The sequence below is a fragment of the Ammodytes marinus genome, assembly GCF_949987685.1.
Source record: "Ammodytes marinus genome assembly, chromosome: 12".
Classification (NCBI taxonomy): Eukaryota; Metazoa; Chordata; class Actinopteri; order Uranoscopiformes; family Ammodytidae; genus Ammodytes; species Ammodytes marinus.
The window spans coordinates 25,921,381-25,993,469 of NC_137216.1; the positions used below are offsets into that span (position 1 = coordinate 25,921,381).

The window sequence follows — 72,089 nt, forward strand, 5'->3', positions numbered from 1 at the left end:
TTTGCCAGATTCAATATATATGAGGCCATACTTTGGAAATGGTGAAAGGTTAAAGTGAGTTTTTTTGTGTGTGTGTGTGTGTGTGTGTGTGTGTGTGTGTGTGTGTGTGTGTGTGTGTGTGTGTGTGTGTGTGTGTGTGTGTGTGTGTGTGTGTGTGTGTGTGTGTGTGTGTGTGTGTGTGTGTGTGTGTGTGTGTGTGTGTGTGTGTGTGTGTGTGTGTGTGTGTGTGTGTGTGTGTGTGTGTGTGCGCGCAAATTCCATCATAAAAAATATAAAGTTTATTGATTGATGTGGTCTGAAGCAGTTTGACCTTTTTCTAGTGGACTTGATCCCACTCACACCACACGATAATTGGATATTTTTTTTTCTCCAGATTGGTTCATTCATATTCAGCTGTGAAAATAGTGAAAGTGGATTGTTTTAACACAATAGCAGCCCACCTGCTTGAATCAGGGGATTACAATAAGATATGTAGTTACCTGTAGTTACCAGGTGTGGATCATGTAGGGATACAACACAATAGGAATCTGTTGCTTAGTAACAGCTAAATATGCAACCTTCAGCAGTGAGAATGATTTGTGGACAATGATACAGAATCATGTGTGCACCACATAAAATATCAATTTCTGATTGGTTGGCAGGTGTCCATCCATAGGCAGTTCCTTTCTCATATGTTCCCTTATGCTGTCCTTTAAAGGTGCTACAAGGAACCTTTAAGTATTTCTGAAACTGTCTAATTTTTCCTCTGATGATAATGAATTATATGAAACAGCAAACGAGACCATCAGTGCAAAGAATGTTATTTTTATACAGTTTTTCTTTATGCCATTGTCATGGGTACACTCACCCAGGAACAACCGCTGGTGTAGTAAAAACACTACCGCTTCTGTTCAAATTGGGTTCAAGAATCAACACAAACTGAAAGTTCCTCAGAGCATCTTTAAGTTAGGTTACTTTGTCTTTTCTTTGGCCCATCAACCAACAACAAAATAAACAATCCAGAGCTCTGAGGACATCGCAGAACAAAATGAAATAAACCTAATGTTCATCTAGCCAGACACTGGGTTCTCTGTCCTTCTTAAAATGAGTCTTTTGAGATCTCAGTGCTTATCTGTTCGATGTGATGAAGAGGGGAGTGGAGTGAATCAGTCTTCTTGACTTGGGAATCGCTCCCCTGTGGAGTAAACACCCGCCGTGCATCTTCTGCTCCGCTGTCGTCCGCCCTCTGCTTGTCTCTTGTCTGTCCATTGGCGGTTTTCCCAAAAAAATACTCTTCCTCTCAAATATCATGGTGTGCAGCAAATCCATGAGTATCTCTCAAAATATGAATATTTATTTATTTATTATTATTCTTTCGGACAATTCCACACAATACACAATTATCTCTTTCACATCATACATCATACTTTGTGTTGTCCGAAGGGTGACGGAAGAAGCCAAAGGCTTATCAGGTCCCGCCCCCATTTTCATCAGATTCAGATTCAGATACACAGATACACATTTAGTGTTACAGAAAAAGAAAAAAAGAAAAAACACAATTTTATTTATTTTATATTTAATATTTTCAGATGTAGAACTAATATCACTGAAACATCCAAATGAATAATTTAACATTACCTTGAAATTGACCGTACACTCATTCCTCTTATTGGGATTTTTTATTTTTATTTTTTCTACAGAGCCCTTTAAAGGTGCTCCGAGGAACTCTCACATGTATCAAGGTTCAAGAGCAGCAAGGAGATCATTGTAGGACCATAGCAATACAACTAGATTAGAGGTGTTCTATTCATTATACTGTATGTCTGCTGTGTGCATCCTCAGTCATTAGGGATGCATTTGAATTTATACTAATATGAAATGGTGCTTTCGTAATGGAGAATGATATTTGCAGTAAAAGTCATGCAGATCAACAGTTCATCATACACACATCATACGCCCTCACTGATTGGTTCCTACTGCTGTGGTCTAAAGTCTTTAATTAACATATATGTGTGACAGTGGTGTGTGTGTGTGTGTGTGTGTGTGTGTGTGTGTGTGTGTGTGTGTGTGTGTGTGTGTGTGTGTGTGTGTGTGTGTGTGTGTGTGTTTTGTGTGTGTGTGTGTGTGTGTGTGTGTGTGTGTGTGTGTGTGTGTGTGTGTGTGTGTGTGTGTGTGTGTGTGTGTGTGTGTGTGTGTGTGTGTGTGTGTGTGTGTGTGTGTGTGTGTGTGTGTGTGTTTGGTTGTGTGTGTTTGTGTGTGTGTGTGTGTGTTTGGTTGTGTGTATGCGTGTGCTGGCAGAGGAGTGTGAAATTGGCTAATTAACGTGACCTCCCTTTGATCCGAGGAGAATACACATATGACATCTGAATTGGGGTGAGCCGGAGGGATAGGAGGGTTCCTGGAAAATTTGTTAAAAGTGTGTGTGTGTGTTGTGTGTTGTGTGTGTGCGTGTGTGTGTGTGTGTGTGTGTGTGTGTGATGCCAAGCTCGCTGCAGCTTTCTGAACTTGATTTAACCCTCTGTTAACCCTCTAGCTGCAAAACACAGAAAACAACAACATCAAGGTTAATTCTCAGTCTTATAAGTTCTTATTTTGTAAAGCAAGAGGTGAAGCAAAACAGACCCATTAATTTAAACGCGTTACTCTATTACATATGTGTGAAAATGGCCAGAATTGTAAGCATCTGTTTTTTTTCATAGGTACACATGTGACATACTGTATATTAATAGTTCATTGTATCATACTACTTTTTATGTGTTCAAATTCTTTGTTGGGTGATTGCATATTGCATTCAGGTACACTAAAGCTTTGGAATAATGCTGCATTACACACAATAGAATAATATTTTTTTTTACTTGAGGAAAATAGAATAAGGATCATAATTATACCAACAAACAAACCTCATTTAGTCAATACCATAAAGTCAGAATAAAAACCGGTAAGATATTTTGCGTTGTATCATTGTTAAATAAAACCTTAACATTGTTATGGGAAGATCAAAGAGTGAAGCAACAATGCATAAGAGTAAACAAGGAATTAGCTGTTCTGTGAGCACATAGTTGCGCCAGATGGGAGGGAGTTAAACACAAAACAGATGGACAATGAACTGCTTCATCACACCAATATGTAAGAAGCATATTCACTTCTGCAGTGTGTGTTTCCTCCACCACAGACACTGAGCCTGGTAGCATAATATCACTGTAATTATTATTGTTTAATTTATTTAAGAGAGAGGTTTTTTTTTTTATCCCATCATGGTTCAGTTAGGCAGGCACTGAGGGGAACTCATATGTTGTTTATGTCTAGCCTGTTTTTTACTGGAGCTCAAAATCGAGGGAAAAAGTTTTTTTTTAAACTGTAAAATAATGATTTTGCGTTTGTGTGAGTTTGTGCTTAGATGTCATACGTCACTAATATATAGTGAATATGTGTAAATCCACTGAGGAGAATTTGCTTCTATTTATTGTAACTGTTCAGCAGCTTCTTATGAAAACAGTTTATTATAATGATCTAGTTGAGACCAAAGACGTGATAATTTCCTCTGGTGATGTGCAATAGGGCTAAGTTTTAACATATTGTATTAACAAATGTCAGGAATCATATATTTCTAATATGACTACAAACTAGTATCCAGGGAAATTAAGTCCTGATAAATACTTAAAACGAAACACCAACACAACAAATCATGGAGCATGTAAAGGGAAAATGAAAGTGGTCCGAGAATTGAGCCTTGAGGAACTCCACAGCCCACAGGGGAAAAATTAGACTTTTTAATTTCAGTTTGACATTAGATATAGCTCAGCCAAATTTGTCAGATTATCATTTAAATAGTATGTACATATCTATCATAATTATAGTCCACTTCCTCCATCTACCATTGTTTTTAATGTTTGTGTTCTTAGTCCGGCCCCCTGTGAAACACATTGCAATGCACAAGTCTATGAATGCAATACAAAAACAGTTTAATTGATCTTTGTTTGATTAATTGTGTCAAAAGCTGTGTTTTAATCAAGAACTTATCTGATTCTCCATAATCTTTCCTCTTCCTCTCCGTCCACGTCTCTGTGTGTCCATTCTCATCCCCTCTGTCTGTCTCTGTCACATCCCGTCTCTTCTTCAGTCTCTCAATGTCTCCTTCAGGTTCATTCTGCTGTGCCTATGTCACACTGAGGTCTCTGCTCTTTCTCTCTTTTCTTTTTTTTGTTTATCCCTTCTGTTTCCCCCCTACTCCTCCTCTTCTCCCTCTCTCTCTCTCACTCCCTTGCTCCCTCCCTCTCTCTCTCTCTGTTCCCCTCCATCACCTCCTGGGTAATGACAGGGGGACAGGTGGAGACCAGACCATCACTACCACCAGTCTGTGTGTGTATGTCTGTGTCATTCACACACACACACACACACACACACACACACACACACACACACACACACACACACACACACACACACACACACACACACACACACACACACACACACACACACACACACACACACACACACACACATATACACACACACACACACACACACACAGATGGTGGACAGGGGTCCCTGCCGGCCAGCCTGTCTGTCTAGTGATGGGGTGTTGTTGTTGTGGAGTGCACCCAGCCACACATGATTACCTAGACAAACACACACTCACTCACTCACTCACACACACACACACACTCTCTCTCTCTCACACACACACACACACACACTCACACACACACACTCTCTCTCTCTCTCTCACACACACACACACACACACACACACACACACACTATTCCATTCTACGTAGCACATATGGGACTCAGCACCAAAACAAGTCACCTGCTATTCGAGAAACACACATACACACACACAGGACTGTAAGAGGATCAGAGGGCTGTACTGATAATGCATATTTTGTGTGTGTGTCTGCTTTATGTAACACTACGTGTATTTACTGTTCTGTTCTACAAGATAATAACATATTTACTTACATTTGAAAGAAATTAATCAGAACATTATATGAATGTTGCCTTAATACTATATGCTAATTAATCGTTTATGGTTCACACTCTCTCATGAAGTTGCCATTACTGTGTTGGCATGTTATAAGCGGACATTATTTCATGGACTGTTAAAGTGTGCTTTCTCCAGTGAGATGATTTCATAAACGTCAATTGTTTCTATCATTAAAAATTAGCTTGAAGTGTACTTTGGTACAATACATTAAATAGTAAAATTTTTGTTTAATTTTTACATCTGTCTATCAAATCAATACAAATCAATATGTCATACATGAGCCTTATTTAAAAGTGATTCTTGTTACTCCAGTTCATCCCAAAGGTGTTGGACGGGGGTGGAGGTCACCTTTGTGCAGGTGCAGCCGACGACGTGCGTGTCCCTATCGCGTCAAAACTGTTGTCACATGTCAAGAGGTATGTTTGTCAAACAGCAAAGGGCAGTGGTGTCTCTCAGGTCAGAGAGGTGAAAGTGCCTTTGAGCAAATACAATGACTTTCCAAACTGCACAGGTGAAGGAGCTGGGAAACACTAGACTGTGGATCAACTGTGATTAAGGCAAAATAAAGTAGAAAGTAAGCGATTATTTACGGTGTGTTTATGATCATTTGCATTTTGAGCATCTCTTTTGGAACAACGTCAGCAAACCCCCTCCCCCTTCCAATACTATTCCAGGGTGTGTGTGTGTGTGTGTGTGTGTGTGTGTGTGTGTGTGTGTGTGTGTGTGTGTGTGTGTGTGTGTGTGTGTGTGTGTGTGTGTGTGTGTGTGTGTGTGTGTGTGTGTGTGTGTGTGTGTGTGTGTGTGTGTGTGTGTGTGTGTGTGTGTGTGTGTGTGAGTGTGTGTGAACACCAGGGACTGTCAGAACAATGGAGTCTGATCTTCTGAAGCTCATTAGCTTGATTGCGAATGTTTTTTTGTTTGTTTTTTGCATGGACGTCTTCTCATCTGTTTAGCTTGGCTGATGTTGCTAAGTGACATGAAGTGCAAAATAATCACTGCACAAACCCATGCAATTATTGTTCCTCAAATGAAATAATTCAACATAACAATCTACAGCAGTGAAATATTGTTTACACATTGCAACTCAACGATTGTCTATGACCACGGCTTTAAAGCTCCCATATTATACACTTTTCGGTTCTATTATAGACCATATTATATGGTCTTAGTGGTCCCTAATACGGTTTTCTTTAATTGTTTGCTGAAAAAAACTTTCAGATAATTTATTGTACTATGCTGATGTTCAGCTAATCTCACAATGGCCTATTTTTTAAAAAAGAGCTGCAGCTCCCCTCGTAAATATACAATCTTTGAGCTCCCCCCGCCCCCTGTCCGGAAGCGAAGCCAGATACGCCTCGCCCTCTGTCTGTCAGGGCCGTGGACCAATAAGAAATAGGGGTGTGGGCTGCACAGTGGAAGCTTCTGGCTTTCCAGTTTGTGAGGTCAGAAAAGGGGAGAATTCTGACTGGAGTATATTGGGTGGGGGAGGGGTGGTGGTTTCAGAAAGGGGGAGAGTGAGAAAAGGAGAGTGTTATTTTTTTTTATATTTTGGCAGTCTCTAGGCACACCGTGGACCCATGGATATGTTAGAACACATTGAAAAAGTGCATTTAGCATAATATGGGACCTTTAAAACAGCACACCTCCATTTTTAAATTTGTGATCTCCATAGTCCAACGTGAGATGACCCCGATGACATCACTATGACATCATCAATATTATCCTCTCAGACTTGACAAAGGGTTTACAGAGCCATTGGAGACACTATTACACTGTTTTTCATAGGCAGAGTCGAACCGAACAAGACAGATAACATGATCTTCACTTGTGAAATTTGGTCCCTTTTTATGTGAAGCAAGTGCCCAAAAACATTTGTTTACTTGGCCGTAGTAGTTATAAATCTTTGCCCGTAGAGAAGTCTTGCACAGGCAGTACCAGTCTACAGCCTAATAGAGAGGAAAGGAGGAAGTCAGACTTTGTTATATATAGAGCAACATAGTCGGCAGAGTGAGGTGGCTGGATTGGTCAACAATATATTGGACCTTTATACATCACTTTACCACGAGTCAATCAAATAGCTTAAGGACTAGGTATACTTATTCAGCCAGCCAATTAACCTAAATGAAATACCCTCCTACAATTTATTATAACATCCCAAAATCCTGAATGTCTTTGGGATTCAGGGGCTGTGTGTGTGTGTGTGTGTGTGTGTGTGTGTGTGTGTGTGTATCTCTATATGTGTGTGTGTGTGTGTGTCTGCGTGCATGTGTGCGTTTGTGTGTGTGTAACCCGTATCTCTTTGCACAGTACATCAGCAGGAGCTGTCAGATCAGCATCAGGCCTTGCCAGTCAGATTAAGAATGTTACAGCAGCAGCAGCAGCAGCAGTGTGCTGGCCGGCAGCCGAGCGGCAGCAGATAGATTTCACATCCTCTGTGTTTATCTTTCCTTGGCCCGCGCCTCACTCTCTGTCTCTCTTCTTCTTCCCATCGACACTAGAATTTGAAAAATATTAGTTTTTTAACTTTGAGATGTTATTTTTAGAAGTTTACTGACAGTAATTCATTTAGTTTTTTAATTTGATGTTAATTTTGAAGATTAAAAATTGAAATATTAATTTTTTAAACTGATAAAGATATCGGATTGGTACTAATAAGCTTTTTTTACTGCAGCCTAAGCCTCTTCAGTCACTATTTGTTATTGAATGTGTATAATAATAATATGTGTTTTTTAATTGTTTTTACATGACTGAATAAAACTACTACTAACGAACTACTCCTTCTTCTTCTCCTCCTGTGCCTCTGCAGGACTGTGCTGCTCGGCGGGCTGCGGGCCCAGGGTCGACTGGAGGTGAGCTGAGCTAAGTAGAGAGGTGATGGGGACAGGTGGCACGCCGCCACGGCTTCACAAACCGCCACCAATGAATCATAGATCATGAAAAGTCCCATTAGAGTTAAAAATAACATTCATAACTCCGTGGCCAGGTGGTGCAGGAGTGGAGGGACGCTCGATACTGATGAAGACACTTTTAGACACGAGGTGGAAAAAGGTAAGATTTCCTGAAGGGTCTTTTTACGACTTAATGTCCTCTCGTAAAATCATGTTAATATCTCATTTAGTTGAGGATTAATTAACAACGTATTCTCTGCGGGAATACACTGCTGGACTCTTTTTGACATCTTTCTTTGACTATTATAACTTAAGTTTCCAAACATGCCACAAGACATTAGAGCTATTAGCACGTAACTTTTTCATATAGATGAATGTCAATTACATTCAAGCCATTGCCCAATCTGTACATTAGAGACCTCGTGGAATGGCCCTTTACTTCCTTTAGTGTCCATCATTTTGGAAGACAAGGCTTATTCATTTTGTTGCCAAGAGTAAGATGAGGAGATCGATACCACTTTCATATCTGAATGGGAAAGATGATGCTCGAGCCAACAGCAGGTTAGCTTAGCCTAGCATAAAGATTGGAAACACTGATACAGCCCTTTGGTACATGCTTTGTCAGGAGGTAACATCGTAACAGCACCTCTAAACCTCACTAGATATATCTTGTTATTTAATTTGTATCAAAGCAAAGTGTACATTATCATTTCACACCATTGCAGCGGTGTATGGGTTCACATTTAGTGCATGATGACTGTTTTTTTTAAGAAGAGACAGATTTCAAGAATCTCCGGTAACACTTTAAAATAAGGGCACATTAATTAACTGTTAATTCATTCATTCTTAGTAAATGCTATGTACTGCTATTTAATGTTTATTAAGCATTAAGTAACTGTTAATGCTGAGTTATTAAGGGCTAGTTAGTTAATGTTTGGTTAGGCATTACCTGTGCTTAGTTGACTAATAGTTAGTAGAGCATTAAGTAAGATAACAGTTAGTTAACGCTTATTAAGCATTTCCTTAGCATTAACTAACGGTTAATTAATGTACCCTTATTGTAAAGTGTTACCCATTTCCTTCAAACATATATCAGTGCTCAACCTCTAAGGTCTGGATATTGCCCACTGGTTTATTTTCATGGCACCCTGAAAGTATGTTTAATAGATGACATAAACCTATTTCTATCACAAACCCTTTGCTGAACCTTGGCTGTCATGTGAGTTTGTGAGACTTCAGTGTGCAACATAAAGCTGTTTGTTGTGATTTTTTAAAGCTCCGTCCTGACGAAGCTCAATATTTCTGCCAGTGTGAAGGGGCTGAAAAACTGTGCACAGTCACGGAACAGAGGGTTTTACTGAGCGTGACACGACCCTGTGAAGGTCACTCATCCGTGTAAATAATATGGCGTCCATGAACAAACACACGCTGACAAAACACACACACACACACTCACACAGCAGAAGACAGTGATACAAAGACACAAGAGGATATACCGCAGTATCAGATGTGAACATGAATAAATCCATAAACTTGCTGTGAAATATAAGATGCAGATTAAAGTTCATGGTCAAAAACACAAATACACAATAAATGCAAATGGAGACCATAACTTTCACCTGGATTTTAATGTTTAACAACTAATATGTTGGGTTTTTCAGACATTTTAAAAAGACAGACATTTTATTTTATTTTTGTGATGCTAAAATATTTCAATTTATCTGAAAATTTTCTGAGCTTTTGTTTGCACCCCAAAACATTTCCCATACCTAACAAAAGACATTTAACCAAACAAGAAAAGAGAAAAATATCAAAAAACATATATATCATCAGACATTATGGTGTTATTGTACTTAATTGTGTTTTTAAATTAATCACAGTTCATTTTTCTCACATTAATCACTGCCAGTGCTGCACTACGGGCATTGGCATGGTATGGCATGGTTGCCATATCATCAGGTCAACCCTGCATAGACCTCACTGGGTAAAATAGATAGATTTGCCAATATTTTAATCAATCAATCAATAACACATAATGGAAAAATCAAAACATGTTTCTAGAAGTTTTTTCAAAGACTTTAAAAATCCAAAAACTGAAATATCCCATTCACATTAGTACTCAGACCATTTTCTGTGGTCAGGTGCATCCTGTTTGCTTTAACCTTGAGACTTCTCTAAAACCTGATTAGGGGTCCATCTTTTGGGGGCAAATTCTATTGATTGACCATATAGTCTAGTAAGGCACACAAAGTCCTGCCGTTCACAATGCATGTCATGAAGTCCAGGAACCCTCTGTAGACCTCTGCCATAAAATTGTGGCAAGGAGGCATAGATCAGGGCAAGGGTATAAAAACAATTCTTCCAAGCTTTGAGTGTTCCCGGGAGCACAGTGGCCTCAATAATTATCAAATGGAAAAAGTTTGGAAAAGAGCGTTTGGGAGAATGTGCCAGAAGGATGACCATCTCAGCAGCACTCCATCAATCAAGATTGGAGAGAGAGAGAGGGAGCCAGACGGGACGGGAGCCACTCTGGAGTAAAAGGCAAATCACAGCAAAGCTTGGAGTTTGCCAAACGCCATTTTTGAAGGAGGAGGCATTTGAGAGCAGGAGGAAAAAGATTCTCCGGTCTGATGAGACCAAAATGAAACTACTTTGGCAGAACTCCAAGCACTTTATCCTGGGAGGGGGGGGACAGGCACTGCTCATCACCTGGGTAATATCATCCCTATAGTGAAGCATGGGGGTTAGCAACATCCTGCTATGGGTGTGTTTGTCAGTGGACAGGCCAGAGTTGCAGGAAGATACGGGGGTGCTCGTGGTGAGTTGTTAGAGTACCCCCTCCCCCCCAAGAGTCCTCAAAAGCAGCAGACCACGGGTTTGAATCTGGCCTGCGGTCGTTCTCTGCATGTCATTCCGCTCTCTGCCCCATTTCATCTCCCCGACATGGCTAATAAAGCATAAAAAATGCCAAAAAATAATCTTAGAAAAAAAAAATTAAAAAAAATTATTGGGAATAATGAATGCTGCCAAATACAGAAAAATCCTTGAAACTTGACTGGGGGCGACTGTTCCCCTTTCAGCACGACAATGACCCCAAGCATATACAGCTAAGTCTATGCTGCAGTGGCTTTGGGACAAATCTCTCTGACTGTCCTTGAGTGTCCCAGACTTGAACCCCGTAGAACATCTTTGGAAAGACCTGAAAATGGCAGTTCACAGATGCTTCCAAATCCCCCATCCGTGATTGAGCTTGAGAGGATCTGACAGGAGGAATCAGAAAAACTTCCCAAAATCCAGGTGTGCAAAGCCTGTAGAGACTTATTCCCTCCCAAAGATAACGTGCAGCTGTGATTGCTGCCAAAAGGCTTTCTTCAAAATACTGATGTCAGGGGTCTGGATATGTCAATAAGAGATTTATTGATTAGCAAAATAATTAGCAACATGTGTTTTCCCTTTGGCATTATGGGTTATTGAGTATTGATTGGCAGAATGGCAATTGTATCAACTTATAATGAAATGAACTATACAATAGAATGTGTAAAAAGTGCATCACTGTTTTAGCTCTTTGGAAGAAGGAACAAGAAACATGGAAGTGCGTTCGGAGAAGCTAGGCTAATTAGCTGTGGGTCTGATGAATGTCTTTTTAAATCACTGCCATTTCTAAAGCTGGCTCTTGTCAGCCATCTGCTATTGGGCAGGTTGGTGCACCATGGGTTTATCCGAGCTTGTTTGCTGAAAACAGCTGCCTGCTGCTGCTGCTGCTGCTGCTGGAAACGAGGTTGATGAGAGCACTAAGACTGAAGCATTCAGTAAATGTAGCACTAAAACAAAACATTTTTAGTGAAAGAGGCCAAAGGGTATAACATCCATGCATGATCACCAAAGGCTTAGCTCATGTAGAGAACGCCGACAGTGTTGTTGTAATTACTCAGAATTCCTCGTGGGGGCAACAAAAGTTACACACTATAGCTTTAAACATTGAAAAATAAGTATAAAGTATGATAAATGAGTACATTCAGTGAAACTCCTCTTTTAAGGTTACTGGGTTGGTTTAGAGAATGCATTATGTCATGGAGCGTGCTAGTAAGTATTATGCAAGTTCAAAGTTGTGAGTGCAGGCAGGCCTGTGTGAATGGTGTCCTGGGTCTCCATCGTCCATGCTTCTCTACTGGCTCCATGAATAATGCACAACTCACATTTTCATAGCACTTCCTCTTCTCGTTCTCTCCTCCCCTTCTCCCCACCAACCCCCCCCCCCCCCCCCCCCCTGTGCCGTAGTAAAAATAGAAGCGCAGACCTGCAAGCTCTCGCTCTGGTGTTTACACCATCATGACCCTCCCCGCTGCTCTGCCTCCTGACAGTAGGGTTATTACTCTCATTCATCTCAGCTCGTTCTCTCTCTCTCTCTCTCTCTCTCTCTCTCTCTCTCTCTCTCTCTCTCTCTCTCTCTCTCTCTCTCTCTCTCTCTCTCTCTCTCTCTCTCTCTCTCTCTATCCTCCAGGGGCGCACAGTGTAGAAGCAGAAACAAGAGAGGAAGGCTGCCGGGCCAGAGAAGGTCCTCAGGTAGCATATAGATGCTTCATCTCCATATCTTTATTATGTGCCTCGTAAAAATAGCCGTGCTGCTAAGGCCCGCTCTCCGCCGCTCGCTCGCATCCTCTCTCGCCTCCCACTCCTCCTCCGCATGCACTCCGTCTGCGCTCAGGGGAAATGTGGAGATGCTCATCCCAGACATTAAATGCATGAAACTGGGAAGAACACAGACAAAAAATAAATAAATGAGATGCCTGCTCCTTCTCTGTGGATGCAAAGCAACAATAAAGTTCATTGTTATTACATGAATAGGCTCATCAGGGATGTAAGGTGTGGAAAACAAACGTGAGCTCACTCCCATATTTTCGTTTAGGAAATAGATTGTGGCTGCCCTTTGTAGCAGGATATACTGTATTGTTCCTCCTGGTATGGAATAGCAATTTTAACTGACGGAAGATATTGTGTTTTTTTCTTTTAGTGACTAAAGTGACTTACAACAATAATATGCACTTTAAAGCTATAATGCGTAACTTATTTTGTCCCTATGAGGAATTCTGAGTAAAGGAAACACTTTTGGTTTCTTAGCAGTAGAAACAACAACTGAAACCTTTCTTTGTCACTTCTTGGGATTTTTCTGAGCTCCTGCGGCAGTCTGTGCTCTGACACCAGTTTGTAAACGCTGCCATACTGAGAAATACTGAGAGTTTTGTGGAGCTGATAGGCTTAATCGCCTTTGCGTAAACTCGTTTGGCGATGGCTTCAATGCAACCAACATTCATTTATATGATAAAGTTACACACTATAGCTTTAATGTAAATGGGGGGGAAAAGCCATTTGGTGAAGCCATGTTTCATTTCATGCACATTACTGATCGTGTACTTGAGGTTTGATATCACAATTGATGAGCCATTTATACTATGAATGGGACGTGCTAACCGCTCCAGCCTTAAAGAGCAGGGAACTCCTGTCCGGTTAGCGCACAGCCCCAGCCAGTTTTAAAGGGAGACAAAGTGGAATAACATGAGATAAGGCTGCGCTCCGTTGGTAAAGGTCTCCTCTCGCTTCTCTCCGCGTCTCCTCCTCCACTCTTTTAAAGGTCACGGCGGAAAACAAGGAGAAGATAGATGGAGCCGACAAAAAAACAGAGTATCTGAACATCGGCCCTATGCTTTATAATGGAAGAGGTTTCTCTGTTGGCGCAGAACACACTCACATTCTAGAGTGAACATCAAACTGTGGCCTCAGGTAGGAATACTTAGGCTCACACACACACTGTGATATTCATGATGTTCTTTTATTGTTAGCTTTCATTCTGTCCCAGTTTTGAGTCCATCAGACGAATAAAGAGCACTTTGAATTGTCGTTAACAGTATATTAGCATTTTGTCTGATGTTTATTTTAAGACCACGGCAGCTAGGAATATCACAGACACAGTGCTAAGGGGCCAATTATACTTTTCTTATCCACGTGTGTGTGTGTGTGTGTGTGTGTGTGTGTGTGTGTGTGTGTGTGTGTGTGTGTGTGTGTGTGTGTGTGTGTGTGTGTGTGTGTGTGTGTGTGTGTGTGTGTGTGTGTGTGTGTGTGTGTGTGTGTGTGTGTGTGTGTGTGTGTGTGTGTGTGTGTGTGTGTGTGTGTGTGTGTGTGTGTCACATTTCATCAGCCGCTCATGTCCACAAGTGTCTGCAAACTGTACAGTGTGTAGCACACATGCCTACGAGCATGCTGTAAGGGCCGTCACGTTTCCCACAAAACCAAAATCAAACGAACATGTTATTTATTTAACCAACTATAATTTGAATGCCACCCTTATGTAGTGTGATTCTAAACGATACTGTAGTTCAGTCTGCGTCTCTGCTGCCTGTGTCACCTTTTGACATGCCAACACTTTAAAAAATGTGTCGTCATAAAGGTTAAAACAGACAGCAAATAGCTTATCCTTCATCCACTCCATGGTTCTGAATGCAAAAGGCTTCTTCCACATGTTATTCCCCAGACCTCGTGGTGTAGTGATTATCTGTTCTGCACAACTCTGGTTCTTCCAGAGAGGCAACAGGGCCGTGCGTTAGATCAGAGTGACATTTTTATGAACACCTCCCACTGCCGCGCTAATAAATATCAGCCAGATCGTTACAGATTAAATATTTAATCTGCTTTAACTCCTAAATTAAAAGTGACAACCCAAGTGTGTAAATGTGCAAATGTGTGGATCTGGAATAAAGTCACCCAGCTGCATGTGCAGAGTCACAGCATGGACACTGTCTGTGCTGCTGTTTTGGCCTTTTACACATGTCTAAGGCTACGGCCAGACCGCAGGCCAAAGTGGCCGAAATCCAAATCTTTAAAAACAACTTAATTTACCAATATGTGTAATATCTGTTCAGTCTTTTAATGACAGTGTAAACAGCACATGACACGAGGAATCTTCAAATCCATTATGTGGTCCTTATTCCAATACAGTTCAGATGTTTTGCATATCTGTCATATTCAATGTCATAACACTATCGCCATACATACATCGCCTTTAGGGGTTATACCTATACTAGATGTAGTTAGAAGTGGACACTTTTATCATCTTCACATTTTTTATGAAATCTGACAGAATTGAGCTCTTATGCTCCCAGTGAGAATGTAGCCCAAAGCACTGGATACATGGATGTGGGTTTCTTTGCCAACATCCACTAGCAAACTATGTTACAAGTATATCATGAACATACTATACCTTTTTATGGGATACTATACTTCCTTTCGTACGAGAGCAGAACGTAAAGGCATGTCTGCAGACAATTTATTTTTTCTAATTTTCAAATGTTCACTCTCACCTTACCCAAGGATGTACCTTCATCTGTTATGTCTTGTCAGCATGAGGTGAAAAAGCTTTTGATGAGTTTTTTTGTGTTACTTTCTCCTTTGAGGTTAGCTAGGTATATTGGAATGCGTCAATGGGGGTTATACCAATGACTGACTGTGAGCAGCTGAGTGTGTTTGGGGTTCTCAATGAAAGGATGCTAGCAGCAGGTTGTTATGAATATAAAATCCAATCCAATCTTTTTGGAACTCTGAATATTTTCATTTATTTCAAGGGGAGATGATGACACAAACCAGATTGAAGAGAAAGACGTATTCAATAAGCTAAAGTAAAGTACACCACTAGTGACCAAACAGGGAAAAAAATCATGGTGTTTTTGAAAGCAGACAAACAGAACAAAAAATCATGTGAAAGGAAAAAAAAAAACCTTCTACACACTGAAACATGCTGATACAAGTGTGTTGTGAGGGGGAATCAAAGCGCTGTGTTCCGACCCTTTGTGAATATGAATCATACTGCAGACAGACTGTCACACCTTCTCTCTTTTGACCGCTTCCCAGGCCAGGGTTTTTCTTTTTTTTTCTTTTTTTTTATTACCCCCCGGACATCCGCTGTCTCCAAAGCTTTTCAAAGAGCTTTTAGTTTGGCATTTGATTCCCGGCTCTCTTCTTTTCTTTAGACGTGTCTGCGTCTATCTTTTTTTTTTCCTTCTCTTTCATGCAAAGAACCTTGGCCGCTGAAAGGGATTGTTGGAGGAGTCCATGGTTATTCAATGGGGAGAGAGGAGAGGAGAGCAAGAAAATGGAGAGGGAGAGAGAGTAGATTTCGGAGGGGTTGCTAGGGATATATCCCCCTCTCAATATTTAAAAGATGTTAATTCGTCCCCCTCAAATAATCTATGAAATTCAACCCCCTTCTCCCCAATGGAGGTTGAACAGTCCTGGGTGTTGAAATATTAACATATCCGTATTACCTGTAACTATATATTTCTCAACCATTTCAGACAGTAAGTGAATCAGACCACATTCTACCCTTGCCAAAATGTTCAGCTCAATGCACTTCACTTTCTTACCTTCATGGTTTCTGAATGAGGCTGTCAAGTGTCGAATCCTTAATGTTAAAGATTAAAAATGTGATTTTATTCTGATTTTGACTGTCGTGACTTTTATGTCGATTTAAACACTTGTCAAAATTACTTTTTGTTAGAAGTCAGTGAATATACAGAATGCCTGAGTGCCTCTAACTGCATTATATTCCGTTATATTTGTGTCAGCGGGTCCCTGAAGGTTGTTTTTTCCTTTAACATAAATGAAGACATGATGTAACGAAATTGGATAAGTGTCATGGGTCGCCTTAACCAACATAGTCCTAAACACCGAAAACCTTGTGCTTTTGCACTTTAAAGTTGTTTCGGAGCATTTAGCTGTTGTGCAGACTTTTTGCAGACAGTACATCCATGCAAGATCACAGAAGGCTTACCTCAAGTAGATGCGCCAACAGTGTTGTTGTAGATACTCTGCATTCCTAATGGGGCGACAACATTTCTACACAATAGCTTTAAACATTGAAAATAAGTATAAAGTACTGTATGATAAATGAGTACATTCAGGTCATTGGTTTGGTTTGGGAATGCCATAGAGCATGCTCATAAGTATATGCAAGTTCAAACGTGTGTGTGTGTGCAGACAGGCTGTGAATGGTGTCCCGGAAGAGAGAAAAAAAGAATAAAGTACAGGAGGTCAAATAAAGGAACAAAGGACACATAGATAGTAGATAATAGGGAGGAGATGAAAGGGAACAAGGAGAGGACATTGTGCTAAATTGTGTATGCTCCTGCGATCCTCCATTCGACAAATACTTCAATGGTCATTCTTCTGAAGATCTGGACTTAAAAGGAACAAACTGTGATGGTTGGGATGGGTACCTTTCACATTTGTTAGTATATTGAATAATACGGCTATACTATGTTTGTATTATGTTGGGTCCAATATTTAGACAATGATACATGGTTTAATGGGACAATCAATTTAAAAAAAAATGGCTAAACAAAAAAAGAAAAGAGGAGACAAGGTAAGGGAATGAGAGAGGGACTAAGCAAAGGAGAGCAAAGAGAGAGAGAGAGCATGAAAGGAGAGCAGATTGGATAAAACGCAGCAAAGAAGTGGATAGAAGAAGAAAGTAGAAGAAAAGAGAGAGGGCAGAAGGAGGATGAGAAGCCAGTCGTTCTTTACCCAAGGGGTGGGGGGGGGGCGCAGTGGGGGGGAGGGGGGCTCCTCATGCCTCTCTCCTCCAACTGAGCCTCCTTCCTCAAGGTCAATCACACACACACACACACACACACACACACACACACACAGGCAGGCAGGCAGGTTGGCAGTCATGGTACACACACACACAAGCACGCATGCACACACACATTTAGTCAAGCTCAAGTAGAAAAGACGCCTTCTGCCTGCTGCCTTTTCTCTCTCTGACTCTGTACCAACCGGCCAAGTCTCAGTCAACCATCTGGAGATAAAGCACAATTCATACACACACACACACACACTCACTCTGTGTGTGTTTATGATAATAGCCCAAATGCCTCTATTGATTCTTTCTCTTTCTGTGTCTGTCTGTGTGCGTTGTGCATGTACAATCAGTTTGATTTTTACATGGAGAACACATTGCCCTCTCTCTTCTTAAAATATTCTCCTGCACTCCTATTTTGGTCAGAAATGTACTACTTCCCAATCTTAATAAGTCATTCACAGTCCATTATTGAGAGCTATATATATATATCTATTTTTGATGATAAATTCCACTCTTTTCATATTTGATACACACACCTTTAAAAATAAAACACACAAACTAAATTGTTTAAAGCTGCTGATTCCCTTGCTGAGAATCAACTAACAAGATCCTGTCAGAATAACCTTTCACAGATTCTTGTGAAAGTGTAAAAAAAAACGCTCCAAGTGTTAGTACAAGGGGAGCAGCGGGGGGTACAGCTCACCAAAAACATCAAACATGAACACGTCGCAAAATATCAGGCTGATAGCTGACTGCTCACGTTCGCCTTGAAATCAGAACCCTGATCTTTCTGAAAGACTTATCTTATTTTACATACGGTATGTTCGTACATGTAATTAGATATTTGCTGCAGCCGTAGAAATGTTGAAAGACTCCATTGCCGGTCTTGTGGTAAAAGTGTTGCACTGTTGTTGTGCTTGAAGTTGGTGGTATAGCGAAGTCTGGTATGAGATAATGGTACAGTATATACAAACATAATGCAGTGATGTCATAATGGGGCTTTCTCAACCACGGAAAATCAAAGCAGTTCGTAGAAGGTTAAGCCCAGAACTAGAACTACCCGGGCAACAGACCCATAGACCATCTCATGAGACCTACACGTTAAGGTTTTGCTTTTTGAAGCTTGTTAAGAAAAAGGCAATTAGCAAGGAGTTGGTCCACCACTACAAGTATCCAGAACAGCCTCAATACTCCTTCTCTTCAATCCTCCAAATCTTCTCTTGGACGGATACACACCTTCCAAAAGACATTCACTAATTTGGTCGTTTGTGACAATAGCAGTTGATTAGCGGTCTAAGATGTTGCTCCAAAATGTTCCATATGGTGTTTAGTAGGTGAAGGCCATAGATAGCATGGCTCACATTATTGTCAACCATTCAGTGAGCCCTTGTGACCTATGTGGAAAGCCTGTGTATTCATTATAATTCACCAATTTTTTATCCAGGTTTTTCCCTTTGATTTGTTACCTGTCTGTTTGTATATTTGTTTGGATTTGTTCAGCTCTTGCTATTGTTGTTATTTCTTTCTTGACATAATGGTGGACGGACGATTATTCTGTAAAACCAAAACCAGACACTGAAAATCAGTCCGGTTGAAACCCCTCTAATGGGATGTGGATAACAGCCCACCCCCCCTCTCTCTCCCCCCCCTCTCTCCTGTAAAATATTCCTCCTCTCCTCTTTGGGTCAAAATGGTGTTCAGCCCCTCCACCCTCTCCTCCCCTCCTGTTTTGTGTTTTTTTTTATTTTAACTGGCTGCAAATTCACTGCTGTTCATTACCCAGGCAGGGGTCAATTCCCCAAACAATGTGTTTGGTGTCACAATAAAAAGGGTGTTTTTTATTGCGCGTAGCAGTAAAATGCTATTAAACAGATAAAACATCGGCAACGAGCATCAGGAGGATTATAAAAGGAATTGCCTTGATAAACTCGACATATCTGCCTGCGTGATGACACACCAGCAGCAGCACTCTGCTCCCTGTCGCTGGGGATGGGGGGGGAGGGGAGAGGGGGGGGAGCAGACTGAGGAGCACATGGTCCCAGAGTTTACACAGCTCTACAGCGCCACCATCTGAGAGATAATATTATTTGATTTTTTTTAAAGCAGGCTTTTTTTTCCTGTCAAGCTGAATGAAAAAATACATAAAAATCCTGTCTGATTATTTGTGTTATACAGTATGTGTCTTTCATGATTCATTGCAGCCTTTCTCCATCGCTGTCTCAATCGCTGTCTAATCTTGAATCTTGATGTATCTTATTTGTTTTTACTATCTCTTAAATGCAATTTTTAATGTCTAATATTAATGTATTGTATGCCCCTGTAAAGCACTTTGAATGGCCTGAATTGTGCTATATAAAGAAACTTGTCTTGCCTTTTATAATGTGGCATGTGTGCTGTCTATGGTACAAATGCAATAGATGTGTTTTTTATCTTAACTTGTATGGTGGGGAGAATCTTGTACAAAGGTTTAATTTAGTATCACATCCCGAAGCAAATTGGTGGTACAAAGGATCAGGGTGGCAAAATGTGCTTTGAGTAGCGGGTTTGAGGTGATACATTTGGTTAAATAAAGCTCAGTATCACAGTGGATACTGTGATACTAAATAGGAAGCATTTTTTATGCTTCACATGTAAGATGCTCTAACATGATCTAATGCTTCCCTCTGGTGGTTGAGAAGTGTCTCACCAGAATAGGCCTTTTTCACAATATGTTGGCTTGAAAAAAAAAATGTTTTACCAAATAAAATGAACAATACTCTGTTGTTTTCACGTTTTCTTGAAAGTCACGATGACCATATGAAACATACCAGGATCCTGAGATCAAAGCGTTCGAATGATCTGTTTGATTAAAAATAGAAAAAATAAAAGTTTGGAGCAGGAGAGGAGCTATACTGTTGAGTAGCAGACATAGTATCTGTGCAGACATATAGTTTAGGCCTACTTAGTTCAAGTCACAATTATGTGCAAGTGCCAGTTAATGGCATGGTGGTAAGGGCCATGTTACAAGCCCTTGATTTTTAATTCCTTACAATAAGAACCCCCATACATGGAGAGTGTCTTTTATACCTCTGAATCCTGAATGATGACATTGTTATCCATTAATATGAAAAGCTTATCTCAGACAGATGGTTTATCTTATTAACTAAATCACAACAAGGTTTTTAATTGAACTTTTCAAAAAGGAAACACTGCCCTGACCTATAGTTTTGTAAAAGCATAGCAGCATAGTTTTCAATAGTTAAGCATGTTGACATTCAGAAAACAGGTAGGAAAAATAATTCACAGTCTGGAGTCTGGACACAACGTTCCAACTTCTGCCCTCTGGTGGGCGCTACAGGCCAAATAGGCCTATACGAAAACAACCAGAATTAATATATACATTAAAATAGTTTTACTTTAAAATACATTCAACTTTATATGACCTTTATTCAACTTTGTAAGTTGGAAATTAATCAACTTTTTAATTCTCAATTTGTAAAAAATAATAATTTTTTGTTAAAAATGTAAAAAAGTGTAATTTAATAGACCACGGATAAAACTGTTATATAAACAGAAAAGGGCTGTTAATCTTACGTAATTATTAACCTGCTGCTCACAATTAAATCTGTGTATTGTAAAAACGTTGTCATTCATTCATCCAAACCGCTTCGTTCGCGAGGCAGGAGGAGTGTTTCGTTACAATTCGCCTATCCTCGGCCTTTTCCGCCCGTCTCCGCTCTCGCCTCGGCCATTTCCGGTTTGTGTCGCCATCTGCTTTCTCGTCCCTTCTCTCTCCAATCTCCGTGTTGTTGTTCCCGGTGACGCGGCGGAGGTGTAGCCTGACGCGGGCTCTTACGTGTCGGCCAGAATAAAAGTGGAGCTCCGGAGGCCCGGGAGTGACGAAGGGAGTCAGTATCGGTAAGGAGGGAGCGGTGTTCGGGGCTCAGAGAGACGAAACGTCGCCGTAGAAAGTGTCTGTCTGGTCGGGTTCGGCCCGAAGGAAACAAAGAGATCATGGCGCCTCGGTGTGTTTGTAGCAGGATGGAGGGAGGGGATCGAGGCTGCGGCTCTTTGACAGAAAATGGGGCAAACGACTGGCGGGCTGGGGCTGTGAGAGTGAAGAAGCGGGAGGGGCATTTAGTGCCTTAACACATTATAAACTGTGACAGGACTTTAGCGTCGTTAATCGTCACACGCTCAGCTGTAAAATAGTAGCCTATGCTGACAGACGGGGCTTTTTATGCGCACTGATTTGCGCCGTTTTCCGCATTGAATCCCACTGTTCATTTGGTTATGTTGCAACATCGACTTCATTCGGTGTTTGTGTTCGATATTAAATTATTTGCCTGTATATATTCTAACAACTCAATAATGAGATTGTTACTATTAATTTCCCAGGCAATTAAGAAAAGCAGCCGTTGGCCTTGCAGGCCGTGGCGGCTAGTTGCGCGTTGGGGGGAAAACACAGACACACACACTCGGGCCTGGAAGCTTCAACACCCATCTTGAATACATTGCTCTCATGATGAGTTTTAGATTTAAAAATGTCTTTTGTCTCTTGGGATGTGGCCGCTGTGTGCGCGTTCGGGGGGCGTTGCCCCAGCCATGTGGCCCTGCTGTCACACAAGGAGCTTCCAAGTGATTTTTGAAAAGCAGAGGGAGAAATGTGTAAAGCCAATCATGCAGCGGAGAGAAGCTACGCACAGTGTGAGATCACTGGGCTCGTGAACAACGACGCGTCCCAGACAGATCAGCCCTCACTGTCTGTTAGGCCATTGCCTCAAGCCGGACACTAGTGATCACATCTCAGGCACCTAAGAGCGTATTCATTCCGTATGATTCATTCTTTATTGTCATGATGATCGTGTGCACACTCAGCCAGGTACATGGGCTCTAGCTCTACCCCCCAACGTGCCGCCCAAGAGTTTACATAATAGTGTCTTCAGTGTAGTTTTTGTTTTGAATTAGGCCTATCAGTAGGCAATATCTAAAATATAAAGTATCATTGTATCACAAACAATCCTGCCCTATATCATTTAAAACCAATTTATTTTGCTTAAACCAATTGTTGTCTGTAATATTTCATTTATCCAGAACATTCCCAGTAATAAAGGTCTACCCCCAAAAGAGAAGGATATACCTCACTTTTTATTTTTTCCCCACTACAACCGATCACTACTTTAGTTGGCCTGCTAGTTATTTTGTCTTGGTAAAGACAAAATAAGACTTCATTTGTGTGTGTGTGTGTGGGGGGGGGGTGAATTGACACATAACCTCACCAGCTGCAACAGGGAAGTGAAGTACACATATTATAATCCGGTAATAGGATATATTCTGCAGAAATGTTATGTTTGGTAAACTTTTGTACATTATGCTTACATTTTAATGCTCACTCTTTGGTGCTTCCTGGATGCTTTCTCTTGTGTCTGCTGCTTGTACGTGTGTTTCAGCTGTATGGGTTTGTTCAGCAAACCCTTGGTGATCTTCTTGATACAACAGATGCTGCCTGGCTTGTCTGCAGCTCCACATTACCTCATGTTCTAACAGAATCTCTCTCCATCTCTGTCTGTCCTCAGCACAGCTTAGCCAATGAAGATGGAATCAGTAGTGGAGGCTCAGCAGGAGACGGTGACTGAGACAGACAACCAACAGATCACCACCGCACAGATCGCTACTCTGGCACAGGTAACGCACTGACCTTTTTCCCCACTGTTTCACATCAGTGTAAGTACAAACATCTATTTTAAATACCAGATATGTTAATGTTGAAATAATTTTATGAAGAAAATCAATGTGACTGTCTCTCACAGGAAAAGTTGTTTTAGGCAGTCAGTGTTTTCATATTGACTGTCACAGACCTTGAACACAATATCAAACCTCATAAGGAATCTGCCAACCTTTGCCTCATTTACCAAACATCTCAAAAGAATATGGTTACTGGAAAACCTGCAAACATTGCACTCAAAGCATTTGTACACGCAAATGTTCATCCATATGCAATGCCCCTGTTGTAAGTAAATACAACTAAAAATCCTTGTCTGAAACGGCTCGTGGCCGACAGCACGGTCTCATCCCATGTGAATTTCAGGTGTCCATGGGGGGTCACGGCGGAGCAGGGCAAAACACAGTCACGCTGGTTCAGCTGCCCAACGGACAGACGGTTCAGGTCCACGGAGTCATCCAGGCAGCACAGCCCTCTGTCATCCAGTCCCCACAGGTCCAGGCAGTACAGGTGAAACACACACACACACACACACACACTTACTTACAGTCCTAGTTTTATAAAAAGTTATCTTTATTAGTCAATTTACACAAAGCACATTGAAATTCGTCTTTTCGCATATTCCCTCGGAGGAGGTCAGGGCGCAGGGTCAGCCATAGTACAGCGCCCCTGGAGCAGTTTTGAGGTTAAGTGTCTTGCTCAAGGACACAATGATAGAGATGGTGGGCAGTGGGCACCTTGATGTAATACTAGCCACCACTAGTTTAACATGTAACACCCTCCTGTCCGGTGCCAAGGATCGAACCAGCGACCTCATGGTTACTGGTCGGCCCCTCTTCATCTCTAGACCATCCTACCACCCTGAACATGACATTTGAAGGTTTGTTTCATGCATTTCTCTCTGTGTTTTTCACCAGATCTCCACCATAGCAGAGAGTGAAGATTCACAGGAGTCAGTGGACAGTGTGACCGACTCTCAGAAACGCAGAGAGATTCTCTCGCGGCGTCCCTCGTACAGGTGACGATCATAGGAGGCTGTAACTTGCTCCTCGTTTTATCATGTTCATCTGTATATGAATATTTTTATATCATCAATAATGCCAAATATATAATACAACAATTTTCTTCACTTACAACTTTCTTTACTGTGAACTATGATGTTAATAAAAGTCTGGCATTTTCATCACCCTTTTGTTTCTGATGCAATATTTTATAATGCGTATAAAAGGAAGGTTGATGGAAACCCAGCTATTGTGCATTTTTGAAAATACAAAAAAAAAACTATGAAGATTACATCAAACTAACCCTGCACCATTAATGTTTTTTTTTTACGAGTGAATCACTTAAAGCATTGCGCCAACAGGAAAATTCTGAACGACCTTTCATCGGACGCGCCGGCTGTCGCGCGTATCGAGGAGGAGAAGGCGGAGGACGAATCACCAGTCGCTGCCACACAAGCCATCACCACGGTTACAATGCCCACCCCCATATACCAGACCAGCAGCGGACAATACAGTAAGTCATGGTGGGCTCAGTGGAGCTGGGTCTGAGATTGAAGGGTAGGGGGGTGGGGGGGGGTCGAAGAAGTACCATAGAATAGATAACTAAATACGTCTTAACCTCATCACTTGATATTGTGGAAAGACTCGAGGCAATGTTAGATGATGCCATATTTAGTGACTAGCTTCTTGTCTTTGAAAGGCCACTGTAGCTTCTGTAAATTCTCCAAAGGGTGGGGTTAGCAAGGGAAGCATTAACAATCTACAATCTCACCACTAGATGCCACTACACCCTGTACCTTTTTTAAATGTGTCTACCTCTTCCTGCACAAAGACCGAAATTAAATATGAACAAACAATAATATACATAAAACACTCTTTATTTGTTTTTACTGCTATTTCTCTTGTCTTTCATTTGTTACCATTTTCCACAGTTGCGATCACACAGGGCGGGGCCATTCAGCTGGCTAACAACGGTACAGATGGAGTCCAGGGCATCCAGACTCTGACCATGAGCAACCCAGGAGGCGCCCAGCCCGGAACCACCATCCTGCAGTACGCACAGACCAGCGACGGACAGCAGATACTGGTCCCCAGCAACCAGGTGGTGGTACAAGGTCAGCTGGGTTTTTTTTTAAATATCGTCTGTATTAAAGGTGCTCCGAGGAACCTTCAGTTTGTGTTCATTTTAGCACCCCCTTTGGACAAAGGCATTAAGAAAAACTATATAAATAAAAATAGCATTCTGTGCACAGATGGTCTCGTTTGCTGTAACATGTAATTTATGATCATAAGGGGAAAAAGGAGACTGTTTCAGAAATCTTAAAAAGTGTGTTAGTAATGAAGTTGCGTATAATGTGACTCAAGCTAGTGATATTATTTTAATTAGTTTGAACGCATTTTTAATCATGTTATTTGTCTGTTTTCGGAAAAAAAAGTTGTTATTTTTAGTCAGAAAACAAGCAAGTAAAAGTGTTTTCTTTTATGAAGAATTACAATTTAGGATTTAATTTCTGCCAAACAGCTGCGTCCGGTGATGTCCAGGCGTATCAGATCCGTGCGGCCCCAGCCAACACCATCACCCAGGGCGTTGTAATGTCGTCTTCCCCGGCGCTGCCTGAAGGGGGCGCCCCCGAGGTGGTCACCCGCAAACGCGAAGTCCGCCTCATGAAAAACAGGTAGGAACAGAAAGTGGAATCCTTGGCTGTGTTTGAAAAGGCCTACTAACGTCCTCCCTCCTACATACTCAACATGTATATACTACATTCTGTCTACTTAACGTTGATAGATTGTGTACGCGAGGTTCATCGGACTGTTTGTACTGAAGTATACAGAAGCAATAAAGAATTTTAAGAAAACTTCCGTGTCGTTTAAAAAGACGCAATGCATTGTGGGTTGGTTGAGTAGCAAAACCCATTACACATCCAGGAAGTAAGTACTCATCCGGGCATTTCTCGCCTACAAAAACTCGACAGAATTTATGCACTATAGCTTTAACTTAATATTATATAGCACACTTAACGGTGTCCCCAAAAACCCCCAAAAATGCATAAGAAAGACCCACCACCATGTCTCCTCCTTCCCACAGAGAGGCAGCCCGGGAATGTCGCAGGAAGAAGAAGGAGTACGTCAAGTGTCTGGAGAACCGTGTGGCCGTGCTGGAGAATCAGAACAAGACACTCATCGAAGAGCTCAAAGCCCTCAAAGACCTTTACTGCCACAAATCTGAGTAGTTCCCGTCGTCAAACTCGGAGCTGGGCTAAGTAGCACCGCAGTTCTCTTGTTTATATTCTGCCACACGGCTGGCTTCTTTTTGACGTATACAGGTCCTTCTCATATAATTAGCATATTGTGATAAAGTTCAATATTTTCTGTAATGTACTGATAAACATTAGACTTTCATATATTTTAGATTCATTACACACAACTGAAGTAGTTCAAGCCTTTTATTGTTTTAATATTGATGATTTTGGCAAAAAAGTAAAGAAAAAACAAAAATCCATATCTCAAAAAATTAGCATATTTCATCCGACCAATAAAAGAAAAGTGTTTTTAATACAAAAAAGTCGACCTTCAAATAATTATGTTCAGTTATGCACTCAATACTTGGTCGGGAATCCTTTCGCAGAAATGACTGCTTCAATGCGGCGTGGCATGGAGGCAATCAGCCTGTGGCACTGCTGAGGTGTTATGGAGGCCCAGGATGCTTCGATAGCGGCCTTAAGCTCATCCACAGTGTTGGGTCTGGTGTCTCTCAACTTCCTCTTCACAATATCCCACAGATTCTCTATGGGGTTCAGGTCAGGAGAGTTGGCAGGCCAATTGAGCACAGTAATACCATGGTCAGTAAACCATTTACCAGTGGTTTTGGCACTGTGAGCAGGTGCCAGGTCTTGTTGAAAAATGAAATCTTCATCTCCATAATTTAAGCTTTTCAGCAGATGGAAGCATGAAGTGCTCCAAAATCTCCTGATAGCTAGCTGCATTGACCCTGCCTTTGATAAAACACAGTGGACCAACACCAGCAGCTGACATGGCACCCCAGACCATCACTGACTGTGGGTACTTGACACTGGACTTCAGGCATTTTGGCATTTCCTTCTCCCCAGTCTTCCTCCAGACTCTGGCACCTTGATTTCCGAATGACATGCAAAATTTGCTTTCATCCGAAAAAAGTACTTTGGACCACTGAGCAACAGTCCAGTGCTGCTTCTCTGTAGCCCAGGTCAGGCGCTTCTGCCGCTGTTTCTGTTTCAAAAGTGGCTTGACCTGGGGAATGCGGCACCTGTAGCCCATTTCCTGCACACGCCTGTGCACGGTGGCTCTGGATGTTTCTACTCCAGACTCAGTCCACTGCTTCCGCAGGTCCCCCAAGGTCTGGAATCGGCCCTTCTCCACAATCCTCCTCAGGGTCCGGTCACCTCTTCTGGTTATGCAGCGTTTTCTGCCACACTTTTTCCTTCCCACAGACTTCCCACTGAGGTGCCTTGATACAGCACTCTGGGAACAGCCTATTCGCTCAGAAATTTCTTTCTGTGTCTTACCCTCTTGCTTGAGGGTGTCAATGATGGCCTTCTGGACAGCAGTCAGGTCGGCAGTCTTACCCATGATTGCGGTTTTGAGTAATGAACCAGGCTGGGAGTTTTTAAAAGCCTCAGGAATCTTTTGCAGGTGTTTAGAGTTAATTAGTTGATTCAGATGATTAGGTTAAGAGCTCGTTTAGAGTACCTTTTCATGATATGCTAATTTTTTGAGATAGGAATTTGGGGTTTTCATGAGCTGTATGCCAAAATCATCAGTATTAAAACAACAAAAGACCTGAAATATTTCAGTTGGTGTGCAATGAATCTAAAATATATGAAAGTTCAATTATTATCATTACATTATGGAAAATAATCAACTTTATCACAATATGCTCATTTTGAGAAGGACCTGTATACCTCCTTTCTCTTCTTGAGATTGATAGGGTAATACATTTTAAATACACAGAATCTTACCAGAGTCAGTACACACTCACCCATGTGTACTGTCATCCAGGGTCAAGTGACAGACACAAATGACTAGCTGAAACTTTATAGTGGAAAACAGTACATACAATCCTGAACATCATTTAAAAGGGTCATATTAGCTCCCGACAACAGTTTACACTTTGATTACGCACAGAACCTGCATGGTATTGTCGATAAATAATGGTGTAACACTGTACTCATCACGGCCATTGTAGAAAACGCTTCAGTCCAATGAAGCAGAGGAAATATGTTCCTTAAAACAAGAACAACAATGTGGTTCATGTTTGAATGGCCTAATTGGACTCCAGTCAGACATTTGCGTTTACTATGTAAGCAGTAAATGTCGGACGAGTTGGTCATCATCTTCACCATTGTTGCTGAGTTTACCTGCAGTTAAATTTCACATTACATTGTCAGTGGTGAGTGCAGTGTTAAACAGCACACAGGCCGAACTAACAATAAAATCCTAGTTTGAATAACAAAAAACATTGATTGTGAAAACAATTTAAATCAATCAGATTGTGACACTAGGTGATTTTTTTTTCTGTTTTTGGCCGGCTAACTGCTACATTTTATAGTACACACTTTACAACACTCAGACATCTCTGTACCAGGCACGCTCAGTCAGTCGCAGTTGAAGGCTTTAAATGGATTTGTGATTCTACTTGATACAAACATTCAAAAACATGGCCGCTTTTATGGCAGACTCTACAACTAATTTGGCACAATAACACAAAAAATTTTTTTTTTTTTTTTTTTCTAAAGATGCTACCAACTGCCATTCTTAAAGGACATTGAGCTGTGTATAGTTGACAAGCAGGATTTTTTGGACATGTCTGTGGGACATAAAAAAAAAGAAGGGATCTATCGTAGTGTTTTTCTGCTTCCCTGCAATAGACAGTTGACCGAGATCCTATTAAAATAATATCATTTGCCGGTTGGGGCAGTTTTAATGGAAGATTATGATAATATCTGGGGGTCACATTTTTATAGATTTCAGGCCAACATTCCTATTAGTTATGGGAAGATTTTTACTCAATACTTTTACTTTTAACAGGCAAGCGGCAACAACGGGCCGTTTTATCAGCGAGGTTGTTTCAAATCAAGACAAAAATCAAGAAAGAAAACTTTGCTGAACTTTTTAGTGATTCATCTACACACACGTTTTTAAGGCAAAGCACAACTTTTTTTTGTGGCAGTCAAGTGTGTCCATGGTTTAGATAATTGGGTTGTTTCTAACTCCTGTGGCTCACCGTGTACAGCAGACAGCAGTAGGTCATTGTGTGGGTGAAATGTCGCCTGGTAACAAGAGTAGAATGATGTCTGAAAAGATTTTGGAAAAATAAGATCCAAGTTGTACAAAATTGAACGTTTATTGAGCAATTCTTAACACCTGAGACTTAGATGTTTTTTTTCCAAACCCAACTAACATAACATTTGAGGTGGAACTATCATCTCATTGTGCCACTGTTTAACCGTCAGTCTCTCAGCTTCCATGACATTTTTATTTTTCAGTATTTTACAATTTTGTTTCTGTTTTGCGATGTGTGTTAAATGGAGGTAAAATATGGACACGTGTGCGATTGCAAGGCCATTGTTTGTTTTTGTTTTATATATGCAGCGGATTCTCTCGCTATAATCACAATAATCCATGAGTTTGTGTGTTCTGTGGGGGAAAACAGATCACTTTTGTCTGGACTGTGGGTGTTTTTTTGAGAAGATACATGTAAGTTTTTGTCTGTTTTATTTTTTTTATATGAATGTACATAGACTCTAAAAGCATGTGTAGACATTGTGTATTTCTTGTCTATTTGATATGAAAAATGTTCTTATGGCTTGTATGAAACCAACTTTGCATATTTGTATCATACGTCAATGTATAATAGAAAACTGTGCGTGTGTGCGTGTGTGTGTGTTCATGTAATCAATAAGGCCTATCACCGTCATGGCAGCTAAGTTTATGAGAAAAAAGGCCTTTGTTGGAGATGTTCTATTTTGTGAGTGCTGTGTTTGTTGGTAGAGAAGAGAGTCTCCTAAGAGCAGCTGGGGTCCACAACATTAAGCAGATTCATAATAATTTTGTTTTTCTCAAAGCAGTACTTGACGGCTTCACACTCTGTAACATTGGGTCATGTTCTTAAACTGTAAATGTATTTTTATCTTGTATAACTGAGTAGTAAGAGTTTTTTTAAATCTTCCAATTCGTCAAGTGTAAGCATCATTTTTGTTTCCGCTGGAGCTGTTTTTATCACAATTCTATTTGCATTTATTTTAACAACGGGACTGACATCAGATTTCTTATTGCCATTGGTTCAAATAGAACTTTACATGTTTGTTTTTTTTAGTTACTGAATTAGCAAATACTTGGGAACTGCCCTGTGATATGATTATGGAAATTACCCCAATTTCATATTTTTTATCTCCTCATCAAACTTATAGAGTTTTATCCTAGTGGCGTTTCTTTGAGCAAAGTTCACTTTTGACTTTCGAAACAGTCATTTCACAAAATCAAGTTAACTTGAGGTCCATTACGTAGATGTATCTCATAGATGTATCCAAAGCTTTCAAGCTCCATGTTTGAACCTTGTATTACTTTTGATGGCAAATCTTTTCCTGCGTTTCAAAAAAACCTCCATCATGAGGCGAGTGGAAATGAATGGGCACTAATGGTCGCTCTAACAATTAAGAGTGTGTTACGTTTCTTTTTGGATCATCAGTTCACGGTAGCTCTGTCTGGTTTTATTTTTTCCAAGTTTTCAAACTCTTTGATATTGTACAGCATGGATTTGTAATGTATAGAGGATTAAATGGTGGAATCGGCATCTCACCCTTTGGAGTAAATCAGAAGGCTTTGAATGAATCATCTCTTGTGGCTCTACATATGTCCTCCCTGTCAATAGTGTGGATTAGAGGAATCTATGTAGAGAACAGAACAACATGCAGAATTGTTCTGTTTTGTGATGCATTTTCTAGGGATGACATTTAGACTGACCGTGCACATGTTTGGCCAAGGCTGATTGTAAAGCTTACTTTAGAGGAATAACAGAGTGATCCGTGGCAGAGGTTTAACAATGTGTGTAGAGCTGGCTAGCAATCAAAACTTTAAGATACTAGGATGATGTACCTGAGGTACTGACTGAGACTATAAAGATTTTTGTAAGTGTATTATTAAAAACATTCAAATAAATCCCAACTCTTGTAATTCAAACATCCAGTTCTGGTGCTGCAAAGAATATCCAGTAATAATCCTTATTCTGTTGATTTCATCTAGTGAGCTCATGTTTGTGATGTGATTTACACACAAAATCCTCCAACAAAAAAACAAAAGTGTTTTCATTTCTGTGCCAGAATAGTTCATAACCGCGGGCCTCGTTTGTGCATGAAACATTCATATACATGTGTGTAAAAGTATATAAATATATATATAAATATATATAATTTCTAGAAAGGTAATAATGACATTTTTCTAACTTTTAATGTGATCAGTTTATATATTGCCACTTTTACAAGTTACCCATATAAAATGCCATGTATATTATCTTGTAGAGACAAGGTCGCCAAATGTTTGTTTCAACATTGTCACATTATAAGATGTTACCAGCTCATTATTTAAAAAGTGCTGTTACACAGACATTTCATCACTCTTTTGTAAACACTTGCTATGTCGCAATAAACTGTTCTTAAAAATTGTTAAGTATTTTTATTTTATATTAATCTATCATATGTGAACAACCCATTTAATGATGAACCATGCATTTTAGTTACTATTCTACTTTAGGTAAAATGTTATCATTATTTTTAAGTTAACAAACAGGGACATGATTGTCTCTTGTATTTCTAACTGAAATAATTAAATAATAATATTAATTTAATTTGTAATTCCTTATTTTGCGTTTACTTGCACACAAATTCATTTATCGAGTAATTTAATTTTTCCTTTCTTTTTTAATCATGTAATTTACCATCGCTTGTTTTCCTTTTCTCCTTGTATGAATGAGGAGGGATGCATTGATTGACAGGTAGGTGGTGCAATAGAATATCGGACTGGCTTGGGTTTTCGCTGTCAAAAATGGGTGTGGATCATCGGTGACGATACAAAAATAGTAGCGTGGTAAATGCATTTCATCTGTTTTAATCCTCTCCGACGGACAGCTCTTTCAGCCAATGAGCGGCCTCGAAATATCTTTGTTATGATTTCTAGGCCAATGGGAGTGAATGGTATTCAGAAGTGGGCGGGGCCTGCTGCGTGTCCGTGCCAAGTAGTATCATTCGTGAGCTCCGGCAACAGATGGCGACGGCGGACAGGACATCTAGCACATATTTGACAGGGTGGAGGCACTGATGGAGGAGTCCTGACCGCTTACCAGAGGTGGTTGTTTGATAAGGACCCAGGACGAGGCCTAGCCAAAACAGCCTCATTGAGAAATCCTTTCCTCCATTCTTGGATTTTTACCTTGATTTTCTCCTGGAGGCCGCAGAAGCCTCGTACTAGATTTATCAACGCACCGGTCTTGAGCGTAGGAAGACATCTGCCGGATTGTTTTGGAGAAGTCTCGCGAAATGTAATTGTCAGAAATTGAAGCTTTGGCATTGTAATACATTTATTTTTGAGAAGCCCTATGTGTTCACACGATATGAGAAAAAGTGGAATTAATGTCATATAGAAAAATAAAAGTTAAGTGGACAAGCTAACTACTTAGCAAGCCTGCTATGATGCTAGTTAGCTTAGCAGTGAAACTTTAGCATGTTGAATGAATGAATGAAGGAATTGGTGACCACCTGCATTTAACTAGCAGCAGCTTGGTTATGTCGGTAATGTTTATTGGGCTTGGGGAAGCTAACTTTAGCTAGCTAGGAATATTATATTTGCACTACTTGGACTTGGCTGTGTGAGGCTTACAGTCCCCGGGCTTCGGAAATGGGTAATACGGTGACATGCTGCGTCTCTCCGGAGTCGAGCCCCAAACTCCCTTCGAGACAGCCGGTAGAGCGGCTGGAAGAGGTGCATACCAGCACCGAGGTGAGCGACGACAACACCGCGCCCTACCTGCAGCACATAAGCGACAGAGAGGTCCCCGATGGTATGTACACACACCGGCACACCTGTGATGATTACCTGGCTTAAACTTGATTTTTGTAATGGCTTGACTTCACTCAGCGGTCACACCCATGTTGATTGTTTACAGGGAGGTTAGTTCTAATCCACGTCACGGCCATTGCGAAGATTAATACTTTAAATATTTAGTAGCTTCCAGACACAGGATTCCTACACATCCCTAAACAGTCATTCATTTATTCATCTTAAAATAATGCCTTTTGTTTTGTATTTAATTGCCATGTCTTAAAAATGCATGAACTAGCAGAATTGGCTCTAAATTAAAATTATTGGTGTGGTTTTTCTCTCCCGTTTTGGTTAGAGCCAGGAGTCGAGCATATGACTCGAGTCGTCTCCCTAGCAAACAAACTAACTTTTTGACAACAGACTCGGCAAACTCACAGTCACCTGTGTCAATATAAGAAACAAAACCTATCCTCAAACATGGACACAGACGTGGTCTAGCGTTATCGTAACGTGATTTAACAACTTAACAATACACCCCATTCACAACTGCAGGGAAATACAAACACACACATTAACCCTCTTTAGCTATTATCAAGTTGTTCTTACCAATGCCAAAAGTTAGTTGGACCAATGGATCTTATCATTTTGATCTCACTAGTTTTACATTACCAAGTCAGCCATTAGCAATTATACCCCCCTCATCATTCTTGGTGCCATATTTACCACTCATAAATGAGCAATAAAAACCAGCCTTTCATAACAGGCTTATGTATCTGTAAACAAACTGCTCTTGTAATGGGCTTCTTGGTGGCATTAACCTAGCATCAACCTTACCTACTGTTGCAGAGTCGATGTGTATATTAAGTTACCAAACGGGCTTCAGACTTTACTGCTCACTGCTCACACTGTGATCTCATGCTGTGTGTGGGCCTATACAATCAGGAAAGAATCTCAGATATTTCTCTGTGATGAAGGCCCAAGCTCAGTCAGAGTCCAAATGCTGCCACTCCTCACTGACTCCCATCCACGCACACACACACACACACACACACACAGCGTCCCTTCCATTCATGTTGTTGTGGACGATAGTGTGTGCGTGAGACCAGCTGTTGTCAGGCAGGGCGAGGGTCAGTCCAACAGTCCTCCGTGCATTCCTCTCCTGTCTCCTCTTGCCGTCCTCAGCCATCCCCTAATCCCCTGCCTTTTATGTAATGTGCTATCTGGGTTTGGATTTGGATGGAGAACACACAGTTGTTGTTTTAAGTCATGCTGTTTTTAAACCCGTGCTGTTGTCTTCAAGCTTGTAAATTATCTTAAAGTCTACAATGGAAAACTATCCTAATTCCTAATCATTATCCTTCAGCCCTGCTAAATGTTTGTTTACTAGTTTTGTAAATTTTAAATTTGGACACTAATATACAGATATCGGAAGTCCATTTAGTAGGTCTTAAGTGTCTGCTTTATTTGTGAGTTTGAGTGATTTGTTAAATTGTTAGTCAAATCTGAAAGTTATAGCAGCTAACCCTGGTACTGGAGTATATTGGATATAAAATGAAGTCAGTCTGTCTTAAGTCAACTCACACAGACATAAACAGACTATTATATTTTCTCTGGTGATGCTTCGCCAAATCTGTAATGCAACCACCTTCACATACTGCTTAACTTACGCCTGAATCCTATATCTTTACATACAATCAACAGAATAGCATGTGCTGCTCCCATCAGTGCATTCGATGGATGTGTCGGCTAATGGCTTCCTGTTTTTCTCATTTGTGCTTTAACCACCACAGAGGAGTGAGAGCTAAGCAGTAAACTGAGTGCCTTGTAGTTAGCACATCGTCATTATGAAATATTTGCGTGTAAAATCTATTTATTTATTTATTTTTATTTTTTTCAGAGCTAGCGTTGGAGTCTAACCCATCAGACCACGCCCGAGCGAGCACCATCTTCCTTAGCAAGTCCCAGACAGACGGTGAGCAATCCCAACATGACGCGCACACAGCCGTTATTCATATTATCTTTTCCCCCTGAGCTAACACGCACACACACACCCCAAATCACATGATGTAGTGTTTAAACAAAAAAATAGAGACAGAACTTTTTTTTTATTTATTTTTTTCTAGGCCCAGTTTTTCTAGTTGCTGCAATGCCATTAGTATTTTGAACTTTTTATTATTGATTTAATTGTAGAGAGAGAGAGCATGATGACGTTTTTAGAGCATTACACACCCACAGGTATCTTTAAGAAACTAGTCAATGAGTGATTAAAGCAGGCATTTTTTCTATTCTCCGATTGCTGTAACTGTTTTCAATTGGTTACAAGTTTATAATACATTTGAATCTGGCATGTTCTGTACAAGATGCATGATGTACTGAACACTTATTCTTCTTGTAGCGTGGCTTTGTTTAACGTTTCTCTCCCTTTTACAGTACGAGACAAGAGGAAAAGCAACCACATAAATCATATCAGTCATGTAAGTGTCAAAAACTAAATCATCATGTACAAAACAGCAAAAAGGTGGTTCAATGAGCAGAACACCAGACCAATTACAATTTCAGAATTTGTTAGTTTTTCAATTAGTCTTCATATGTGTGAAATCAGTCTAAAGAAATGCAGCAATCGAGCCTTGACATCAGTTCCAGTTGTTCTAATAATGAATTTGAATGTCTTCAGGTATCTCCGGGTCAGCTGTCAAAGAAATACAGCTCCTGTTCCACTATCTTCATCGACGACAACACGGTCAGCCAGCCAAACCTCAAAAGCACAATCAAATGGTGAGACACACACACCACAGCGCTGTGTTGTGTTGTCCAAAAGTCACTCCTTTCACACTAGAAAATCCTGTTGCATCACAGCCATGGTAATCCTAAAGTAATGGATGCGTGTTTCAAACAGATGTCCCTCCTAATTTGGGATAGTCCTCTGTAATGACAGTATCCCAGGGAATCTGAAAAAAACACATTTAATCTGGATTAACACACGCGCGCACACACACACACACATTTAGCATAGCATTTATTTAGGCTATAAAACACCACAACTAATGAACGCTACTTTTCTTTTCTTCCTTCTTTCTCCAGTGTCACATTAGCAATATACTACCACATCAAAAACCGGTAGGTGGACTTTTTTAAATGTAATCTGAACAATGTAATTTGTGACACATTCTGTTGCTTGAACTGTATTTTAAAGTATGTTGACGGATGTATTATGCTATCTTTAGGGACTCTGACAGGTCACTGGACATCTTTGATGAGAAGTTGCACCCTTTATCAGTGAGTATGATGAGATTTCACCAAACTTGGCAACAGTGACTTTTGCCATTAAGAGTCTAAACATCTGGCTACCATGAACAAGACAACTTAATTTCTTCAAGTTCTATTGAACTAGTCAGTTGGTGTGAGCAACTTTAAGCTGTTGCTGCAATTCATTTGCCTTTACTTAAATGTTGAATCTGAACCTAATAATAATAAAGGATATATCTATTATATTTCAACCAGATGTATTTCCCATAATGACTTGTGATCAGCCAGCATCTCAGCCCAATTGAGCTAGCAATTGTTTATTTTTCACAAATAAGTTGTATCTGCACAGAGAGGAAGCTTTTGCATGGAACCTTTTGCATGGAACCTGCCTCTGACCTTTGCGTGGTGATATATTTTGAAGCCAACCAGCCTAGATACTGTAAATCCACTGTATACCCTCACACTGCACTGCCTCCCTGTGACCTGTGTGTGTGTTGACTCTCTGTCTGTCCCGTACAGAGAGAGCCAGTGCCAGATGACTACGCCCGCGTGGACCCAGAACACAAGCTGATCTACCGCTTCGTCAGGACGCTCTTCAGCGCTGCACAGCTCACTGCAGAATGTGCTATCGTCACGCTAGTAAGTCTGGCTCTTTGTCATGCTGTGGTGCAGGTGCACACACACCCGGTTTTGCTAACACGCCATGTATTGTCTGAATAATGAATTGCTGTACTCCTGGGATTCAGTCGAGACTTTAATAAAGGTATAGTTGAGTTCAGAATTATTTTAATTCCTTTTTGTCCTGTCAAAAATAAACCTTGCCGAACACTATACAGTATTTGGTGGAAATAATTTCTAAACACAGTTTTAGTAGCGGGAGTCTAAAGTCAGAAGATCGCTTAGGAGTCAAAAAGCAAAACTATAAAATATAGCTCTCCCTGCCTCTCTCTCTCTATCAGTCTGTTTTCCTTTCTCTCTTTCGCTCTCCACTGCACACTCAGTTACTCAACAGCTTTGTCCAAAAAAAAAGAAAAGAAGAAAAAAACTCCCTGGCATCGGCTAAGAAATACACTATTGCCGATCGTGCAATCAATCGTGGTACTACTATAGAATGCCCACCAGAGGGCAGTAAAGTCCTGCAAACTGACTTATCACAAATAACACTTGACATGTGAGTTTGTGTTATGATCTCAAAACAAACCTTTTACATTAGAGATTATTGAACCTCAATGTATGCCAGCAGTAGATTAACACATGTCCTTTTCTTCTTATATGAACAGACCAAGCAGATGAAACAACATTTGTTTATTTGGTGTTACTGTTTACATACAGTATATAATAAGTCTTTTGTCACTTGTCAACTGTTTGCTTGTCATTTAAAATAGCAGGACAATTAGTTTGACTCAATATAACATTAGTAAAGCTGTTGGTCTAATTCAGTGCAGATAAATTACATTTACTTGTTACTGGTATACAGTATAGGGAACCATAAGGGCTTAACTGTCAACTTTTCCATATCTCAATGGACATTTCTTCTTCTTCCTCCAGGTGTACATGGAGCGCTTGCTGACCTACGCTGAGCTGGATATCTGCCCCGCCAACTGGAAGCGCTGCGTCCTGGGAGCCATCCTGTTGGCCTCCAAAGTGTGGGACGACCAGGCCGTGTGGAATGTGGACTACTGCCAGATCCTCAAAGACATCACTGTGGAGGACATGTCAGTTGGTTTGTCTTTGTGAAAACACTGTCTGAAAATGAGCGAGATACAGAATCACATTGAATTTCAGTGAGGAGAGGCATCTGTAGAAAATGTTGTTAAAATCTTGCATGTTATTTATTTAATATTTAGTTTAATTCGTTTATTTTAGCTAGATTAAGCCCTTTAGACCCTTTGGACTGAGTTTGACATTTTAACAAAGTGGTGAGGAGCCTTGAAACCTTCACGAAGTTTAACAAATATTAAAGGAAACGTGGGGTCTCCAAGGGGCAATGTTGTGGAAGGATTGAAACACCTCTACACATGGACATCCTCAGGATGGAGTGATTTTTTTTAATAGATTGCAGCTGGACCTTTTGATTTATTTTGACCAGATGTATTTGCGTTCACCCACTCTAGAACTGAACTGAATGTAGCAATACTTTGTCCTAAGTAAAGGTGAAAGTTGAGGCCCTCTGACTGTTTGTTCACACTGTCACATTCGTGCATAACTGAGAGTTCTACCTGTCTTGCCAGACGAGCATCTGTGCCTCTGGCTGTTTGCTTCAGCAGACCACAACCTCCAGTGTGCACTGCAGTGTTTGACAGCCCGGTGTGAAGTGGCTGAGCTGAGAGCTGGGGCTTGGGTAAACTCCATAACAAGTAGGCCCTACCACTCTCTGGAAATCAGATGTGTGGAAAGTGCTGGATTTTCCCATTATGGTGCCTGCCTGCTAAAGCAGCTCAAGTATCTCTGGGTCTGATGATACCAGGATATTATAGGTACGAGAATACCATTTGGTTTTTCATGTGCAGGGTGTAAATTGAGTTAGAACACCTGCTCCCTCCTGTTGAAAGGGTCCCACTTGAGGTGCTTCTCCTGGACATTGCAGACACAGATATAAGCAGATATATATAATCCTTTGCCAGTCCCACCTGGCCTGGGAATGCCACAGGGTGCTAGAGGATGCTGTTAGTAGGAAGAACATCTGGGCTGGTTTCCTGCCAGCATGAGCCAGACCCATGTTGTAATGATTTGGATAGACACATAGAGAGAGGACAACACTCTGTATTTAAAAGTGTCCTTCTCATTTAACTACTGCAGCAAAATGAAAATGCATGGTAAATTGTTGATCCTGAGTTGGTGCTGACGTTTCTAATTCATATCTCAATGTTAGTTGTTGGTGTTATTTGGGTTTCTGAACTCCACACACTTATTATATATAGAAAAAGGAGACTCCTACCAGATACATTAAGGTTGTGGCACTACAAATAATAGGAGAAATATCACAACAACAAAGATGCACTTAAATCAGACAGGAGAGGGGAAGTGCTCTGGTAGATGGAAGCTGTAGCATCTCTGCTGTCTCTCGGGGTAGAAGCCGGTGAAGAGGCCACGGGCTGCACTTGGAGCGCCCTGGCTTTATTTCCTACAATTGCTTTTTCCTGTGTGTGTGTGTGTGTGTGTGTGTGTGTGTGTGTGTGTGTGTGTGTGCCTCTCCTTGCTTTTTGTGGTTTGGAAAGGTGCGTGCACAGCCTGCATGCGTCTGTGTTCTCTCTCCGCCAGCCCCCATCCCTCCCCGACTCTGTCTTTCTCTCTTTCCGCTTGTATACGTCTGACCCCCACTCTCTCTCTCACTGCTCTGTTTTCATTGCTGCCATTGAAGTCTCTTTGTGATCCTGGTCGGGTCTGGATGGAGGGATGAGGAAGAAGGGTAGAGACAGACAGACAGACAGAGAGAGAGAGAGAAATGCAGGGGAGGGTCTCAAGTGCTCTCAATGCTTCTACATAATGGCCCTGGCTCTCGCCCACTCCATTAGTTGCCCCGGGAGACCAGACATCACACACACACTCATGCTCACTCTCCCCACCTTTGCTGACCAACAAAGCATCCTAGATGCTGTCTCCCTGGCGACCCACCTCCCTCAGCTCTTCTTGTGGCTGGGATGATGAGCGGGATGGATGATGGAGGTTGTAGTCTAGAAAAGTGTGTGTGTGTGTGTGTGATTTTTATTGTAGACATTGTATTTCCATCACCACTTGCTATGTTGGATTTCAAAGTCAAAGCACTCTTTTACAATGTAAACATTTCTTAAGGGAAATATTACGCCATTATGCAAAGCTCAAGTCTTGAGTAAAGTTAAAGGTGCTCTGAGGAACTTTCAGTTTGTGTTAATTCTTGCACCCCCATTGGACAAAAGCGGTAGTGTTTTTACTCTGCCAGCTGTACTTCCTGGGTGAGCTTACACATGACAAAGGCATTGAGAAAAACTATATTAAAAAAAAAAAAGCATTCTTTGCACTGATGGTCTCGTATCGGAGGAAACATGAGACTGTTTCAGAAATGTAATAAAGTTCCTGTAACACTTTTTAAGAAAGTTTAGTATTGTGCACTAACCTATGGGCATCTTTCCACCGTGTAGGAATGAAATGGAGCGCCAATTCCTGGAACTGCTCCAGTTTAATATCAACGTGCCAGCCAGTGTCTACGCCAAGTATTACTTTGACCTGCGGCAGCTGGCTGATGACAACAACCTCAACTTCCCCCTGGAGCCTCTCAACAACCAGCGTGCCCAGAAACTAGAGGTGAGCTCACACCCTCACACCTCCACAACAAGGTTCACTCTGTCTCATGATAAGGCATCTTATCCATTGATGACGGCTGCTGCGCAATGCCACATTGTATCTCCTGCCTGATGCTGCATAGCGCAGCATTGTTACTTTATCTAATTTCCATGGCGCCCGCAGCATAGAATGCACCGTCATTGGTTCAAATTTTCATGAGGTGGGGTTTGTTGATTTTTTTAAGACCACGTGACCACCCAAAATGTTGTGTGGTTTGCCGAAAATCACGTCAATAAAAAAATACGCTGGCTGTGTCGGCGATAGTGTATTACAGAACAGTTAGTGGTGTTCGGAGCGCAGAATCTAGGCCTACTATAGACTGCTGACGAAAATCACACAACACATTGCATCTATTTATTAACAATATTTATGAATTTAGGCTATATTTTGCTGCTCCAACTCAAATTCAGCCCAGCCAGGCGATAGTTAAGTTTCAGTTTCATTTTCATCTCAGTGGTATACAGCCGTTTGGACCAGCTGATCGGCTCCCGACAGCAGGAGTCAGTCTGCGTTCCAGTTGAACTGGGAAGTCAGATTTATGGTGCAAGTGATAACTGAACTAAATAATAAAATAAAGCTATCTCCTCCTTCCTATATCTGTCTATCTTTATCCCTCCACTACTGTACACTCAGTCACTACTATACATGCTAAAAGGAAGCAGGATTATAACCTCACAGTTCGGAGAGACAGAGGTGAAATTGGGCAGATTGGGGAATGACATGCAGAGAACGACCACGGGACGGTTTCACCGCCCCACCCCCCCCCCCCCCCCGCCACCCTCCTCATTTTTCTTTCCTTTATCCTGCAGAGTTATTGAATTTAAACACAACTCTGATTTGAAACTTGCTTACTATTTCTATCAAAACTTTCCACTAACACATAATGTTTTTCTTCTGTCCAGGCCATTTCAAGACTATGTGAGGACAAGTACAAGGACCTGAGTCGAACAGCGTTGAGGCGATCCTTCAGCGCAGACAACCTGATAGGTATACGACACTCCAACGCTGTGCTGTCATAGGTCAGACTCATCAGACACAAGTCCAGCTAAAACCACAGCCAACCCCCCCCCCCCGGACTAAAACAATGGCCCACGTCACAGTGTCAACACAGCCAACATCAGACAGGATTCAACCTCCCATATGTCGCTGTATATGACCGGCCCCCAAAATGGCTGCCAAACGAAACTTGAAATTGAAAAAGGTGTTAACCTAAAACTTCACCACACTACTATTGATTTTTTAGGAATCCCTTATTTATTTCTTACTTGTCCCTTGTTTCCCCAGGAGAAAAGTGTTGAGAAGGAATTTGCTCTTAGGGTTTATTCTTTAAAAATGTACTGTAATCTTTTTGAAATATATCTGAAATAATTTCATGCCTGTTTTTAAAGGAACAAGGCTGGTGTTATTCTATATTTTGTTATCTCCAAATAACATGAACAAAACCAACAATGTGTTAGAGGCTGTCTCACTGTACTTTGACGTGTCTTCCCTTCAGCCTAAAGGTTTGTAATGAAGTCATAAATATTTAATATCATGCACCACAAAATATATTACTTAATCGATTAAACGTCTGAGTAGTGTTCCTACTACTGCATTTTTTTTATCAATAACTTAAAACGGGAAGAAAATAAACAATGTACAGTACACTCCTACTATTACTACTAATACTACAGTGTGTGTTTTAATAGTAATGTGTGACTCGTTTGTGTTCTTAGTAATTTAATAGCACAAAGGTATAATCAGGTTTTTGATACCCAACAATACTTGTAACTTTGATCGGTTCATTGTTTGGTTTTTGATCTTTTTTCATGAGATTTGTTGACATTTAAAAAAATATATAGAATATCACCAGACGTAACCCTTTAAACAGGCACATCCCATTTAATGGCTGTTAGTTAACCCCCAAAAGTCTTGTTTACTGTAAATGACAGCGGCGTTGGATTCTATTTCAGTAAAATGATCTTCACTTTTACTACGGAGCCTAGAGCATGTCACAGATTAAGTATTGAATGATAAATATTCCACAAGGTGTTGACTGAAGTCAGCTGATGTTTTGTTGTAGTGTGGGTCGGTGTGTCACTTTTCAGGTAACACTTCAGGTGGTCAGAAAGGAGCAATTCACACATGCATGATCAGTACCACTACTATGTACTGAGGAGTTAGGTTGACATGATTATGAAATTAAGGTTGGGACGGGCCTGCCTCAGTATTGTGCCCCTTCAAAATCCTGCCATCCTGACCCCAAAGACTTTGTCACCAGATTATTAAAAACACCCAAGCTTTTCCCCAGGTCCTCCTGACCAGAGCTTTCCAACCAACTGCATAGATAATGAAGGGGAAAAACAAGACGGATACTACCCTCCTTTTTGCTTACTATGTAGGCTACTAGCTGTGAAATTTGTCTTGTTTTTAATCGATTAAAAAAAAAAAAAACATTTGCAGATGGAGTATTTTAAATAAACACTAATCATGTAACAAAAATATGTTGTGGTCACTTCATTCAATTGTGTTTGTATGATGTTTGTGACCTTTTTTTAAAGGTGATGAGTGTTATATTGTATGCTGGTCTATGAGTGTACTATAGGACAGGACCCTTTGTGAAGTTAGCTACAAAGTTTGTCAGGTCCCCTTAATGCTGCTTTAGGGGTTATTGCAGAACAGAGGGGCGTTTCTTAGTTTTTAGGGACTTAACAGTCACTATGTATATTTGCAATTTTGCTACTTTTTAAATGAAGTTATTTAAGAAATGTTATTTTCTTATAGTTTAATAGCCTACAAGGCAAGCACACATTCAAATGTAATTCAAATAAACATCAACAGACTGATTGAAACAAGGAACCAACCGCTTAAGTTCTCTGAAGTCTAGCGCCCCCCGGTTAAAATAGACACAACATATATTCTTCTATATAAAGTTAGACATGAGACGTGCAACAAACTCGAGATCAACTCTGTTTTAATTCCACAATATGAATCCAAATCTACAATAGTTTTTTTTTTCAATATCCTTTGAGGAGCTCTATCAATATGAAATCCAATTTACATTTAAACAAATACACCTAAAAATGTCAGGTTTTGCCAACACATTCATCATCATGCAATCACATTCACTCACACAAATCAGGCTAATAAATTAATTGTATCATCTTAGCATGTTGACACACACACACACACAGGAGTCTAAACAACACAAGTGGCAAACGGCACTGAAAGGAAATATCACAGCAGGGAAGGGGACAGCAGAAACATTTGAAAATCTCACACTTTTATCACACAGTCATGTTAGTTTCTGGTCATGTTGAGACACTTAATCTGTATTACTCTTGAACCACTGACACTGAATGCCACCTCAGATGCCCCACATTAGACCACAGATCCCAGCTGATAAGATTTTGTTCTTTAGAATTTTGCCGCATACAACTCTGTACAGATTTACATAGAATGTGGATAATGTGAATGAAGTCAATTAGGATGAAAAGCCGCATCTTCCAAAAGTGCTTGTCTCCATGCTGAAGGGGAAGTTGTCATAAATATTGACAAATGTTGGAAGTGGACTTTTTAAGTGCTTATTTTGTCAGATTTTTATTTTTTTTAAATGAATATCAAAGCAGCAAATCCTATTATTTTAGAAGGTGAAACAAATGTTGTTACCTCTTATAGCTTTAAAATTCTTATCATTCTATCATTTATTCCTATGTATTACTAGAGTGAGTAATTGAACCTGGTTCGAAAAACCCAAGAAGTTTAAGTCAAAATAACATTAATGGCATGATACTAAAAAATAATGTTCTTATATTTAAGAAGCTGAAACTAGTACGTTTAGTCATTTTTGCTTAAAATCTCTTTAATAATAGATCGATTATGCTGCTTAATCTTCTGTTCTTTTTGAACTGATGAAACAATCTCAGAGGCTCTGGATAACCAATAAGAATGTTTCACATAGTAGATTTTCACAATTTGTTCGTAATTCACACGTTTTAAAAAAAACGGATTTGGTGCAAAATCATATTCACCCAAGGGTCTGTCTGTCTGTGGTCTAATGTCTGTATGTTTAGGTTCTGCCAAGATTTAAATGAGTAGTTCCACTGTGAACCAGCAGGTGGGGGTAAAGGCCACAGTCAGTCTCATCCTGCAGCTTTAACCTGATCACTGACTAAATATATAGTTCAGTTTCAGTGACAATACATTGTGACGTAACCCGACGACACAGTTCAAAAGGTCACAACGGTACCAATAACAAAGAATGAAATACTTTAGTTTAACTTCCGAATCTGAGAACAATTTCTTTGTGCTCTTTCAGTTTGTATTTTTACAGAAAACTCCAAGATATCGCTCAAAACACTGACATTAAACAACACATTTATATACAACTTCATACAATTCAAATCGGGTAATATTCTTACTCTTAACCTGTGGCAGTGGCTGGTTACAAACTAAACATATCACACTATACACCTAATTTTTCTTTAGTTTTACAGCACATTTATACAATATATACATAAATAAATAGGGTTTTTCTCTCTCAGTACTCAGGATGGGCAGATATGAAGAAGCATGTGTGATTTCATTATGGATCACTGTTACTTCATGGGGTTTGAGGTGAATTTTTTCAGCCCAAAAGCTTTGAAGAAACAGTTTCAGTTGTTGGCGTCACACTCTTTCAAATATTCAGTTTTTCTTTCTATTTTATGGTATTACCTCCTAGGAAGTTTTTAAATTCTTCCCTTATGAACCTCTAAGTCTTTTGGTGCATTTCATATTGTCACAGTCGTCTAGTTTTTGTGAGAGCTGGAACGATGTGCATGAAGCGTCCAAAGCAGAGGAGGTCCCTGTATTCACACCAATCCTCCTAAAACATTTCACCTGTTCATATATGGGACGGAGCAGCTTTATGGTAGATCCCTGACGTCAGCCCGGTCCCAGTATGTCCCGTCAGAGCGGTGCTGACCTCACTGTACATGGAGGGCGGAGCGGTGGGCTTCTGCAGCCAGCAGGGGCAGCACCGCGCCACAAACCTCCTCCAGGACTCCACAGTTTTCCCTGACCAAATCCACACTCCTGAGGTGATGCCCACCACCAAGCACATGAAGTACTTCAGCATGAAGACGGCGTAGTCCGGGCCCACTCCCAGGCGCTGGCGCTCGGACTGGCAGGTGCAGGCCAAGGCCCGCTCCCACCCGGGCCGGTAGTGCTGCTCGTAAACCAGGCAGGCCACCACGATGGTGGCTGGCACCGTGTAGAGCACCGTGAAGAGCCCGATGCGGATCATCAGGCGCTCCAGCTTGTCCGTCTTGGTGCCTCCCTGTTTGATGATGCTCCTGATGCGGAAGAGAGAAACAAAACCAGCCAGAAGGAACAGTGAACCGGTGAAGAGGTAGACCACCAGAGGGGCTAGGACAAAGCCCCTCAGGTTCTCCAGACTCTGGTTCCCCACGTAGCAGATCCCACTCACAGGGTCTCCGTCCACCGAGCTGAGGGCCAGCACCACGATGGACTTGACGCTGGGGATGAGCCAGGCAGCCAGGTGGAAATACTGGGAGTATCCTGCAATGGCCTCGCTGCTCCACTTCATCCCCGCGGCCAGGAACCAGGTGAAGGACAGCACCACCCACCAGATGGAGCTGGCCATGCCGAAGAAGTAGACCAGCAGGAAGACCAGCGTGCAGAGCGCCGGCCCCGTGGTGTCGTACAGGATGTGGAGCTGGTCGCCTCCAATGCTGCTGCTGGAGCCGCACGCCACCCGCTCGTGACCCGCCACCAGGCGAATGATGTAACCCATAGAGACGAAGAGGTAGCAGGACGCCAGGTAGATGATGGGCCTCTCCGGGTACTGGAAGCGCTCCATGTCGATGAGGAAGGTGGCCACCGTGGTCAGGGTGGACATGAAGCACAGCACCGACCACAGTCCCACCCAGAAGCTGGTGAAAGCGCGCTCATCGGCCGAGAAGTAGGGCTGGTGGCAGGGCTGGGCGCAGTTGGGAAGCAGGGGGCCGGTCGTCTGGACCTGATGGCGGTACAAGGTGTGTGAGTCCCTCTTGATGGGGACCAGGGGGTCTCGACAGCGGCACTCCCTGTCACACTGCGGAGGGCTGGGGGGTCTGGTGCGGCCTTTAGCGGTGGGCTTGGGGAACGGCGGAGCCAGGGTGGTGGTCTCGCTGCTGTTCTGGTCCATGCACAGGGTCTCGTCACCCAGCTGGGGAAGCTGTTCGCAGCTCATCCTCTCGGGCCACTCGAAGCCGTACTGCCTCATGAGAGGGGAGCAGCCCTGTTTGGCCCGTTCACACACGGAGCGGCAGGGGGGCAGGGGCTTACGGTAGTCCGGCAGGCAGATGGGGGTGTACATGCTGCACAGGAAGAAGAGCAGGTCCGGAGAGCAGCGGATCCGGACCAGGGGCCAGAACTGGTGCACCTCCAGGCCCACCTCCTCCTGGGTGTCATGGTTGAACTGGTTGGGCATGTAGGTCAGGTTGTAGCCGATGCCCCGGCACATGGGCACGGTGATCGGCTCACACACCAGATCCTTGGAGGCTCCTAACGTCAGACCAGGACACCGCAACAGCAGCAGCAGCAGCAGCACGAGGGGCACCGGGCTGCTCGGCGCGTGCCTCATATAGATCGTAGATGCCATTTATGCAATAAATATGAATTATTATAATTATGAATATGAATTCATTAAAAAATACTAGAGTAGATTTAGGCCTATCAGCTTATTTGATTTAAGAGTTCATCTCGGAAACCTGGATAAAAACTGATCAGGACCAAGAGAAGAAAAAAAGAAAATTTCAGCCTCTTAAAGGTTATAATAACTGAACAAGTTAGACTGTCGGTAAAATCCAGTTTTGTCCATGAAGGTCCACAGAGCGCCAGGCCGAGCCTCTCGCAGTCAATCATTTACCAGAAGCTCCCGCAATCATTACGGAGAAAGTTCATCTCCGGTGGTCACGTTCCAATAAATTTAACGACCCTGCTGTAACATTTTCACCAGCCCTGCTCGGTCCCCACAGGTCGCAGGCGCGTGAAAAAGTCGCATCGTGAGACTTCAGGGTCAGAGAAAGGAGTAACACTTGTCCAGAAAGGTGTAAAGAAAAATCAAATATCACAGTTGAACTGTTCAAAGTGTCTAGAAGTGTCCGCTTCTCTGCGCGCTGAGCCCGGCGTGTAAAATCCACTTGACGTCTCCTTAGGTTTTCTTTTTTTTTTTTTTACTCCTTCAGTGACATGGCCACTTTTTCTTTTTGCTTTAAAAAGTTTAACAAGTGTCAAACCTGCTGCTGAAACAAAATAAAACTCAATGATAGTCCAAAGGAGAAACTTGTCCCGTGTTGACAGGTAGAGTAGAGTAGAGCCGCGTGCGCCTCCACCGAGCCCCCAGGACGGAATAAAGTCCGTCTGAAGCTGCAGCACCTCCTCACCACACACACAGGGACCGCTGCGTTCAGGGGCGGTCGGAAATGTCACAATGCCATCATGTGAGAGTTTATATACTGTACTATCTATGGTGAGTGCACAGAAAAGATTTCTGGTGAAGAAAAATCTGGATTGTGTCAATTCAAATGATATAGAAAAGTGGTTCATTAATAGGCTACATATGATTGAGGAAAAACACTGAGGCATGTTTATTATTTGACATCTATTTCATTGTGAATCTTTAGAAAGCCATCATTAAGTGTGTATACATCACTTTATATAAAAGGCAAACTAATACAATATGATGACTACACATAAAGAGACAATGACAATACAATGAAGTGGAATGATATAGCACAAAACTAAGAAACTTTAGGCAATTTATGCAATAGCATACATTTAGAAGAAAAAAAAACAATGAAATGTAGGACTAGGTTTGGATTAGGAAATGCACTGGTGCTACATCGCCACTGAAATTATTTATTTAATTCATCATAATTCTGCAGGAAATAACAGTGTAACATTAAGTATCTTCATTTTATGTTGATGTTCATTTTGAAAAATTCTTGACACATGACTTAAACAGTGTCAGTAAATACACTTTATTATTAACAATAAACGTAATACATTTTTTCTGCAAACCGACTAAATGATCAATAGAATGCTAGTTTTGAGATTTAATTTACAATATATGGTCAAAATTACATCCAACTAAAAAAATCAAGCACCTTTAAAATGCTGATTTTAAATTAATGCAATAATAAATCAGTTACAAACAGCCAATAAAATGAACCTACTTAAAGCAGTCTCCATAGAGAAAACTGCTTTTTAGTTTACTCAGATGTTGTGCTTGTCCAACAGCACCTGAACGCACCAGTGAGATTTATTTATGACTTCCTGCACAAGGAGGTAGGAGTTTTCCAGGAGAGCTTGAAGGTATCGGATGATGGATAGCCCACACACACACACACACACATGTACACTAATTTTTTTTTTTTTTTTTTAAATGTGTTTTATTGTGATTGTTAATATATATTGTCTTGACTGGTCTATTTAATATCATTAGATGCTGCAGGTGCTTATATGCCTATATAGAGGAATATTAATATACAGTTTGTTCCTGCTATCTTCCACCTCACAGCTGCGTCCACACATTCAACTTGCATATCATCCAGCAAATGCAAAATAATTCACTTCAAAAATCTTTTGTGTTCAATAGCTGATCTTAAGACTCTGCTCTCTCTCTCTCTCTCTCTCTCTCTCTCTCTCTCTCTCTCTCTCTCTCTCTCTCTCTCTCGCTTTACACACACACACACACACACACACACACACACACAGCCATGTCGAACATCGGCCAAAGGTCACAACGCTCTCTGAGGGACAAAGGTCTGAGAGGGTGTGTTTGTGTGTGTTTGTGTGTGCTCAGCATATCAGCCAAGGCAAGTCTTTCTCAGTCTGATTTACCTTCACCTGAAAGCAAACGGAGAGGAGTTCCTGTGTAAATCCTGGACGGCATCAATCTCTGTTGAACACAGTTTACACACACGCACAGGCATAATTACTTGTGGTGATTTTCCCAGGTGCCAGGCCTGTTTGACTAAGACTCAAGGAGACGCAACCTTCATCCCTTGCTGATCAGGTAACCACGGGATACACACACACGTATGTACTTCTATACATGTGACGACCCTGATTGACTATACTCTGTTACCTTAACTTTCCAATTGAAAATGTTGACCCTTAAAACCAAGTCAGCAACCTCAAATAACCTAATGCCCTCAAAATCTAAATCTAAAACCCAAAGCCGGAACTCACTAAGATGAATAACATAATAACACATCAGGACAAAAATGGCAAAACATGTCAATTGTGTCCAATGTTTGAAGGAGTTTCTCCTTGGCATTAGGACTCCATGTGGGGTCATCAGATCCTCACACAGGGTCAAGATGTTTAATGAGTATTTGTGCAACCTGACACTACCCCCAGCAACAGGGGTGGAGATTCAGGTGTTTTATCTAAAGAGGTTGATTGCATTGGTATTTTTTTATGTAGTGCCTGATACTGGCTCTTGACACCTTAGTGGCAAAAAAGTATACGCACAAAATCTGCAATAAAATCCACGTACATTTTTGTTGTTGCTTAAATCCCTTAAACAACTTCAGTCCCGGTCAAAACGATCAAATATTAAATCATTTTCAGGAGTTTAGATATATCTTATTCAAATATTGATGTCAACAGTACAAACAGAAAGGAAACAAAATGAATCTGTGTCTTTTAGGTGCACACACGTGCCTTTCCAGCGACCTGACGTAATCCTGCTCCCTCTTAAACCTCTCTTTGTATCCAGTCTTAACACACCTTCAGGCTGTGTACTTACAGATGATTTAAACCTTACTACATAACTTTTTTTTTCCTTCTCCAAAGCGTACAGTAGATTGTGTTTTTTTTTTACATCTTTCCACGCATCGACTTTCATGTCAGCGCTGCATGAGAATCAACATGCAGAGACTTGGAGGCTGGTTTGAGTGAGGCCATCCGTCACACTGAACAAACATGACGTCAGCTTGAGTTGTTGTCAGTTACGTTACCGTTGTGTTGTGTTGACATCAATCTGTCCTTTACATCTGGTTAAGTATCATCTCTGCGAGTTAACTTTAATATGACATAGGTACAAAAAAGACATATAAAAAGTCCTCAACAGCAGTGATTTGCAGTGAATATTTAAAGGCGCTCCAAGGAACTTTCAGTTTGTGTTAATTCTTGCACCCTCTTTGGACAAAAGTGGTAGTGTTTTTACAACGCCAGCTGTTACTACTAGGTGAGTGTACCCATGACAAAGGCATTAAAGGCTGTGTTTCTGCGACTTTTTTTTAAATTTGGGGCTTAATAAACTGTGAGAAATGTATTGCTGGTGAAAAGACTTCTCCAAAAAAGATAATACTATAGAATTATGACTCCGTTCATTAAATAAGTCTATAACATTTTGTTCATTTTGGCACCTCATTTTTAAGTAAAGATTTTTAGTATTGTGTAGGAAAATGTCTAAAGTTGTAAACACATTTTAGTCAAAAGATTTCTGTTAATTTCCTTGTAAAATGAGTATGAAACATGAAACACTGTATTGTAACTGGGCACAAAGAGAGACCCCACCACCAAACTGTCTGCTTCAGTCCAGAGGTATTATAGAGCTGTTAAGCGTCAAAGCCTTTTTATGAAAACATCTGTTCCTCTGTGGTTTCATTTCTCCTCCCTGTCGGCTCATACAGGTGTCTGAACAAAGCTGTGTTCCTGCCACACACACACACACACACACACACACACACACACACACACACACACACACACACACACACACACACACACACACACACACACACACACATATTATTCTCTTGGTTGATAACACATGCCAAATGTTTGATTATGAATGATTGTATCTCTTATTAATCATTCACTGCTATCAGTTCTATTTGGATTTGAGTTTATTGTTGATAATGTAGTTGCATAATCCATTATTAAACTCAGTTCCTTCAGTCAGTACTGGTGGGTGGAACACAGACATGATTTTGTCCTTCTTGATGTTCAGATCACAGACAACTTTAGATTGTGTTTTAATATCAACTAATTCATCCTTTAGATTTCAGATCAATAATTTCATCTATAAAATGTCAGAAATGAAAAATGTAAAATGACTCCACCACTCAAAGATATTTAATTTACAACCGTTTGTCACATTTAAGAATGACTGGAAAGATGCAGCGCCCCCTTGAGGCAAGTAAAACTAATTCAGGGAAACAGTAGCCCATAGGCGTAGATTTAGGGGGGGACGCAGGGGACGTGTCCCCCCAATAATAAGGAGAGATACATTTGTCCCCCTCAAAAAGTAAGGAAGACAACCCTATTCTCCCCAAAAATAGGTAAAAATTACAGTTCAGGATGTTGAAACACTTATATGTCTTTCCTAATTGCTAAAATACATATAAATATGTTAAAATACATATTTCCCAATGATTTCATACACACCTACAGCAGACCGAACCATCTTAAACTTGCCGATGTTCGCCTCTTCTCTGCCTCTAGTTGAAGACGGCTTGTCAGCCTCGTGCAGTGCAGAGAGTGTAGCTGGCCGAATGTAAGTTGTTAAGCCCAATACATTTTGAATTTTTTTTCTTCTTCATCCCAGAATCAAATCCTTTGGTGGGTATATTTGCATGACATATGTTAATAAGTGGAGTAAGTTTCATGAGCGTCAGACTTTCCTTGTGGGAGATAGCAACCCTAGCCCAACCCTAACCCTACAGAAAATGAATGGAATTCAATGTAAATAGCCCCAAATTGGACTGGCTTACTGTGAAAAGCACCCCCTCTCAAATTCGATTTCTCTTCATCCGAGAATCAAATCCGTTGGTGGGTATATTTGCATGACTGATGTTAATAAGTGGAGTAAGTTTCATGAGCATCAGACTTTCTTTGTGGGAGATAGCAACCCTAGCCCAACCCTAACCCTAGAGAAAATGAATGGAATTCAATGCAAATAGCCCAAAAATGGAATGGCTTGCTGTGAAAAGCACCCCTCTCAAAATGGATTTATCTTCATCCGAGAATCAAATCCGTTTGTGGGTATATTTGCATGACTGATGTTAATAAGTGGAGTAAGTTTCAGGGGAGTCAGACTTTCCTTGTGGGAGATAGCAACCCTAGCTCAACCCTAATCCTACAGAAAAGGAATGGAATTCAATGCTAAACCAATATGGCCTGATGTAAATAGGTGGAGTAAGTTTCCTGATGCTCTTTAAACGTACTCCACTTATTAACATCAGTCATGCAAATATACCCACCAAAGGATTTGATTCTCGAATGAAGAAAAATCAATTTTGAGTTGGGGTGCTTTTCACAGCAAGCCAGTCAATTTTTGGGCTATTTGCATTGAATTCCATTCATTTTCTGTAGGATTAGGGTTGGGCTAGGGTTGCTATCTCCCACAAGGAAAGTCTGACTCCCCTGAAACTTACTCCATTATTGACATCAGACATGCAAATATATAGGTGGCCCTATAAATGACTTTACATTAGTGAGCTACACAGCTTTTTCCAAGTCAATCAACACATCGTGAGTGTTTTTAGTCACGATTTGCGATAAAATCATATACCTATATTTAAATCTTTTATCCAGTTGTTGTCCTGTCGGGTGAATTTGAAGGCCCGTTTATGACCCCGGCTAGTGAACGTGTTTTAGGCTTAATTGCTATGGACAGAAAAGACACATTTTAAGAAGGATTTGCCTCTAGAAGAAGAAAATAAAAACAGTGGATCTACCCTTTAACACTAACAAAAGCGCACACACACAGAGAGACAATCTGCTCGACTGAAACCTGCTGAAAGCTTCAACGTGGCCAAACGAGCCTCTGAACAACCAGGTCACAGGGAACACTGATGGGGCCCTGCCAGCTTTTGTGTAGCAGCTCGCTAAATGTCATGGGGGGCACAGTGTGTGTGAGTGTGTGTGTTTGTGTTAGTGCATAAGTAAGTCTGTGTGTGTCTGTGTGCGTGTTTGTGTGTGTGTGTGTGTGTGTGTGTGCTCTCATGTTGGGAGAGCAGAGGCCTGGCCCTCCACTCCTCTGTGTCCGTTGTGTCCCCCCCCCCCCATTCTCCCCCTCCCCTTCCCCCTCCTGTCTTATTCTCCTTAAACTGTCTTTTGTTTTCATTTTGGTTGGCATTTCTGCTCCGTCGTTGTTTCGGTGCCTAAATGAGTCTTGACTGTCCCGCGGGCCAGTGGAGAAGCACAAAGGACTTGGTTCTACTCGCTACAGTTGAGCCATTGTGGGCGTCCCACAATGCACTAATTGGCGATGACAATTAAGCGCGGTCGACACTCAGCTTCAATTTTGCCCACTGCCTCGACATACATCACACAAGGCGAGTGATTCAGCATGCTGTGGGCTACCGTGCTCGCTCAGACAATATGCATATTTAAACTGGGGCAAGGTTCACATGCACCTTTTTCTCTGTGCTGGGTTTGAGGCTGAGCTCATAACGTGACAACAGGCAGGCAGCAAACTGACACGTTAGTTACCACATCGCGTCTGTCACCCTCAGCAGATCATGCCTGACCCTGGAGCCAGGAGCTGACACAACACTCTCAGGACATGGGCCGTTACGAGGCTTAATTGTAGTGAAATGTTCAAATGTCTTTGTTGACTGGACCAAAACAGATTAAAGGGCTCAGAGCAATGCAAACACAGACACCAACATTGAAAGACAATTAGGAAAAACTAAGAAGATCTTGGTTTTCAGATGCTGCTCTTCAATGACTGAAAACTGCTGAGGAAGAGTGTGTTCTTTAAGTTGTCGATAGCTCGATCTCGTAACAATTCAATGTTTTATATCTGCAGAATTTAAAAGTTCAAACATTAACTGATACTTTTCATAAGCTCATGTTGTTTGTTCATGCCTTGACGAAAATGTAGTATATGGCCCAGATAGATTTTTTTTTAAATAATATTCACGATTTGAGTTGTACTTTTTTTGTTTGTCTTTTTACACCTACACAGTCTTGCCATAATAAGGGGTTGTAAGCCGCTGCCGAGATATGGCAAAAATAATATACACAGCAGCTTCCATTTGTAGCTGCTAGCGCCCCACTGTACAGTAAAGGCTATTTAAGATGGATGAAGCAAAAAAAAGTTAATTTATGACATCAAAAAGGATTCAAACACTTTGACTATGAAGAACTTGGTCTTTATTGGCATCAGTGGCTAGCGGACAAACTGGAACAAAACCAAACAGGTGGAAAGGGCTGATCGAACCAGAAAATAAACTCCCTGTAAGTTGCATAAGAGTTTGGCTGCGATGAAAAGAAACAATGATTTAAAAAGAAAAAAAAATAACTTAAAAAGTGCAAAAGAAAAGATTAACAATCCAGTTTAAATACTGTACAAGATATAGTGCCTGCATCATAAACAACATTTCTTCTTGGATACACAACAACAACATAAATACCATGAGGTTAAAGGTGCTATGAGAAACTTTTAAATATTTCTGAATCAGTCTCATTTTTCCCCTGACAATCATAAATTACATGTAACAGCAAACAAGATCATCAGTGCAAAGATGCTATTTTTATGTCGTTTTTTCTTAATGCCTTTGTCACGAGTACGCTCACCCAGGAACCAGTACTCACCCAGTATAAACATTAACACTTTTGACCAAAGGGAGCACAAGAATGAACACAAACTGAAAGTTCCTCGGAGCACCTTTAGGAAAGAATAACCCTTCATAACAGATTATTTAACATGTTCATATGGAAGGGGAAATGAGAACAATTGTAGGACATACAATAAATAAATTTAAAAAAATCCACACAAAGCTGCACTTACAAAACAAGCAAAGTAAAGAAAACAAGATTAAAACTGATCAGAATCACAAAGCAGCTCTGTTAGCAGCTACATACATTAGCCTCAGAGGTCAAACTGCAGAGCCCAGCAGGTATCACCCAAGAACTACAGCTGGCGTAGTAAAACCACTACCGCTTTTGTCCTTATGGGTTTCTAGAATCAACAGAAACTGAAAGTTCCTCGGAGCAACTTTAAATAAAAATAACAGCAACCAAAAAGAAAAAAAAAATATCAAAATATGCATTTATAATACTTCAACCAAAGGCGTAACCAAAGACTTTCCATTAGTTTTTTTTTATGCAGCAGGTAAAATCAGTCAACAATAACTTAAACATTTCAGTTCTAATATCACCTGACATGGTGTGACCTTCACTCAAATAAAAATTAAAATCAGTGCATTTCCCTGCCAAGTTTTAGATGACACAGGGTTACCAGGTTTCCCCCCTACAGTACCACACATGCTTCATTAACATGAATAACTGTCAAAAAAATAAAAACATATTCCTGAATAAAACCAATAATGGAGGTTCAGTGGGTCAGGTGCATCTTGTGTTTTTATGGCTCAAATAAGCTGAAAAAAAGAGGACGAAGAGGAAAAGCATTAATACTGAAATGAAGATAAACCCAGAGTCCGGTTGGAAAAAGTAAACAAGTAGCAAAATAATATCAGCTACATTCCCATCCAAATTATTACAAATTTGAAAGTGGACGGAAACTGGAGTGTTTGGATGAAAAAAAAAAACGTAAACTAAAAAGTGTTTCCGGACCTTTTACACATGAAAGCAGTATAGGGTAATAAAGGCAATCTAGGTTGCATAGAGATACTAAAAAGCTAAAGCCGCTATCAGGTTTGATAGATTCTGTTTATGAGTAAAGCACAACATGAAGTAGAATCACAGGGGACGAGAGGAGAGGAAAAGGCAACAATGAACCAACCAGTATATTATCATTATTATTATTATTATTGCCCCTTGTATCATACAGTTAAGAGAGATGGAGGGAAGAAAATGTGCTCAGACAGACTAGAAATTAAAGTTTGTTTCCAAAAAAAAAACAGATAAAGTGAAAGTAAACATCTGTCGTTCCGCATGTACAAGAGAAATAATTTTAGTTTAAGGAAAAGGGAGAATGAGACCTGATAAACAGAGGAGGGATGGAGCGATTTCTATACAGCTTTCATTCATAATTATACCGGTACTTTAATTATTATTATTTTTTGGTAGGAAAAGGAACCCCAAACTTTTGAAGAATTTCTCTTTAGAGAACTACAAACCTTACAGTCACCTTGCAAGGGCGACGCAGCACACAGAAAGCTTTTGAGCGCAGTATCCCTTTAACAAGAGAAGGGCTGCATCAATGATAAGTTTCATCATAGGTTACTATTTATTTATTTTTAATCTCAATTAATCATTCATTCTGTAAACAAAAACATAAAAAAAAAACATAAAATGTTCCCAGAGATCAAAAAGACATTTTCAACTTGTGTTTGACAGACAGTCCATGTTCACATTATTTTGTATCTTTAATTTTTTTGTTTTTTGCAAATTGATTAATTGTTTTTTTAACTTCAACCCTTACATTAAGTTAAGCATGACTTTAAGGTGGAAGACTAAGGTAAGAACAAACCACCAAAATGTTATTGTTGTAAATAATTTATTTCTTAGTTCATATCAGCTGTGATTTTACGCATTGTGAGCCCTGGGATGAGTCATAAGTCAAGGAACAGGAAGTGATGCGGTAAAGGGAGGAAGGAGGCGGAGGAGGTTTGACTACAAAACACAAGTCGTTGAGTCAGTAAAGCCTGGTGCAGCAGTTCTTTAGTTGGGTTTGTCCCTGCTCTTTACAGTAGGACAAAGGGGGCTTAGCTCAGGTGTGTGTGTGTGTGTGTGTGTGTGTGTGTGTGTGTGTGTGTGTGTGTGTGTGTGTGTGTGTGTGTGTGTGTGTGTGTGTGTGTGTGTGTGTGTGTGTGTGTGTGTGTGTGTGTGCAAGCAGGTACACACACACAAACCTGGCGATGCATCAGGTGCTATGACATCATCCTCAAGTCAAAAAAGCCGTCATAGGATTCTTCCCGAAGACTCACATCCGACAAGCAGGCCCTCTTACTGCTTATCTGTCCGTGTGTGTGTGTGTGTGTTTGTATGTACATGTACAGTGTGTGTATGTGTGTCTCAGGTATCTTGGTAGGGCAGGTGGAAGCATCCGGGGCTGTCGTCGTCAGGGGACCAGAAAGAGGACGGTCTCTTGTGGTGCAGTTCTCTGCGGACGCAGCGCGGACACGGCTGAGCTTTCTGTCGACACTCGGTGTGGAACACGGCGCCGCAGCCGTCACACCTGCAGACACACACAGATAGACACATAGGTGGGCCTTGGTATCAAAGTTCCAATACTATATGTTCGTTGCACACACACACACACACAGCGACCGAAATGCCTCAGTACCATGGAGTATCGAAAAACTTAGGGTATCGAAATGTAAAGTATTGAAAAATGCAATCAATCTAACAATGTAAAAGTACTGGTGATTGGCTGAGTGGAGCTGCAGTGGAACAAGAGATTGGGAATGGGTGGTAATCTAAAGGGAAGTTACTACAATTGTAGTGAAGTTTGATTTATTGATATTTGTATGTTTTTTTATAATAATGATTGAACATTTTAACGATACCCAGCCCTACACATGACACGTGATATGGACGGGATGGACAAATTAATAACTTTTTAATGCATTGTTCAATGACCTGCATGCACCTGACAAACTGGTGTACTGATATTATCCATTAATTATAGAGGACGGCTGTTTACATTGAGTCATTTCATAATTTCCTGTACCATCAGAGTCTGAGTAACTAAGTCAACAGCTCTGTTCCAGTAAGTATACAGTAAGATACCGCTGTTATCAGTTAATACTTCCTTCACAAGTTATACAACACACCTCAGCGAGAGAGAGGTGTGTGTGTGTGTGTGTGTGTGTGTGTGTGTGTGTTGTGTGTGTGTGTGTGTGTGTTATCAGAGCCTTTTAAGAATCAGTGGTGATCAGCTCTTATCGCTCGTCTGTCTGTCACTCTGAGTTTCAGTGAAGAGGACCAGGCTCTGGACTGTGTCAAGTGTCTATGTCGAGAGTTACCGTTTCAACCTTCACACACACACACACACACACACACACACACACACACACACACACACACACACACACACACACACACACACACACACACACACACACACACACACACACACACACACACACACACACACACAGTGCTCTCATGCCCAACAGTGTCACTAACAAGCGCCAGGCTCACGTACACTTTTCATCACCTATTGGCTTCAGTGCTTCTATCCAGCCTTGCGTTCCAAATCTTTTTATTTTTTCTATTCTGAATAATACATCTGACTGGTCCCCACAAAGCCAGAATGACACACACACACACACACACACACGCACACGCACACGCACACGCACACGCACACACACACACACACACTAAACCTAACGCCTCTAACAGAAAATAAATCTACTACAATCCTTTTTTCTGCTTATGTCCGCTCCCTATGGCTGAATTTTTGATCAAGTCTTATCGAATCAAAAATCAAATCAAAAGTAAAGCTTCACATGTATTAGAAAGGTTATGTGGAGGTTGTTACCTCTTGGTGGCGTTCTCCTGGAAGGGGTAGATGACCTGTCCGTTGTGGCACAGCTCACAGATGAAGCCTTTCTCTCGACACAGACTGCAGCTGAAGACGTGGGAGCTGGCGAACTTGATCACCTTGGACAGGAAGGGAGCCAGCTTACCATCAATGACCTGGAGAGAGAGGAGAAAATACATGATGATGGTCAACAAAAACAACTAAGACTTTAAAGTGAAAGTTCACAATACAGGTGTCAGACTTTGATAGAAACAGGATTGGGCCTTTTCCGTTTTTAGAAAACTTCGGAGCCTCAACTCTTCCTTAATGGCAGAACTAGTTTACCTTTTTTGTCCGGTTTTCCTTTCAAAGCCACCATTGAAATGATCTCTCATCTTAAGGGGAACCATTCCAATTCGATACAATTAAGTTCATACAAGCTAATGAATAATAGTCAAGCAGCATGCACCACGGGGTCAAAAAATTCAGTTTGACCAAAAAATCTGGATGGAATCAGTGATTGATTGATTCAAATCTGCTGAACAGAATTATTCAAAAAGAGACAATGCCAATAGCCTGATGCAGCTGTCTGCACACCAAGGGAAACAAGTAATCATTTGCAACTGGCTTTGATACTATTAAGAACGAATCACAACAAAAACATGTCTCTGTGCAATACATTTTTTTTTTAATATCAGCAAAGAAATAAGGAGAGGCACTTTGAAATGGACTTCAAGAAAGCGTTCTGGTTCGGAAGAAAGACGGGACACACAGGAGGAGAGGAAACTAAAGGGAGGAAATGGGAAGACAGTAAATGAGGTGAACGCCTTTTAATGGCAACGCTTGGCCAGTTCCTTAAAGGAGTGGTGGGGGTGTGTGGGCTTGGGGGGGGGGGCTGTGTTGTATTGTGGTGAATAGACAGTGGATGACTCACTCACAGAGGGAAAAACTGTTAGGGGAAAGTAGAATCGTACAGAGGTAAAAAAAAAAAAAAAACTTGATATGGTCGCAGAGCCTTTTTGTCTAAGGGACACATAGCTATATGGGGCTAATGAGAGAGAGTGCATGTAAGACAGAACGGGAGAAAAATAAGAGTAAAATAAAGTAAGAGAGAGAGAGAGAGAGAGAGAGTGGTGGTAGTGGAGGTACAATGTTCCAGAGAGGTCTTGAGCGAGAGAGCCTGCTTTCAGAAACAAGTGGTTCCACCTGGCAGAGCTCTGGACCTCCCAATTATAACCTCCTTCATGCTGTTTGTTACATGGTGAGGAGGATAGCATGAGGATGGAGAGAGAGGAAACACACACACACACACACACACACACTGCTTACACCATGCAGAGTCTATAGCACTTTAGGTCGAGTTTTCCACAATCTATTGTACAGAAATGATCAGGACTCAGACCAACATAAGGCTGATCATTTAGACCAATCTCTGACTGAATAAAGATCTATTCCAGTCTGGGCTCGGGACATTTGCACTAAAATAGTTGCTGCGACCAACCACTCCTTATTATTCTTTATATGCTCATGCCTGCACACATGGGAAAACAAGCAATGTGCTATGCACGCTGAAAGACTAGGAGTCTCAATGTTCAGTTGGTAGAATTGATCATTACACATTGCTATGACATGTGTTTGTGTACGCAAACTTTTGTTGTGCATACGGGGCAGCTCGTAAAACAGTTAATGAGGTTGTTCCCTACATGTTTTGATAATCAAGCTAGTCTGCACAAAACAGGAAAACAATTTATTAGTTATATACTTAATATATTAAACTGCATATATTTGCGCTATGTGATAACATTGTTGAGTATTATGACGACGATATTACTTGTGATGATTAAACAAATACTTGAATATACATTGTTAATGTCTTTCTGCATTAGACTCTACACACTAGCATATGCCCCGCCCCCTTCAAACAAATGTTCTGCTAACCTGTATCTGATTGGACAAATATATTGACATGCAGAGCGTGAATGCATGGCACATGGAATACACTACCATTCATTGCAGTTCAAGCAGTCTCGGCAATAAGTATAGCTCAAATATTTGTATCGCGCCGACGATAAATTTTCGATACATTGTGTGCATCCATATAATAAAGGCCAACTTTTATTTCAAAAACGATCTCAACAAAAGGTTTGATCTGGAAGCAGTATGTTGGTTTGGTCTGAGATGTAAAGAGATGGTGTTGTTAACAGGAAAAGTCATACCTGTAAGTAAGGGTCCCTAATGTCATATTGTTCTATATATGGAGGGAGGGAAAAAAAAGATCAGTCCAAATGAGAAATAATTCTAGGCAGTTACTGAAGGTGACAAACAAATATATATGTGTGTGTGTGTGTGTGTGTGTGTGTGTGTGTGTGTGTGTGTGTGTGTGTGTGTGTGTGTGTGTGTGTGTGTGTGTGTGTCCTCTCCACCACCAAAGCCATAGCAGCCCGGTCCAGCCCGGTCCACATGACGAATGGCCGTGCTGATGGAGGCTGACAGGCTCAGTAATTAAGTCCCTCTATAATTGGACTGGGCAGAATCAAACGACTGGCAGCACACAGGCTCTGGTGGCTGGGAAAGATGGATGCAGGGCAAAGTGACAGGCGCAAAAGAGCAATAGGGAGGATAATTAAAAAAAAATTCTCAAGACTCTTTGTTTACGACATCTGGATGCAATCGTACATTATTAATGCGGAATTATTTAGAAATTCCGGATTTTTCAAATGTGAAAATGTATAAAAGTCGTGAATCTTCCCCCCCCCCCCCCATTATTTTACCGTTACTACTTGCTATAAATTTCCAAGTGACCATTTTATTAGCTGCTGGCAGGCACTGGGACAATCATTGAGGCAGTAACTTACAACTTTTCAACCTCCTTTTAATTTCGCCAAACATCCAACAGGGACAACATAGAAGCCAAATTGTTGATGGCTGCTGCCCTGAGTGTGTCTGGGGCCCAACCATTAGCTGGGCGGGCGGTCCAGGTTGGGACTTGAACTTTTGCCTTCAGAACAGACGGAATGGCTCGATGCAGATTTTTTAGAACAATTCATTCCTTATGTGGAGGACACGAAAATAACTCTCTTTGGTTCAGATCAGGTCCCAAATCAGAGTCAAATGCAACATGTGATGAGGGGCAACACACACGCACACAGACACAGACACTGCTTCTTTTTTTTTGCAGTAGAAAAGGTTGGGAAAAGCACAGTACAGTTTTACGAATTTAGTTTCCAATTGTTACTGCGCAGATTGTCTACTTTTTTTGTTGGCATTTTCAAGCTTTATTTGACAGTACAGAGTTAAAATGGGGAGACAGAGAGAGAGAGAGAGGGGGGATGACATGCAGTAAAGGTCCACAGGTCGGATTTGAACCCGCGACCACTGCAAGGAAGGCCAGAGCCAATATAGTACTCGCTCTATCCACTATGCCACCGGAGCGCCCCTAGATTGTCTATTTTGGAGGCAGGTGCTCTGGAGTTTTGACTTGTCCTTTTCATCCATCTTATACAGGATGACTTTGTGTTGTTATTTCTATAAAGGTCAGAATTGTGTCTCCGCCGTCACGGTTATTTAATTCTTTTTTAGTTTTCCAGATATTCCATACACACAATCACATGAAAACAGACTGATACTTTGCTGGTTGAATACCTGAATTTAGTTTTGGAACTAACCTTGTTGATTTACACTTATGGACATTGTAAGGATGAGCTGTTAACCAAAGCAACTAACTACTTGACACTACTGTACACACAAAGCAAATTCAATATCTGTGTGTCAGTCTGAAATGGTAAAAACAAGGCACTTTGTAGAGGACTATTTCAACAGAATACGTTCGAACTTTAAAAAGGTTAAAAAAAAAAACTATGATAGAATATATTTATAATATTCACAATATGATTGCAGATGTATTCATAACCTTTACCCTCTTTCCCTCCAACCACACAAACACACACACACACACACACACACACACACACACACACACACACACACACACACACACACACACACACACACTCCATCCTCTTAAACTCCTCCCCCTCCAGTTCAACCTCTTTCCCTGCTCCATGCAGAGTCTTTGTGCTCCAAAACCTCCTAATCCCCTAAAACTGCTGTTTAACAGCCGCTCGCCTGCCCTCCTCTCCCTCTCTCAAACACACACACACACACACACACACACACACGCTGACTACCACAGCTCCATTGAGGAACTAGAAAGCCAGCTGGGATTACATGGCTGGAAAGACCTGGGTTAGCTGTGTTTGGATAACGCTCTCCTCACACACACACACACACACACACACACACACACACACACACACACACACACACACACACACACACACACACACACACACACACACACACACACACACACACACACACACACACACACACACACACACACACACACACACACACACACACACACACACACACACACACACACACACACTTAGAAGACTTGATGTATGTGTGTTGTCAGTGTATGCATGGTGGAGTCTGTCTTCTCAGGGGGTTCCCCAAATTTCTGAGTAACCTGCCAGATGAGTAGATGCAGGAAGCAGATCTGCAGTATACCAGTGTTATGTTGCACAAACGACTTCATATGAAAAATACAATCTTGCCTTATGGATACGAGTACAAGGACGTATTCCTTTTTCCTTAGACACATGGGTAGACCTGATAACTTAATGATTCCACCACTGAGGTTTGATAACTAGTCCTGAACTAGTCTAAACCATATCTAACTCAGTTTAGAAAAATTATCTCAACATGTGTAGGTCCTATTGGAAACATTCAGAAAAATAGACAAGATATGCCCAAACTGATCAATCACAACTCTTGCTGTCTGTAGTTGCTGCAGCTGTAGAGTACAGCGCAATGTATTTACTGGTCTTTAAACCAGAAGATTTGAATATGTTATTATCTATATTGCTGTACATTATATTCCCATGTTGTCCTTCTTTTAACTAATCATATAATATCTCAAAGCCTTGAGCAGATCACTAGAAGTCTTTCTGAGAACTTTTAACATTTACTTTAAGAGGCCTCTTCTGTGTGTGTCTGGACAAGTGTATGAGTGGAGAGAGGCATGCCTGGCATAGAGGGAATGCCAGGGGTGTCACTGTGGGAAGCACACACACACACACACACACACACACACACACACACACACACACACACACACACACACACACACACACACACACACACACACACACACACACACACACACACACACACACACACACACACACACACACACACACACACACACACACACACACACACACACACACACACGCACACACACACACACTTTCCTACTCACACAAAAACCCTAGAAACAATCCTTAAAGCCGGCAGGAGGAAAAGGGCAGAGTGTCCTTAGACAAACACATATGTTTTCTCCTAAATGAACTGGTTTCCTAATGGGGGATATGGGTGGAGGCTATTTGTCCATGGAGGGTGAATAGACTAGTGTGGTCCAGGGTTTGAGCCAGGAGGGGGTGGGGGGGTGGGGGTTCAGCCTTCACTGACCTCTGGGCTGGAACAAAAAAAGCCATGTTGATTAAGAGCGTCATTTTATATTCAGGAGGTGAATCAAAAGAAACAAGCTTGTTAATATGGAAAACCAATTAGGTTCAGGCAGAGTGCTTGAGAATCTGCAAGAGGGGGAGAGAGAGGGTGGGTGAGAGAGAGAGAGGGTGGGTGAGAGAGAGAGAGGGTGGGTGAGAGAGAGAGAGGGTGGGTGGGTGGGTGAGAGAGAGAGAGAGAGAGAGAGGGTGGGTGAGAGAGAGAGAGGGTGGGTGAGAGAGAGAGGGAGAGAGAGAGGGTGGGTGAGAGAGAGAGAGAGGGTGGGTGGGGGTTAGAGGGTGAAGGAGAGAGAAGAGGGAGCAAGCTCTACCGAAGACGCCGCCTATTGTTCAAATTACTACTAAATCGCCAGTTTGGGGGGTTTCTGAGTACATCCCAGAGTTTAGCTGGGAAAGAGAGAGTGGAGAACGGACACACACACACACGAACGAACACACACACACACACACACACACACACACACACGAACGAACACACACAAAACCCACATGTGTGCTGTGAGCGTGTGTGTGAGGCCAAGGGGATGTTGGGAAGAATGGAGGGATGTCAACGCTTTGTTTTTCTGCCTGTTGATTCTGAATGTGACCAATTAGTGAAGCAGAGAGAGAGAGACAGAGTGTGGGAGTGGAGGAGGAGGAGGACGGGGTGGGGGCAAACTCTTTCACCGTGAGAGTCTGTCTGTGGCCCAGCGACAGAGTCACAGAGAGGGGACAGAGAGAGAGAGAGGGAGAGAGACAGAGAGAGAGGGGGGTAGAGAGAGAGAGGGAAAGAGAGAGAGAGAGAGAGGGGGTAGAGAAAAAAAATTGGGGCAGGGTTCGAACATAATGAACATACTGACAAACAAAAGGACTTTTCAGTCATTTGTGGTCGCTTCTGTAAGACCCCCCCCCCCCCCCACACACACACACACACACACACACACACACACTCAGTTCAACGACTAGATACTGAACTCCTTTTTAAAGGATCTCTACTTTCATACTAGGTTAAGTGTGCACTTTGTAGCTGTATGTGTGTCAGAGAAGTAAACATTTTCTAAGGTATATTCTCATCGCTGAAAAAAGCTAACTTTACTTACAGGAAAATTGGATTCCTGGAAGACTGTCTTGAAGTTAAAAAAACTTCCTGAAAAAGTTACTGTTTCACTGTTGTTGTTCACAGCAGCAGGGCCCACAGTTTGGTTTACAAGCACATTCGAGTCTTGCTTTTGGTTCTAGGTTCCTCAAAATAACTTTGTTTTGATTTATGATGATAGATTCATTAAATACTAACAATTACACTTAGAGTAAATATGTTTTGTAAATTACCTGCAGGCTCTGCTAAGGTACACAAATCCACCTCCTCTGAAACTGCATACTGCACCTTTAACACATTTCAATGTTCCAAAATAAATTCTCCTTATAACTAAGATTAAAACATACAGTAGTCGGTGGTGGCCAATGATATTAACAATGATTTAGGAAAACGGTTCACTTCAATTTGATCAGACAATCTGCGGATGGAATAAGCTATAATGCACAATGGAGGTGTCTTTATATTGGAAGAATAACGGACGTGTTAAAAAGGTTTCCACGGTGCCAGATATGAATGAGTTCTTTCCACTGAGATCATTGTTTTCCTGGATCAGGACCCTTGTAAGACCTAGCCCTGCTCTTCTGATTAGAGCTTTGAGAGGGCATTACCCTCTCTTATCACTGTTATGACATGGACACTTGCCAAAGAAACAAAGGAGAGCTTGTGTTTACCTTAAGGATAAGGTGAGCATTATATTCTATGGTTTTTCCTATTGTCAACAAAGCCAATAAAATCACCCACGACAACGTGTTAGTTTGTATCTTAACAGTTTCTCCTCCAGCCAGTCAGTCTATTGGTTCATATTTAAGATGAGGTCATCATTATATAGTTTTATTTTCGAAAACAAACATGCATTTTGTATCGACACTTTCAGCAAAACGTTACATTAGCATGAGCTACCGTTTACTTGAGTAGGCTACTACTACAGCTCATGTTGTCATTTTAATGTTGCACCGTCTAGTGCACTAATGTTGGTTAACATAACTAGCTAGCAAATGTTTGCAAGCGAGCAGAGCCTGCTTGGCTTGTGTTGGCTCTAAAAAAATTAGAGTTAAACAAATTTAAGATGTGGGCAACGCATTGAAAATCTGGAAACTACAGCTAGAACGTCTACACAAAAGTGTGAATTTGTGTGTGTGTATGTGTGTGTGTGTGTGTGTGTGTGTGTGTGTGTGTGTGTGTGTCTGCGTGCGTGTGTTTGTGTGTGTACCTGCTGCAGGTCAGCCATGGAGTATAGGTGGATGTGCTGTAGAAGGTATTCCCTGGGGAAGATCCTGTGAAAAGAAACACACACGAAAAAGTTTTGAAAAGGTTGTGTGGTGCACCAATCACATGATGAGATACTTTATCCCTCAGCGGTGGGGCCAATCAGAAGAGAGAGAAGCCACTTCAGCATCATAAAACACATCACATCATCTTCCAACTTCAGTTTAAAACCACAATTCCCAGCATGCTTCACCAACAAACAAAAATAAAAGGTAAAATATATTTATTTAATTTCTTCCATTAAGAATCCCCAGTTCATAGTGCAACTGAATTATGATACAAACAGTCAAGAATAGAGTCAAATGAAATGGATGTCGGGCAAAGGCAAGCAATCTGTATTTGGAAATAATCAGGTACAATTTCACATTCAAGGACGTTCCCTGTTTAAATTACTTATTACATGCTAAGTATTTAAAATATACTGCAGATTATTATAGACATCAGACTGCATGGTATTTTGTATTGGAAACAGTTATGACGCCTTGCACCATCACAATACCCTTTTAGACAACAGTGTTTTGGTGACCTGAGATGGACACTGTGTCCCTGTGTGCTGCCAGAAGCTGTTGAAGGTCATTTAGCTATCTGACTGGCTTATAAGGTGGCGCCTGTCGTGCAGAAATCTGACTTTGATTTTGTATTATATAAGTACAACTGGCTCCTATTGGGCTCACTGCTGCAAAACTATAGATATGGAACAATCATCACATACTGTAGATAATAGGAGCATATACGGTCCATGGTGCCAAAGTAATGATATCAATAGTCGAACATTGAGTGACAAAACACAGACAGGAGAGCTCTGGTGAAGTGTGAGTGTGTGTATGTGTGTGTGTGTGTGTGTGTGTGTGTGTGTGTGTGTGTGTGTGTGTGTGTGTGTGTGTGTGTGTGTGTGTCTCTGTTTGTCTGTCTGTGTGTTCTGAGGCCTCCTCTCAGACCACTAAGATGGATGGCACCAAGTTAAATCCTGTCTAAGCTGTGATGAGTGTCACCAAAACACAAGTACGTGTGTGTATTCCTGTGTGTGTGCATGTGAGTATTCATATGTGTGTGTGTGTGTGTGTGTGTGTGTGTGTGTGTGTGTGTGTGTGTGTGTGTGTGTGTGTGTGTGTGTGTGTGTGTGTGTGTGTGTGTGTGAGAAATCCAGACACCTCATGGTGATAGGCACCACTGATAAACTACTCTGGTACTGTTTGGTATGTTACTAATGGTTACCACATCAGCATTCAGAAGACAACACACACACACACGCACACGCACACACAGATCCAATAATCAAACACACACTGGATCCTTGTCGATTGTGAAGTCAGTGCCCAGATGAACACGCCCTGAAAGTGTGTGCTGATCTTGATAAAAGAACTCAAGAACCAACACATTTATGGATTAGATAACAAACAGAAAGATACACAGACTCAGGTATGAAGGCACACACACACACACACACACACACACACACAAACACACACAAACGGCAACAACTGACAATATTTGTGTAAGAACAGAGTGTATTTAATGGCATATTTGATTTCATTTCCTCTGAGCTCTTTCCAGCAGACACACCTTTCATTAAAATCGGTCCCTCAGTGATTGTGATCGTTTACTGAAGGAGGGTCTGACCCAAGTAACATAGTGTGTGAACCAGCAGATGTAGGACGTCCTGCAAATATATGTGTGTTTGTATTTAAGTGCGTGTGTGTGTGTGTGTGCGTGTGTGTGTGTGTGTGTGTACACGCGCATGTTTTTGCGTGCCCAGGGGTGGATAAACACATTACAAATTCTAATGCAAACGAAAAAACAAAATATCTTTGCAAAAACTCTTATCTTTGTCAAACGATCAATCTTTGTTGACACAGTGTCAAAAATGTTCTGATACAACTTTTTGGATGTTGTAAGTGTCTGATGTAAGTGCTTTTAATGATATGTCAAACCTCATTTACTCACATGATTACATGACATCTTGAAAGTGTTCGTTACGTTTTTAGGAATTATATATATGACCAAACCAAGAAATATTGCATAAAGAGAGACAATTACTCTATGGAGAAGCAAAGAAAAAATATCTTAGGCCTATGTATTTGATGATCTGAATGAGAAACATACACACCTCAACACTAATACTGCAAGAATAATGACCCGGAATTCACGAAATAAAACAATTGTTCAAATTCTTATTGCAAGCATTGAATATGATTAAGCATCCACCTACTTACACATTAACAGCTAGAGATCCTTACCCTCTCACCTTAACACTTACAGGCACCTTGGCAAAAATTAATTAACACTTAGCGACCTCCTTCTTACCCTGTACAGCATGTTAATAATTACCTACTAACACAGCAAACTGCGAACAACAACCTAACAGCCACTTCAAATGATCAATTCACAACTGATTAAACTTTGACAATAAAATAATAGAAGAGCCTTTATTCTGATCTGCACATTAAGCCGGTCAAAGATTCCTTTGCAACGTGTCATCAAAGATCCACAGTAGCACTGTCTGCACATTGAGAAATTACACTCGAATGTACAGCCACCCTTTGTGCCTGGTGTGAATGTGTATGATTTGGTTTGATTGTGTATCCGCAGCTCTTTGCCTGTATGTACCACCAGACATTTCTCTTCAGCTCCCCCCCTGAAGGAGACAGATGAGCAGGGGAAGGTTTTAGCGCCACGGCCCTCATCAATCCTGCAGTGTTTGGAAGTGTCGGGGCGCTAGCCGGCACGAGCTAATGGGACAGAAGTAAACACAGAACCACGCCACCATGCTGCTAGTCTCCTCGCTGCTGCAACAGGCTACGACTAATATGGGAGTTTTTTTTAGAACTGATAAAAATAACAGTAGTTTCAGTTTGAAGCTACTTGGCAAGCCCAAGAAAAGATATTCATTGAGAAAAACAATGACTGACTACTAATACTAATTAGATTTGAAGTAAATGTCTTGGTTGCCATTACCTGTCCGGCTAAAATCCAAGATCTGTAGTCTTTGACATTTTGCCTCAGACACATGTATTTACAAAATAAATAGTAATAGAAATAGTATATTGCAATATAAATAAATCAAATATGTACTAATAGGCCTGGAAGTAAAAAATGGGTTGAGCATTATTTTATGCAGCTCAAAATTAAAAATCAAATATAATACTTTGGTTTTTCCGGTTTTCCACTTGCATCTACTGTAATTAAAGGGTTGGTTCGTCCAAATGACAGAAACAGATGGTGAGGTGTTTGTGGTGGTGGTAGTATTCAATACTCTGGATAATTCTCAGACCTCATTGTGAACCCTCCTAACTTCTACTAAAGAATACCTCTCTATAATTAACCCAGATGATGTAACTGCTAAGTGATGAATTATGCTTTGTGCCAATGATGATGTTATAATATTATTGAGTATATTTCTGTCTGTCTGTCTGTTGAGGTGGAGGATTCCCCTTCACACATATAGTGGATCAGAGTGTATTAGTGACCTGCGCCGGGGCGAGGAGCATCCATCAGCCACCAGACAAGGCTTTCAGTGTGGGACCTCCACTCAGATAAACAGTCAAACCCCCCACTCTGACCATCACACACACACACACACACACACACACACACACACACACACACACACACACACACACACACACACACACACACACACACACACACACACACACACACACACACACACACACACACACACACACACACACACACACACACACACACACACACACACACACACACACACACACACACACACACACACACACACACGCACACACACACACGCACACACACACACGCGCGCACACACACACACACACACACACACACACACACACACACACACACACAGCAGGAACCCATTTTATGTATATGCAGGATATATACACACACCGGAATTCATGCAGATAAAAGTTATGGCAGCGTACATGCATGCACTCAAACGCACACACACATGTAAACACACACGCATGGATCATACGAGGGGATGTTACCAGTCTGTGTAATGTGTAATCGAGGACTCTATAACAAATATTTAGTGCATCAGTCAGTGTGACTGATGTCTCCTGTGCACAGAAAAATACCTTTGAAAATAGTTGAAAATCTCCTTTAAGAGGACCCTCCCCCCATGCAGATAGTTTTGCTGTGTTTATTTGTGTAATTTCAAGTGAGTCTTTAAATCTGCAGGAGTAGAGGACTAAACTCTTTTAGACATCTTTCTTTTGTCTATTCTACATACTACATCTGACCATAAAAATAATCTAGTTAGCATGCAGTAGGCATACAATTGGGACACACTTACTTATTTATTTCATCATAACACTGCGCCTTGATCTTGCCTCTTGCTTTTATATCCATCGCAATCCCCGTTTGTTTTCATACGGAGGCTCCGTCGATGCGACGTCACTTCCGGCGCGCACTGGATTGTGGGACAGAATTTCCCCAAATAGCATGCTGATTTCAACACTAAAAATCTCGGAAAAGATGTAGTAGACATCCGGGTATTTCTAACCATACTAAAATCTGGCCACAAGAATTGGAACATCCTAAATCTTTTTTTTCTCTACCATACTAAACAGCAGAAAGTATAGGGGATTGGAACGCAGGGTACACTTTCCCCCATGACAGACAGACAGTCACTTCCGAGCCCAACCTACCTTCGTCTGAGGTCTTCGGCGATGGTTGCCCGGCAGCTGAACAGGTAGGCCCTTAGCGACTGTAGCTGCTGGCGTAGACGTAGCACGGTGCTGAGCGGCTCAACGTGCTCGTACAGACACGGGTTGAGCTGCTGTACGTCCAGTAAGGGCTCCTCATACACAAACTCCAGGAACTCTTTGGCCTGTTTAGACACCTAACAAGGGGACAACAGAAGAGTTTTAAAGGTGCACTGTGTAACTTTGGGTGTGTGAGAGAAGTGAA

At 41.3% G+C, this 72,089-nt stretch overlaps 4 protein-coding genes across 7 annotated transcripts in view; 2 read left to right on the top strand and 2 right to left on the bottom strand.

Moving 5' to 3' along the window:
- The first annotated feature begins 21,272 nt into the window (after positions 1 to 21,272).
- Positions 21,273 to 31,866, top strand: creb1b (cAMP responsive element binding protein 1b). 4 transcript variants are annotated; one of them, XM_080037561.1, is made up of 8 exons: positions 21,273 to 21,385; positions 23,044 to 23,152; positions 23,529 to 23,699; positions 24,107 to 24,207; positions 24,553 to 24,704; positions 25,123 to 25,305; positions 25,713 to 25,866; positions 26,277 to 31,866. In XM_080037561.1, the coding sequence occupies exons 2-8, from the start codon at positions 23,057 to 23,059 to the stop codon at positions 26,419 to 26,421; spliced, it is 1,002 nt and encodes a 333-aa protein (XP_079893687.1). In that variant the 5' UTR covers positions 21,273 to 21,385; positions 23,044 to 23,056; the 3' UTR covers positions 26,422 to 31,866. The 4 variants fall into 4 exon arrangements, with proteins under 4 accessions (XP_079893687.1, XP_079893690.1, XP_079893689.1 ...); XM_080037564.1 differs by having other exon boundaries at positions 23,556 to 23,699; XM_080037563.1 differs by having other exon boundaries at positions 21,337 to 21,385; positions 23,049 to 23,152.
- Positions 31,867 to 32,485: 619 nt separating this feature from the next.
- On the top strand, positions 32,486 to 43,296 carry ccnyl1 (cyclin Y-like 1). The gene is made up of 10 exons (XM_080038084.1): positions 32,486 to 33,278; positions 35,157 to 35,231; positions 35,690 to 35,733; positions 35,934 to 36,034; positions 36,341 to 36,376; positions 36,484 to 36,535; positions 37,025 to 37,144; positions 38,054 to 38,220; positions 40,624 to 40,786; positions 41,728 to 43,296. Exons 1-10 carry the CDS (start codon positions 33,116 to 33,118, stop codon positions 41,842 to 41,844), a joined length of 1,038 nt encoding a protein of 345 aa, XP_079894210.1. The 5' UTR covers positions 32,486 to 33,115; the 3' UTR covers positions 41,845 to 43,296.
- A 2,393-nt stretch (positions 43,297 to 45,689) lies between these two features.
- On the bottom strand, positions 45,690 to 47,423 carry fzd5 (frizzled class receptor 5; the record flags this gene model as incomplete). Its single annotated transcript, XM_080037794.1, has 1 exon — positions 45,690 to 47,423. The coding sequence occupies exon 1, from the start codon at positions 47,310 to 47,312 to the stop codon at positions 45,690 to 45,692; it is 1,623 nt and encodes a 540-aa protein (XP_079893920.1). The 5' UTR covers positions 47,313 to 47,423.
- A 10,370-nt stretch (positions 47,424 to 57,793) lies between these two features.
- plekhm3 (pleckstrin homology domain containing, family M, member 3) overlaps positions 57,794 to 72,089 on the bottom strand; it is a gene marked incomplete at both ends in the record, with an annotated part of 31,709 nt that continues 17,413 nt past the window's right edge. The window contains 4 exons of the mRNA XM_080037478.1: positions 57,794 to 57,956; positions 59,268 to 59,425; positions 67,129 to 67,192; positions 71,828 to 72,021. Of these exons, the coding sequence (XP_079893604.1) occupies positions 57,794 to 57,956; positions 59,268 to 59,425; positions 67,129 to 67,192; positions 71,828 to 72,021 (579 nt within the window). The remainder of the gene's footprint in view (positions 57,957 to 59,267; positions 59,426 to 67,128; positions 67,193 to 71,827; positions 72,022 to 72,089) is intronic.

Bases quoted from the DNA above. Each gene is read 5' to 3' on its own strand.
- creb1b (XM_080037561.1), top strand. From the start codon at position 23,057: ATGAAGATGGAATCAGTAGTGGAGGCTCAGCAGGAGACGGTGACTGAG. The intron at 24,208-24,552 runs GTGACGATCATA...TTGCGCCAACAG, and splicing joins TCGCGGCGTCCCTCGTACAG to GAAAATTCTGAACGACCTTT. The intron at 25,867-26,276 runs GTAGGAACAGAA...TCCTTCCCACAG, and splicing joins GTCCGCCTCATGAAAAACAG to AGAGGCAGCCCGGGAATGTC.
- ccnyl1 (XM_080038084.1), top strand. From the start codon at position 33,116: ATGGGTAATACGGTGACATGCTGCGTCTCTCCGGAGTCGAGCCCCAAA. The intron at 35,734-35,933 runs GTAAGTGTCAAA...GAATGTCTTCAG, and splicing joins ACATAAATCATATCAGTCAT to GTATCTCCGGGTCAGCTGTC. The intron at 36,536-37,024 runs GTGAGTATGATG...TGTCCCGTACAG, and splicing joins AGAAGTTGCACCCTTTATCA to AGAGAGCCAGTGCCAGATGA.